This window comes from Physcomitrium patens, chromosome 22, assembly GCF_059467195.1.
Source record: "Physcomitrium patens ecotype Gransden chromosome 22, ASM5946719v1, whole genome shotgun sequence".
NCBI classification, from domain to species: domain Eukaryota; kingdom Viridiplantae; phylum Streptophyta; class Bryopsida; order Funariales; family Funariaceae; genus Physcomitrium; species Physcomitrium patens.
Genome location: NC_143431.1, coordinates 2,913,478 through 2,985,566, shown reverse-complemented (window position 1 = coordinate 2,985,566; position 72,089 = coordinate 2,913,478). Strand labels below are relative to the sequence as shown.

The following is a 72,089-nucleotide window of genomic DNA, read 5'->3' as shown; positions in this document are numbered from 1 at the left end:
GAATCTATTAGAGTTGTCAAGACTTATTGTTGCAATTTTTCTTTTATCTTCTACAGCTAGGTGTTTGATGCATTTTCAAGCCAAACACCATGTAATATGACAAGGATCTCCAATAAATACAATAAGATTTGAGTCATAAAGATAAAATTGAGTGGACTAAAAAAAGAGAGATATGATTTGAAATTTTTAAGAAAATTTTTTCGTCCACACCAATTTATATTTTATTTACTTTTTTAAAGCTTTTTTTTATTAAAAAAAAAATACCTTGGACTTTGCTTTAGGTGTTGTATTATCACAAATGAGAATAGATGACAAATTTCATTCAATAGCTTTTTATTTGACAAATATTTTAGTAGCTAAGATCAACTACAAATAACTTCTTGTAATTATGGATTTATTTCAAGAATGACATTATCATCTAAAAAATATCTTAAATTTAATCATTGTGTATATAAATAATATCAACCTCAAATATTTTATATCAACATGTCTATTAAATCATTATAAAGCTCATTATAGCATTTCTTTATTAAAATTTAAATTTAAAATCATTTATTAACTAAAAAAATAACAAGATTTGTCAAATATTCTGTGTAGATATTTTTATCTTATATGAAAAGAAAGATATGCAAATTTTGATAAAAAATAAATCATTTTTTTGAAACTAAAGCACTTTTAATTCACACAATGAAATTAACATTAATTGTTGATTCAAATTTTTTTAAGCAAGTTCAATCAAGTATGTTCTTAAATCCTCTTATTCATAATATTAAGAATAATCTATCTAAATCTTATAATACTTCTAAGTTTGAGTTCAAAAATAATCTATTCTATTTTAAAAGACATTTATATATTTTAGAAGCTGAAGTACAATTATATATTCTTTAAGCTAGTTTTAATTTTCTAATTGCAAGAAATCTTGGATATAAGAAGACTTTGGAGCTCATATTAAGGAATTTTTTGTAGCCTCATATGTAAAAGATAGTTACAAACTTTGTAAAATCATGTCATATTTGTTCAAAGTTGAAAACTCATCATCATCAATCTTATGGACTTTTTTAGTCATTATTTATATCAAAACAACCAAGGTCTTTTGTTTCTATATATTTTATCATAGATCTTTTAGTTTCAAATTTTTATAACACCATATTTGTGATAATAGATTGTTTCATCAAGATGATACATTTTATATAGTGATAATATTTATCACTATCATAGATTGTCAAAGAATATTATATTATAGAACCATTCAATTTTCATTCAAGTTTTGAAGAACCCTTTTTAAAATTTTGAAGATAAATCTAAAATTATCTTTAGCTTGTATCTTTAAATTGATAGATAAAGATAACAAGTAAATCAAATTTGAGATATATCATCAACTATCATTGAGATGAATGAACAATTCTTTTATCATTTGCAATGTTTGCTTATGATAATAAAATATATTTTTTTATTAAATAAACATATTTTTATATAAATTATAATTTGATATTTTGACTTTTCAAAATTTGATAATCCTACAATAAAAAAATTGATAAATTATTTATTAGAATTACATATAATAATGAAGAAAAAATTAAAATAAACTCAAAAATGACAAAAGAAAAATTCAAATGCCTATTGCAAGAAAAAACCTCAATTCCATGTAGGCAATAAGATATAATTACTTTTTCATAAAGTTAAGACTAATTACACTTATGACAAGTTGGATTATTGTAGATTTAAACTATTTTTATTTGTAAATAGTTCAATCTGATTGCTTATAGATTATACTTATTAGAGTCTATGAATATCCATCAAATATTCTACATATCTTTGTTTGAGCCATAAAAAAGAAAAGATATACTAGAAAGAAGACAAATGCCACCTCATTTTATTGAACTTAATAATAATCAAGAATTTGAAGTTCAAGAAGTTTTAGATTCAAGGCAACACTAAAAAAAGTTGGAATATCTTATCTATTGATGTGGATATGATATTAGTGAACACTCATGCAAGCCATTGAAGAATCTTAAAAATGCACAAAAGAAAGTTTATGCTTTTCATTAACAACATCCATCAAAAGCAAGATAAAGAGTTAAAAAAATATTATTTTAAATGAAACAAAGTTCAATGAAGCTTGTATTATATTTTATATCTTTTTTAAAATTTTTATATATTTTTAGTACTAAAGAGATAGAGAATAAAAAATACTCAAATTCAACTCAAGAATTATTATTTGTTGAATTACTAAATAATGCATTGAAATTCAATGTGGTTGGTATTACGACCTTAGAAGAAACTTTCAATATTTAGTGATATTATTAGAAGTTAAAACCACTTTTGATGGCATTTCAAATATTTTATTTGAAGAAAGTTATGAAAGCCTCAACAATGATTAAATATTAGGATAGTCTTTATCTTCTAATCTATAAAACTATTAATAATTGAAAAAACCTATCAACTACTTTCAAAAATAATAAAGATCAAAATATGTAACAAATATAATTTGTTACATCTTGAACTTTTTCAATATATGAATATCAATCTTTATAGAACTTACATTTAGAAAAGAGAGTAATATCACCAACATACATAATTACCAATATTTAAATTATTAGATAAAAGATAAATAAAGATAGATTTGAAAGTATGTTATAAAATTTGATTTGTAGTAACTTCATAGATGCAAATTAAACTTTAGATATATTTGTAGTTGATTGATAGGTTGAAAAATTGGCCAATAAGTTGAATATGTATTGCACATATTGGCAATGTGTGATATAAGTTGGCTATGTAATATACATAGAAAAAACTTATCTTTCAAGTAAGATATATATTGGAATTCCTATAAAATATCATTATGTTGTCATGTTCCATGATTTATTATCTTAGAATACATTGGTTACTTAGTTGTAGAAAATTTAATTTTAACTTATTGGATAAGTTCTAATAAATGATGTATTCTTATTATAAAGGCCAAAAAAACACATTATTATCAAAAGATATTGTATTGATAAAATCCTTTTATATATAAGAAGTTTTATACATAAGGCTTTCTAAAGTATTTAAAAATGTCCTAACATCCTTGGCTATATCAAATCATAACTAACTATTTGTAGATAAGTTTTATTTTCCATAAACTTAAAAAAAAATCCATAATCCTATTATAAATATCTATCTTTATATCATAATTTTGTCATAGCTCTATATCTCTATCTTTAATATACATATATATATATATATATATATATATATATATATATATATATATATATATATAGTCTTGGCTCTCAAAAATCCCTTTACTTTGCATAAAATATCTAAATTGTAGCAAAACTCCTTTAAAACATTTTTCTCATGTAAAAGATTTTTTCTCCCTAAACTTTAAAAATTCATTCTTCTTGATTCAACTATTTATTTTTTTTTCAAATTTTTAGATAATATAAAAATTATTATTAAGATTTATTATAAAAAAATAAACTAAAAGTCTATTACAAATCTTCTGTCATCTTAAAAATCGTAGCATATACTTTAAATCCTAATTTACAAGCACCTAAACATTATTTTCTCCATTTTTCAAAAATCCAAACTTCAAATGCCACAAAATTTGTGTATATATTTTATTAATATGATAAAATATATTTTTGGAGATTTTTAGCTAAAATCATATTAAATTCCTTAAAAAATGGCTCAAAATACAACCACTAATAAATAAGATTACTTATTGCCTTTAGATTGCAAGCATTGACTTCAACTTCCTATAACTCTTGTATCCTAGCTTAGAATTCATCAAGAAATGCATAAAAAGTATAGCCAAAAAAGTGCTCTCTTTAATTCTAGTCGCCGATCTTTCATTTCATTTTGCATGCACGTTATGTCCAAAAGAGTGACAATAGGTACAAAATCCATAGCTTAACTTTGAGTGCTTATATCTCTTTCATAAAAATTCTAAATTATACAAAAATTTTACCAAAACCATAGCCATAAACCTAAACTTTTTTGATACAAGCCTCTTCAATTTGAATGCCTTTGAAAGAGTAAACCTAATCCCTAATAAGGCCTCGGACAACCTCCTTAAAGCCTATTAGGTATGCCTTTTGGCCAATAGCAATAGAGATTTTCATCATCCAGCTTCATTCATCCATATGAATACCCTAATTATTCTTTTTGCTACAAAAACCCCTTTTCAATCTTTTTTCTTATAAGATTTATATAATATATGTTCTAAACACCAAATATAAGAAACAAAATAAGATTTCAAGAGTCACTAATGTCTAATAAAGTTGGCTCTAAATATATAAAACTATTATTAATATAAAATTAACTTCAATAATAGTCTTTTTAAATTAAGCATTTTAAAGTAGTAATCTAATCATATTTTTTTACTAATTAAGATTTAATAATGTGGCTCTTATCACATTGTATAATAAATTATACATTAAATATTTATGAGTATTATTTTCACATAGTAGCCAAATCAGAACTCAACAACTTATCTTCTAATTAGATAGTTTATATAGAAGTAAGAATAATGCCTTCTTTATTCTTGTCAACATCTTTTTTATTCTTAATCTTATTTTAAGAGACTCTATTTTATTATTTTTTAGCAATAGTTATTTTAGTTTAATATTATACCATCTTTAAGTGATTTTTTGTTTTTTTTTGAATGATACCAAAGTATATTGATTATTCAGTTCTTTAAAATTTATATCCTTGATAGATCAATGATAAAAAAACTTCTAATTGTAGATTTATTTCAAGAATGGCATCATTATCTAAAAGGTGCTTAAAATCCAATGATTGATTATACAAATTACAAGAACTTCAAGTACTTTATATCAATATGTATTTCGAATTTTTGACAAGCTCTTTAGAATATGTTCTTATCAAGATTTGTATTTAATATCATTTATTGGTCAAAAAAATTAGAAGATTTTTTAATTGGCTTCTTTAGATATTTTTATTTTATTCCAAAAGTAAAAAAATGTAGCTTTTGATAAATAAAATATTTTTTTTGAAGCTAGAAAATTTTCATCTTTGAGTAATAAAATTAATATTGATTGTTGTTTTAAGATTTTTTGATCAAGTCTAATCAAGTATACCTTTAGACCATAAATTTTTATTATATTAAAAATAATTCTTTTATATCTCATTATACTTCTAAATTTTAGTTTAAAAATAATTTATTCTATTTTGATAGATGCTTATACGTTCTAAAATATGAAGCACAATTATAAGCTCTTTAAGATTGTTAAATTTTTTCAATAATAGAATATATTGCATACAATAAGACCTTAGAGTTAATTTCAAAAGATTTTAAGTGACCTCAAATATGAGTAGTAGTTAAAGACTTTATATAATCATAAGATATTTATTTGAAATTACAAAATCTTCACTATTAATCTTACAAACTTCTCCAACCATTACCTATATCAACACAACCATGATCTTTTGTTTCTATAGAATTTATTATAAATCTTTCAATCTCAAGTTCTTGTGATTTTGTATTTGTGATAGAAAATTGTTTCACTGAAGTGATATATTTTATACCATGTATAAAAATTTAATAATATTTATTTCTATTAAAATTACTAAAATATATTATATCTAATAAAAGAACTAAATTTAAACTAATATTTTAAAAAATTATTTTTAAAATATTAAAAGTAGATATAAAATTATCTTTAGCTTTTTATCTTAAAATTGATGGATAAAAAAAACAGATGAATCAAGTTTTAAAGAAATATATCATTAACCACCATCAAGTTGATTGGGCAATTCTTTTGCTATTGGTAAAATTTTCTAGTAATAACATAATACATTCTTCTATTCAACAAACACCTTTTTATGCTAATTATCATTATTACTAATGATTTGATATTTTTGACTTTTTAAAAATTGATATATATTTTTGTATAAATCTTTGCTTAATTTAATTGATCAAAAAATCTTGAAATCAAGAATAGAAGGTATTTTTTCTTGATGGTGATCTTATTGAATCTTCAATAGTTCATACACATCTTGAGAGATTTATCTTTTTTCTTTACAAATAAGATAGGAGTTTTATTTGGAGATTTAAAATAGCATATAAAATTCTTAGTCAAATTTTCATTAATGTATTCTTTGAGTATAGCCAACTTGTTTTATGATAGGCTATAGATTGGTCCAAGTAGTAGTTGAGATCCTTAAAGATCGATGAAAAAAATTATAATGATGATAATTTAGAAGAATATATATACTTTTTTTAAAAAAAAATATCTAGATAATCCAAATATTAGCTTAGAATGCAACTTGAAATCTTTTCTCTATCAACAATAGGTATGGCATATATAATAAAAGTTGACCTTTCTTTTGCAACATGCATGAATGTTACTACACCTACTATTAATGGTTTAGATATATTAGTCTTATGGATTTCTACTTGTCTAGCAAAATCTTTGATTAAATTATGGAAAAAATCAAGATTGTAAGAAATCTAGTTTATCTAAGGATTATATCTTTTTAACCACAATAATATTAAAATAATTAGATTAAAAAGAGATCTAATCACATTAAATATTATTAAACTATTATGACCACTAATTGCTACTTCTACAAGAATAATTTTATGCATAACATCCTTAGAAGATAATGAACGACTATTTATTACTTCTATATGCACAAATTTAATTTTTTTAATTAAAAATATATATTATTTTTTAACAAAGTCTATATCTAAAAAATAGGCTAAGGCTCTTGAATCCAACAAGGCTAAGACTTTGTGATTTTTTTATTATAAACAAACTTTTATTATAAAAAAGATGAAGGATCTAAGGAGAGAATAAGACTTTTACTAGGAATTGCATAAGATTTTAGCCGCATTGTCCCTATTGTAGCTGGAGAGATTTATTTTTTGATACATTTTCCTCTTTGGCAACCATGCTTCTTATTTTGTAATTGCATTCTTTTTTGGACAATGTTGAGCAGTATGCTTGGATTCTCTATAATATAAGTACAAACCTTCTTGATAATGACAATTATTTTTTTTGCTTAATAAAAAAATTTAAAATATATTATATAAATTTACATCAATTTTAACTTTGATGAATAAATTTCTGAAAATTTAAGAGCTGCCATCATTATTTGACTTATTTCTCTCTAATAAAACCTTTATTCTAAATATTTTACTTTTGAAATTATTAATAATAAATATTTGATATAATCCTTCAACCTATATTAAAATTGATTGATAAAGGCTTTGTTATTTGAGTCTACATTACAAGTAAGGTATTGAAATTCAATAATATATATGGTAGTTGATTGTAATTCTTATTGTAAAAATATTGCTTAGTCTCCACTATTCTTTTTTGATCACTTTTTCCAAATGTGGCTATAAACACTTCTAAGAATGAATTTAAATTATAAAAGAGTCTTGAATCCTTTATCATTGAAGATACAAATCAAAAAAGTATACTTTTAGATAAAAGTGCACTTATAAACCCAACTTCAATAAATCCATCAACATATTGTAAGAAATGTAATCTTAGATAGAGTTCAACTTATTGCAAAAATCCTTGAAATTTTAATTTTATTCCATTATATTTCTTAGGCATAATAATCTTTGATCTCATTGTACTAATAGAAACAAAAATTTTGAGATTTGGTTTTGAAATCGATCTAATTGTTTTTTTTCAACTACACAACTTTTTGATGCAAAGTGTGAATTTCTTCCATAGGCATAGCATAAGTATTTCCTTGATTGGTACAAATAATGCATGAAATTTCTATTCTAAGAGTGTTAATAAGTTTGTGAAGATTTATGATAGTTACAAATCTATTCTCACTTCCATCAAGTATAGCATCCATATTTTTTTCTTTCTATTTCAAACAACTTAATAAATCCATAAGTCAAATTAGAGGAGGATAATTTGTAACTTCTAGTGCCAAATGAAAATTTCTACAAAGAAAAATAATCTGCTTTTTTTAAGAAAAAAATCAGTGTTAAAAAACTAAATAATTTTTTTGAAGGTAGATAATCCACAACCTTTAAAATACAACAATAGAAGTGAAATAATCTACTCATTTTGAAAATAAGACATGAATAATAAATTATTACTCTTGTCAAACTATCAAGGACGTGAATCTCAAAGAAAGAAAACCTCAATACATTCTTGTATCACTCAAAAAGACTAAGAAAATATTGAAAGATAGTAATATATTGCACTAGAATGGCTATTGCCAAAAACAAAATACTAAAAAGTCTTGAAATAAGTCTAAAGGCTAGAAAGGTATTGATAAGAATGAAGAAGGCTTCATTCTTGCCTCTATATATATATTCTCAACTAGGAGCTACATAGCAATGTCCTATAGGACCTCCAAAATATTTTGACTTTGCAAGTCACATATTTTAACTTGTAAGGCAAATTTTCTATATGTGTACCATATAATTAGCTTATCCTATAAGCTACAAATATATGGTTAACGTGTTGATAAAGTTTCTAACATATTAATCAACTATCAACACATTTAAAATCAAAGTAATGTCTATAAAGCTTCTAAGAAGCTTTTTTAGAAAATACTATGAAATAAATTTACTTTTATTTACTTCTTTTTAATTATTTAGATAAATATTATAATAAATATATATATATATATATATATAGTAGATTTAAGATTTAGGATTTGATTAGGATTTATCTAAGATTTAATTAGAATTTGTTTAGAATTTGTTTATGATTTGATTAAGATTTGTCTAGAATTTATTAAAGATTTGATTAGAATTTAATAAAAAATAATTTTATATTTATTTTATAATATATTAAAAAGTTCAATTGGACTTGATCAATATTTGATTATACTTATTAAGCTATAATTATAATTTATATATGATTCTATTAAAGTTGTTAGGACTTGTTGTAAATTTCTTTTAACTTTCACAATTAGGTGCCTACTACATTCTCAAGTAAAACTTCACATAATACAATAGTATAGGTTGATCAATATAGATGATACCTTGGATCACTATTTCATAGCTTTGTAGCAACTTGTTAAGCACAATATTTATAAGTATTTTGTTTGTAATGATTTTGCATAAGGCCTTCAATTGATTCTTCATATATATAATTTCTATATGATAAGTGCTTATGTTTTTTCCCTCTTTCATTGACATTTCATTTAGTTTATTTGTGAACAATATAATTTGCTATTAGTATATTGTATTAAACATATTTTTAAGCATATCCTATATATCTGCAAGATCATTGTACTATGACACTATTCTAATCAATATATATATCACTCATATAATAAGCAATAATTATACTTTTTGTTTTGCCGCTGTATCATGGATGTGTGTATATATATATATATATATATATATATATATATATATACATACATATACATATTCTAATAAATACCTATATGATTAAATAAAAGTAGATAAAAGTAAATAAAAATAGGTTAATTTCATAATATCTTTTTGAGAAGCTTCCTAGAAGCTTTATAGATATTAATTTGACTTTATATATATATTTATAGTTGATTGATAGATTAGAAACTTGGTTGACAACTTAACCATGTGTTATTAACTTGCAAAACAAGCTAATTATATGGCATACATATAGAAAAATTACTTTGTAAGTTAAGATACATGTCTTGTACAGTCAATACATTTTAGAGGCCCTATAGGATATCTTTATATTTTTGGAGTAAAAAAAAAAAAAAAAAAAAAAATACCAAGTCTTTAGAAAAAATTATCCCTATAGGAGCAAATACGTCAATACATAAGCCTTAAGTACCAAAGGTCACCAAAAATATGATGAAAATATTATAAAACCTTCCATATTATTAAGGTGAATATTTTCCAAACTTCAATAGCTCATATCTCATGTTTGAACCATCTAGACAAACCAAAACTTTATATAAAGTATTGATGTACTTTTAAAAACTACCATAATAAATTTCAACTACAAATTCATTACAAAACTTGAGATATTATCAATATTCTAATTGTAGCTTCAAATCCTTGCTTACATATATCCGTATGCAAATTTTTTTACATCTTATAAATTAAATACTCAAATACTATAAAATTTTGATATATAGCTTTTTTAACTAATAATACACACTTTTAGAAATTTTAAGCCAAAGATTCATCCAAAAACTCAAGATCTGGTTCCAACCATTACTATCAACAAAACAACTCACTTAGTACTTTTGAATTACATGTGCTATCTTCAATGCTCTATAATTTCTTCATACAAATTCTAAATACAGAAATAATATCACAAAAAATGTAGATCTTAAAATCACCCTTATGGCTACACCTCTTAATATCCAAAATCTATCATAAAACACCTTATATCTTCAAAAGCGCAAGAGTATGTCTTAAAAAGACACCTTAACTTCTAACAGCCATAACTTCATTATCCTAATTTCAAATCTTCTAAATTTTATACACAAATTATAGTCCAAATCCTAAACCTTATAATTCTTGCTTTTGATTCTTAAATGCCTCTTTTGAAGTCACCAAAGTCCTTGTTATGGCCAAAAATAACTTAGTGAATGCCTATTAGACATCGCCTTTGACCAATAGGGATGAAAATATTTACCTTTATCCTTCATCCATCCAAACTTTACTTTCATCCTTCGAAATAGGTTTCTTAAAGGTTTCAATCTTCATCTTTGAGCTCCAATATTTGTCTTAAATTTTATACTAAATATATAAATCCTATATAATTTAAACACTATAATGAATATAAGTAAATCCCAAAAACAAAATTCTTATATCAACTCTCTTTGAATTAACCTACTAATCACTTTAAAGTACATCAATATTTTTAAATATATTATATATTTTAGTTAATTTTTATATAGTATAAAAAAATATAATTCAACAACATTACTTTTAATTGAAAGTATATATAGAGGTAAGAGTGAAGCCTTCTTCACTCTTATAAATACCTTTTTAATTCTTAGTCTTATTTCAAGACTTTTTAATCTTCTTATTTTTGATAATAGCTATTTTAAATCAATAATATGTCATCTTTGAGTGACTTTTTAGTTCTTTTCAATGTCACAAGAATGTATTGAGGATTTCTTTCTTCGAGATTCATGTCCTTGACAATTTGACAAGAGTGCTAACTTATTGTTTTTTTCTTGTTTTAAAAGTGAGTGGATTATCATATTTCTAATGTTGTGTTTCAAAAGTTACAGACTATCCATCTTTGAACAAACAATCTTGTTTTCTAAGATAGATCCTTTCTTAAAAGAGAGTGAATTATCCCTCTTTGTAGAAATTTTTACTTGATATAAGAGGTTGTAGATTATCTTCTAATTTAATTTTTTGAACTTGTTTGAATTATCAATGAAAGTAAAGATTATGGATGCTACTCTCAATGGGAGTAAGAATAGATTTGCAACTATTGTAGATTTTCATGAGTTTTTTAATATTCTAAAAGTAGAAATCTCACATGTTTTCAATGTGATTCATGGAAGTACTATTCCTATGCCTATAGAATAAGTTCAAAGTCTGCATCAAGAAGTTGTGTAATTGAAAGAAGCAAGTAGATTGATCTTACAACCAAATCCAAAGAATTTTGCTTCTATAAGTATAATGGAGATAAAGATTAGTATGCTTGAGAAGTTTGATGGAACAAGATCAAAATTTCAAAGATTTTTACAACAAGTCAAGCTCTATCTTAGGTTGTATCTCTTCCAATACTCTAATGGATTTACTCAAGTCAAATTCATAGGCACATTTCTATCAAGAAGTGTTCTCTCTTAGTTTGTATCTTTAATAGGAAATGATTCACAACTCCTTTATGATTTGTATTCATTCCTAAAAGTATTTACGGCCATATTTAGAAAAAGTGATTGAAAAAAGTAGCAAAGATCAAGCTCTTATTTTTACGGCAAGTATCATGATTAGCCACCATACCTGCTATTAAATTCTAAAATCTTACTTGCAATGTAGATTGAAATGAAAAAGTCCTTATTAATCAATTTCAATATGAGTTGAAGGATAATGTCAAAGATTTATTACTGACAACATCAAAGGCAAAATCTTTGGAACAATTTATTGCTCAAGGCATTGCATGCAAGAATCAATTATTTGAAAGATGTTAAGAAAAAAGACTTGGCTGGAGAGGAACAAATCAAATAATGATGGCTATTTTCAAGTTTTTAGAAATATATTCATCAAGGCCAAAACCAATGCAAATTAATATGATATGTTTTAAATACCTCATGAAACAAGAAAAGACTTAATGATGTCAAAAACTCTTATGCTTATATTGTGGAAAAGCTAAACATACTGCTCAACATTGTCCAAAGAAACAATGCAACCACAAAATGAGAAGCATGGTTGCTAAAGAAGACAATGTGTCAGAAAATAAGTTTCTCCAACTACAATAAGGACCATGTGGCTAGAATCTTGCATAATTCCTAGTAAAAGTCCTATTCTTTCTTCAAACCTCTTACCTTGTTTTACAATAGAAGTTTATTTAGGACCAAAAAATCACAAAGTCTTACCTTTGTTAGATTCAAGAGTCTCAGCTTGTTTTATAGATGAAGATTTTGTCAAAAAACAAGAGATATTGTTAGTCAAAAAAACTAAATCTATATATATAGAAGTCATATATGATCATTTATTATCTTTTGGAAATGTTATGCATGAGATTGTTCCTTTAGATGTAGTAATTAAAGATCATAATAGCATAATAATATTTAATATGATATGATCTTTGTCCAATTTGGTTATTTTAGGATTATTTTGATTAAAAAATTATAATTCTTAGATAGATTGGATTTCTTATAACTTTAATTTTTTTGATAGTTTGATCCAAAATCTTGTTAGTCAAGTAAAAATATATAAGTCTAAAATATTCAAATCTTTACTAATAAGTGCAAGAAATTTCATGCATATCACAAAAAAAGGATTATCTTTTGTTATATATGCCATGTCTAGTTTTGATGGCAAAAAGATACCAAGTAATATTCCTAGCTAGTAACAAGATTTTTAAAACGTTTTTGAAAAAAAAAATGTAGATATTCTTTCAGAGCATCATCCTTATAATTGTTCCATTAATCTTTATGAAGGAGTTCAACTACCATTTGGACAAATCTATAGCCTATCACAAAACAAGTTGATTACACTTAAGAAATATATTAATGAAAATTTGGCTAAGAATATCATATGCCATTTTAAATCTCTAATGGAAGCTCTTATCTTATTTATGAAGAAAAAAGACAAATCTTTGTAGATGTGTGTGGATTATTAAAGATTCAACAAGATTACCATAAAAAATATGTATCCTCTATCTTTGATTTGAAGACTTCTTAATCAAATCAATCAAGCAAAGATCTATAAAAAAATAGATCTATAAGGAATACATAATCTGATACACATTAAAGAAAGAGATGAATAGAAAATTATATTTTGAACCAGATATGGATATTTTAAATATAATGTCATGCCTTTTTTACTCATAAATGTACTAGTTATTTTTCAACATCTAATGAATGATGTCTTTCATGAGTTTCTTAATGGTTTTGTTGTTTGTTATTTAGACAACATCTTAACCTATTTAAAAAATGTAAAAAAGCATGAAGTTCATATTCGTCATGTGTTACAAAAACTTAAAGATGCAAGATTATATGCAAAGTTAAAAAAGTTTGTATTCCACATTACTTAAGTTGACTTCTTTGAATACATCATTTCTATCAAAGGATTAATGATGGAATCAAAGAAGGTCAAGACTATCATAAATTAGAAGATTCTAGAAATAGTAAAAAATATATAATAATTTTTGAGCTTTGCCAATTACTATTAGATCTTCATCAAGAATATTTTTCAAGTTGTAGCTCTATTTATACATTAGACTTGTAAAGACAAACTTGAGTGGAATAAAGAAGTCAAAGATTTATTTGATGCTTTAAAAAAATAACTTATTTTTGTATCAATCTTATATTATGTTGACTTCTCCAAGGTATTTTTAATGGAAATAGATGCATCAAACTTTGCCTTAGGTGTAGTATTATTACAAATAGGAATAGTTAACAAACTCCATCTAATAGCTTTTCATTTCAAAAATATTTTAATAACTAAGATTAATTATGAGATCTATAAAAAAGAGTTCTTTGTATTCATGGATTCATTTCAAGAATAGCATCATCATTTAAAAGGCACCTCAAGTCCAGTCATGGTAAATACAAATCACAATAATCACAAGTATTTCATAGCAGCACATGTTTTGAATCAACAAAGAATGATTTTCTCAAAGCCAGAGTATTTTCACCTTTGAATAATAAAATCAATATTAACTATTGATTTAACCTTTGTCAAGTAAATTCAATCAAGTATGTCCTCTGATCTTCTTGTCCACGATATCAAGAATAATTCCTCTAAATCTCATGATACTTCCAACTTTGAGTTCAAGAACAACATATTCTATTTTGAGGAATAATTATATATTCCAAAAAATGGGACACAATTACATATTCTTCAAACTCATCATGACTTTTCAATTGCCAGATATTTTGGATACAACAAGACTTTGGAGTTAATATCAAGAGATTTTTAGTAGCCTCAAATGTGGAAGGCAATCAAAGACTTTGTACAATAATGTAATATTTGTTCAAATTCAAAACTCCTTGCCATTGATCTTATGGACTTTTTTAGCCATTACCTATTTTAAAACAATCATAGTCTTTTATTTCTATAAAATTTATTATAGATCTTGTAGTCTCAGGTTTGTATGATTTTATACTTGTGGTAGTAGATCATTTTATCAAGATGGCATATTTTGTATCATGTACAAAATCTATCACATGTAAAGAAATGGCTAAGGTTTTTTCTTAATAACATCTATTGCTATCACAGATTACTTAAAGATATTATATCAAATAGAGAGATTCAATTTATATCAAGATTTTGGAAAATACTTTTTAAGATTTTAAAGATAGATATAAAGCTTTCTTTAGCTTTTCATCTTCAAATTGATAGGCAAATAGAATGAATGAATTAAGTTTTGAAGCAGTACTTGAGGTGTACCATTATCTATCATCAAGATGATTAGAAAACTCTTTTATCATTAGGAAAGTTTGCATAAAATAATTCAATAAATTCTTTTATTTATTTATTTATTTTTTGTCAATTATGATTATCATCCACGACTTGATACTTTTACCTTTTCAAAAGTTGATAATTCTATGACAAAAGATTTGGCAAATCGTTTGTCAAAGCTACATGCAATAATGAAGGCACAGTTAAAGAGAGCTCATGAATAATCAAAGATTAATGGAGATTCTTATTGCAAGGAACAACCACAATTCAACATAAATGACAAGATATGGTTACTTTGTTGCAATATCAAGACTACTTGTTCTTATAATAAGTTGGACTATTATAGGCTTGGACCTTTTCCTATTAGTGAATAAGTCAATCATGTTGCTTATTCATTATATTTATTGGAGTCTATGAAGATCTACCTCATATTTCATATATCTCTTCTTGAGCCATATAAGATAGTGAATATCTCAAGAAGACAACAAATGCCACCTCTTTCTATAGAAGTGGATAATAATTAAGAGTTTGAAGTGGAAGAAGTCTTAGATTTAAGGTGGCACCAAAATAGATTGAAATATCTTGTTCATTGGCATAGATATGATATTACTAAACATTTATAGAAGCTAGCAAAAAATCTTGCAAATCCAACAAGGAGAGTTGAAGCTTGTCATTGACAGCATCCATCAAAATCAAGATGAAGTGTAATAAATCTTTGCTATAAAAAAGATCAAAGGAAGATAATACTCTTTGTAGCTTTTGTATATTTGTGATGCCATAGAGATGAAAAACCAACAACTAGTAAATTCAATTCAAGCGTTTTTGTATATACAATAACTAGTATCATAGACATACATTTAATATAATTATTATCTAAGTAATATGAATAGGTAGAAATAAATAAAAGTAGATTAATTTCATAATATCTTATAAAAAAGCATCTTAGAAGCTTTGTAGACATTGTTTTGATTTTATATGTATTTGTAATTGATTAGTGGATTAAAAATTTGTTCAATAAGTTAATCACATGACATGCATATTGGTAGCTTAGCGAACAAGCTAACTATGTGGAATCCATATAGAAAACTTGCCTTATAAGTTAAGATACATGTTGTACAAAGTCAACACATTTTGAAGGTCCTATAGAACATTACGACATAGCTCTTAGATAGATAGTATATATAGAGGCAAGAATAAAGCCTTCTTCATTCTTGTTAATTTTTTTCTTGTTTCTATTCTAGTTTCAAGAAATTTCTAGTGTAGTTTTAATAAGTTTCTAATCTTATTATCTTTTGACAAAAACCATTCTATTTTCTTTTTAATATATATACTTTTTATTTCTATTTTATTATATTTTTTTTGAAAAAATTTATTTTTTTATTTACTTTTATCAAGTTCTTATCTTTAACTAATTGACAAAAATACACTTATAATATTAGAAATTATTTTATTCTTAATTAAGAGTGGATTATTTTTTTTCTTGATAAGATATAAATATATTAAATGTTATAGATTACCTTTTTTTAAACTAATATTATTTTTAATCTTTTTTTTTTTTTAAGTTTTTTTTTTTTTTTTTTACTTATTTTAAGCAATATTAGACATCTCTTTTCTTCTTTATATTATTATGGTAGAACTTGTCAAATTGAAGAGTGCAATGGCATATATACAAGAATAATTTATAATATTGTATGCTTCATAATTATGCTTCATAATTATGCTTCATAATTTATAATATTCTATGCTTCATAATTTAAACAAATTGTGATTGATATCAAGTAGGATGATAGTACACTCATTAGCTAATATTTTTATAAATTATAATATGAAGTAAAGAAATTGATGATCAATTTATCTAATTCTCAAATATTGAATTGAGCAATTGATTTTGCTATAAAATATAATAATTGACTTTTTGAATTTTGATCTAAGAATTACATAAGTAAGCTTCAACATTATTATAATTCAATGGCAACACCAATATCTTTTCAATACATACCTTTGGAAGTAGAAGATATGCAAATTGATGCGATTTATTTTAAACCTCTTATTAAATAAAAAAAAACTTGTTGTCAAAAAAGATTGTATTTATATAATAGAGAATCAAAGCATATTATTCAATATTATCTAAAAAAATGATTCAATCACAAAATAAGAAATACAAGTATCAAAGAAGCTAGTATGTCAAAAAATGAATTTATCTAGCTACAATAGGAATTGTATAGCTGGAACCTTGTACAACACCTAATGAAAGTCTTATTCTTTCCTCAGAATCCTCTCATCATTTTATAGTAGATGTTAGTTTAGGACCTAAATATCACAAAGTCTCTGCCTTACTAGATTCAATAGCCTCAATTTTTTTTTCAAATGAAGAGTTTGTTAAAATACATAATATATTTTTAGTAAAGAAAACAAAATTTGTTCATGTAGAAATCATAGATGGTCATCAATTATCCTCTAGAGATGTTATTTATAAAATATTTCTTCTAGAAATAGTAACTAATGGTCATAATACCTTTGTTATATTTAATATCATTAAATTTTCTTCTAATCTAGTTATTTTAGATTTATTATGATTAAAAAAATACAATCTTTAAGTAGATTAGATTTTTCATAGTCTTAATCTTTTGAAAGCATAATTAAGAGTACAGCTAATCAAATAGAAAGCCATAAGTCTAGTATAATCAAACTTACATTTGTAGATGGAAGAGCTTTCTTATATGTTATAAAAAATAAAAAATAAAAAATAAAAAATAAACTTATGATATTTATGCCACACCTATTTCTAATGGTCAAAAGACTTTAAATGGCATTTTTGGCCAATATCAAGATTTTTAAGATATATTTGAGAAGAAGAATGTAGATACTCTTTGAAAATATTATCTCTATGATTGCTTAATTGACCTTCAAGAAAGAATTCAACAACCATTTGGACCAATTTATAGTTTATCACAAAATGAATTAGCTGAACTCAAAAAATATATTGAAGATAATCTGGCTAAGAACTTCATACATTATTCCAAATTTTCAATAGAAGCTTCAATGTTTTTTGTAAAGAAAAAAGATGGATCATTGTGGATATGTATTGATTATTAAAATATCAACAAGATCACCATAAAGAACAAGTATCCGCTATCATAATAGAAAAAAACTGCCTCAAAAAAGTATTGGATTTTTAGCTATTGCTAATTACTTAAATAAGTTGAAAGTTTTTAAAATAAAAATATTATTTATAATTTGTCTCTAAAAAGATAATTATATAAAATATACAAGTTTAAAATACATAAGAAAATTTAATGAATGCATGTGACTAGATATCCTAAAATCACTTTTATTCTTGTAGAAATCTCTTTTGTATATGTGTCATTCAATAACTTCCAATCTAACTGTCTAGTTGGGTTCAAAATTCTCTACAAGTTAACTTATATCTTTAACTACCTTCATACAAAAAATCAACTATAAATTCATTATAGGTCTTTAGATATTTTTTAATTACTAATAGATATTAAACATGTCAATTTCTAGATACATGCATATTAATTCTATTATATTTCAAAAATCCAATGTTCAAATAATCATCTATATTCTTAAAAAATTTGAACCAAAAATTTGTCCAAAAATTGAAAATATGGTCCATATCAAAACTTCTATTAAAAATAACTTACTTACAAACTCCCATTTTAAACACTCAATTCTAACTTCTCTCTTTCTTTTGTTTTAGATTGGAATATTTCTATTTTTTTATATAAAATATAGTTCTTTAAGTTAGCTTTTTAACCTCATATTTTGATTCTTGAATGCTTTTTTATAACTCTCTATATGCTTAAAAGAATAATAATAGATACCAAATTCACATTTTAACTTCTAAAAATCATATCTCCCTTATTACAATTCCAAATCGTATATTTTTTTCACTTAAATTTTAGTCCAAAATAAAAAGCTTTTCAAATTTAACCTCCAAACTTCAAATGGATTATCTTGCCTTGAATGGTTAACTAGATAATGGTTAATAATAGATATTTTAAATTACTAATAGATATTAAATATTAAAATGATTAACCTTAGCTCAAATGGATCACCTTAAAGTGGTCCCAAATTTTTATTTTCAACTAAAATCTAAACTTTTATAATATTTTATATTATTTTTACATATTATATTACTTTTTAACATGACATCTATCTCTTCTAAACTTGTACATCCTTCAATATATACCAATCTAACCATCCTTGTCTCCTTCATCATTTCCATCTCTTTATGTATCTTCAATTTGGTCTAGATATAATACTTTAAAATCTAAAAGATTAAATGGAATAAATCCTCCATCTCTTTTCTTGAATGCCTTGATTTATTTTTTAGCCATAGGTGTTTTTAACATTATACTATTCAACTCACAAAGTGAATAGGTAGTATTGTCATAAATTGCTACCACTATATGTGATCCAAATCATCTTCAAGAAAATTTTCTAAAAGTGCTATGTTGACATTCAAAACCACTATCAAATATTAACACCATATTTCCAACTTCAATTGGTTTAGATCTCAAATAATAGATTTTATCAAACCTCTTTTTTTTGCTCAACTTGGTAGCCTTTAATTTTTCTAATGCAATCTCTTGATCTTCAAGTAATCTTTCAAGCTATTGAATCTAGAGCTCCAATAATCTCTTTCTTATGATGCCATCCTATCAATTCAACATCTAACTAGGCACAAGATCCTCTACAACCATGATTGGCTTTTGGTCCAATATCAGCTCATTAAGCATAAAACTAATAATAATACTATAAGTGGTTTTATTTGCCTATAAAGAAAATGATAGAAGTCTTGGCCATTATCTTTTTTTATCTCTATAAGCCTTGATAAGAGCATTAGTGATAGGATGATGTCTTCTTTTATTCTTGTCATTAATCTCAAAGTTATAAACAATTGTCAACTTCAATTTCAGAGCATATTTTTGAAAAAAATCTCTAGCCTATGTTATATTCAATTCTCCTTGATTAGCCCTCATCTTTTCAATGTTGTAATATTTATTTAAAATAATCTTTAAGATGAATTTGCTTATTTCTTCCATGATCTTGGTCCTCAAAGCTCTGTCTTTAATATATTTTGAGAGCTCTTCTCTTGCCAAAACAAGATACTTCATGCCCCATAATTTCAATGGCATAGCCACTAAATTGATCAGCTTTTAAAAATTCACAACAAGTGCATAGATAGGATGCATCTCATCTTTGAATTTAATTTTGGACTAAAATTGGTATTCAATGTAAGAAGCTACAAATTTCTTTATATCTTTGTATAAGACCTTCTACCAATATTGCTCCTTAATCTTAAAATAGGAGGCTCAAACTCTTTTATGGTCTATCTAAAAAATATCATACAACTCCTTAAAAATTTAATTTTTGGTTTTTGCATCATCCACCACTTTCAATGATACTCCATCTTTCTTCTTTGGCCTCTTCTATAAAGAACTATCTCTTAGAATATAGTCATAAGATTGATGTTTGATGTCTTTGAAAGCCTTGTCTGACCAACCTTCTTATCTCTTTACAGTATTCAAATAGATGTCAATATTTCTTAATTTATTTTTATAAAGTTCTTCTCTAAAAGTTATATCATTATTATTTATACTTGTTCCATTAATAGCTAATATAAAATTATAATCCTTATCTTCACCGATCTCTTATCTTTCTATTTTTTCTTCACAAATATATTTGGCTTTAGATAGCATATTTAGATTCTTCTTATTAGAAATATGTACCAACATAGAATTAAATAATCTATCTCAATATGGCAATATCAAGAATATCAATATCAAGAATTTTTATAATTATAAGCTTTTAAATTTCTTTTTTTATTTATAGATATGCTCTTTGTCTATCTGTAAAAATTCTTATTCTAAACATGATAGTAAACCTCTTGCCTTCTATATCATTTTAATTAATGTGATTAGATCTCCTTCTAATCTAATTATTTTAAGATTATTGTGGTTAAAAAGATATAATCCTTAGATAAATTGGATTTCTTACAATCTTGATTTTTTCCATAGTTTAGACTAAGATTTTGCTAGACAAGTAGAAATTTATAAGACTAATATATCTAAACCATTATTAATAGATGTACGAACATTCATGCATGTTAGAAAAGAAATGTCAACTTTTATTATATATGCCATACCTATTGTTGATAGAGAAAAGATTTCAAGTTGCATTCTAAGCCAATATTAAGATTATCAAGAGTCTTTAAAAAAAAATACAGATATTCTTCTGAAGTATCATTATTATAATTGTTTCATCAATCTTCAAGGATCTCAATTATTATTTGGACCAATCTATAGCCTATTACAAAACGAGTTGGCTATACTCAAATAATACATTAATGAAAATTTGACTAAGAATTTTATGTGCTATTCTAAATCTCCAACGAAAGCTCTTATCTTATTTGTAAAGAAAAAAGATAAATCTCTAGATGTGTATGAACTTTTGAAGACTCAATAAAATCACCATCAAGAAAAGGTACCTTCTATTCTTGATTTCAAGATTTTTTGATCAACTAAATTTAACAAAGATCTATATAAAAATATATCTATAAAGAGCATACAATCTTGTATATATTAAAGAATAAGACTATTGTTCTCGTTGCATTCAAGCTTCAGTAGACCAAAGCAATTGAACTAATAGAAGTGGATTCAAACATGGAGAAAGATTGCTTATATGAATTGGGTTTGTTAGTGTCACAATTGACTATATTCTGGCTATCTCAAATCAAGTATCAAACTATAAAACATCGAGGCTTACTACTTCCATGTTAATTCAACTCATAATCTATTATCAATTCAACAATACTTCTCTCAATCATCATTCTTCATAAGCAAATAATAAAGAAAACAAAGAGGTAGTACTAAGCTTACTCCAACTTACGACTCTCAGTTTGGCTCTCGACTTACAACTCTCAACCTATTTATCCTACCAAAAAGATCATCCGTCGGCCAATGGATTCCAAAGATTATGATCCTTTGAATTTTTAATCATTTATTCTACTAACAACCTATTATTACCAACTAAACTGCCTAACCATCAGTCTAATTCTTAAGGTTGTCAATATCCAACCAGTAACTTATCACAAAGTTTATTCACCTATTCTACATAATCCCACTCCTAATTGTACAGCATCCTCGTAAACATTATTTAGCCTCAACTTATAAAAACGTAGCAAGGTTGGCTTCTTCAGTCAATGGTGTTGGCTTACCATCCTTTGAATTGGTGACCTTCTCCTCTTTACATCTTTGTCATCTGCCTGGGTGTTCGATGGTTCTCCATCCAAACGCGCCATCAGATCTTCATTCAACAAACCCAATTTCCGTACCTGAGACTCACGTTGGCCAATTTGATTGTCACGCTCCTCCAACATCTTCTGCCATTCTTCTGTTGGTTTCAAAGATATCTCCAAAGGTGTTATTGCTGAAATTGGCGTATTGGTCCGTACTAAATTATTGGCCTCCTTTGCTAATGCTGCTAATTGAGTCTACAACATCGCAACCTCTACCTACAGCCATTCTTGTCATTTCTTCCAATCGATCGTCATCTTTACTGTCTCAAATATCATGTTCACCATCTTCTCTTTAACCACAAAAGAAAATACAATGCTTGTCAAGAGTTCCCCTCCTACTTCTTACCATGGTCCAATCAATTGGATCGACTCCCCTTTTTGTAACAAAAAATCCATCCCAGATTTATGTATAGTATAGTTTAAGCCGATTACCATTGATCCATGTCGTAAATTTAGTATCCATAAAATCTTCCAATTATACTGAACCATTTGGAAATCCGTCAATAACTCGATATAGCCCATGCCATCGAACTTGAAATTTTCTTGAAAAATTTTTAAATCAACTATTGTAAAGAAGTACCAAATCATTTGGCATAAAAGTCTTTGGTCTAAGCTTACTATCATAATAAGTCTTTATTTATTTTTTGGGTAGTTTCCATTATCATTAATGCATTGGCTCTAATTTCATCCAATTTTTTCAATTCTTCTAAACGGTGCCGTAATGAATCGTGATCTCTCAATCTATTATCTATAGCAATTCATAAACTTTGGACTTCCAATTCAATAGGTAAGATTACTTCCAGGCCATAAACCAATTGGAAAGGGGTAGTATTGGTAGTAATTTTATACACAATACGATATGCCCATAAAGTTACGAACAACTTAGTATCCCAATTTGTTTCCGCTCATGAAACTGTTTTTGTTAAGATTTTATATAAAATTCCATTAGTCTTTTCTATTTGTCCATTGGTTCTAGAGTGATACGGTGTAGTCTTTTGATGTTTTATCTCATATTTAGCCATTAGTGCTTCGATTGTGTTATTCATAAAATGAATTTTCCGATCACTAATCAATTTTCAGAGACAACCAAACCGTGTAATAATATTTTCATACAAAAAAGTTGCTACTGTACTTGCACTATCGATTTTTGTAGCTACTGCTTCAGCCTATTTTGTTACGTAATTCGTTACTACCAGTATATACTGTTTTTGTCTATTTTTCGAGGCTGGTGCAATTGATCCCACAAAATCAATTCTCCATTTTTCAAAAGGTGCTTGAGCCAGAATTGGTACCAATAGCATTGCTGAAGTTCTAGTAGGTCGATCCGTTCTCTGACATGGGTCACAATAACGGACAAATTGGTTGGCATCTGCAAATATTGTTGGCCACTAATAACTAACCTGTAAAGCTTTACGAGCCGTGCTGTCCCCCATGAAATGTCCACCACAACTGTCCAAGTGGCAACCTTCCAATATAATACACACTTCAATCTGATAAATACAGCGTCGCAAAATTCCATCCTTGCTTTGTTTATATAAAGCTTCACCAATCATCATATAAGGTGCACATTTTAATATTAAGCGTCGTTTAAGCTTTTCATTGAAATTAGGTGAAAAGGTTTGAAATGTCAAGTATTGAATTATTTCACTATACTGTGGAGTAATTATATCTACCGCAAACAGTTTTGCATTGTGTAGTGCATCGTTAATGGGTTCATTACCCAATATATTGGATAATCGAGATAAATGGTTCGCATTGGAATGTGATTTTTTTGATCTTATCTGAATAGTAAAGACAAATTCCTGCAAGAGTAGAATCCATCATGTAATATAACCACTCAATTGAGGGTTATTAATCATATATTTTAAAGCATCATGGTTGACATGGGAAACAAATTTATAACCAAGAAAATAATGTCGAAACTTTTGTATGGAATAAATCATTCTCAATGCTTTTCTTTTGATTGTTGTATGATTTCTTTCAGGTACTACGAATTGATGACTTGCATAATAAATAGGATGATCAAAATCCCAGTCATCTTTTTGGCTTAGCACAGAACCAATCGCGATATTAGATGCATCCACATAAAGTTAGAATGGTTTTGTCCAACAAGGTGCTACCAATATTGGTGTTCAAATCAATTTTTGTTTCAATGTTTTGAATGCAATTGTACATTCTTTTGTCCAAAATAGACTGGTCCCATCGGTTGGTGGTTTCTTCAAGAGATTTGTCAAGGAAAGGCATATAATTACGAATAGATAGATAAATCACCGATAATAACAGACATGGCCGATAAATACTCGAATACCAGTAACAGTGTTTGATTACTTTAATTCTACTATAATCTTTATTTTATCCTGATCTGTAGCAATGCCTGCCATCGAAACTATATGACCCAACAATTTACCAGTAAGTACACCAAATTGATACTTTTCTAAATTTAAAGAAATTCCATATTTGGTACATTGATTCAAACATTGACCTAAACATTCTAAATGCCTGGCTCTCGTACTAAATGTACAAAAATCATCTAAAAATATTTCCATTGAAATTTGTGGGTAATCCTAGAACGCTTGCATCATTACCCTTTGAAATGTATCTCATGCATTACAAAGCCCAAATGACATAACCTTATAGCCAAAGGTTCCCTAATCTGTAATAAAAGTAGTTTTTAACTGGTCTTTTTTTGCAATCTTAACTTGATTATAATCAAAGAATCCATCAAGAAATGAATAACATTCATGTCCAACAACAACATCCAATATATTATCCATTAATGATAAAGGAAAATAATCCTTCTTAATAGCCACATTTAATTTTCAGAAATCTTGACAAATGCAAACTTTTCCATTCTTTTTTGGTACCATAATAATTGATGAAATCCATTCACTAAAAAGAACTGGATATATAAATCTAACCTCCAAGAGTTTATCTAGTTCTTCTTTTATCATAAGTAAGTATTTTAGATTAAGTTGATGTTGTCTTTAGCGTACTGGTGTAGCGTTTTCCTCCAATATAATTCGATACTCACAAACTTCAGCTGGAATTCCTTTCAAATCTGCATACGACCATGTAAAAATAGTTTTATGCATTAAAAAGTAATCCACCCAAATTTCTTTTTCCTTGCCTTTTATACCATCGTAAATCTAAATGATTTGGAGAGCCTCCTCTGTACCTAAATTAATTGGTTGACATTGTAGAATTTCAAGAATCCCTAGACTGATGTTTTGTTCAATTCTAGAATCTTTTATAAAATCCGACACATGAAAACTTTTTAACTCAAATTCGATAGCACTAACAAGATTAACATCTTGTCTATTCATCCAATATGCAATCATATGATCAGAATCGTCAATAACATCTGGAGGAACTAAGTATTCTCCTAATCTCCTACACTAGTAGTTCATTCTAGTATGCTCGACAACTTGCCTTGTATCAGTATAAATTGGGGCAGGTGCACCAATTTCTTCTTCTATAGACTCATCTTCACAATCCGACATGAATTTTGAATTAACCACTTGAGTTTCTCTATGATATTGGACAGGATATATTTGAAGCACAATTTTATCATTACCTTTTCCAATTATCAATGTACCACGACTCCAATCATTTCGAGCTTTAGCTTGATACAACCACAATTGCCCCAATAAAATTGGATATGACAACATAGAGCTTTGCAATCGAAAAACAATATAATCAATTTTGTAGGTAATCTCCGCAATTATTATATCAATACTTCATAAAATATCCATAAGTTTAACTTGACTAGAGTCAGCCATTCTCAAAACCATTGTAGTAGACAATAAGTGATCCAAACCTAGTTCCTCCATTGTAGCGGCATTCATAAGATTTACACTAAATACTACGTCTACTTGTACTCCCGATAATAACACTCCATCAATTGAGACATCAATCATAGATGCACCTAGATTAAGATTCAAACTTACTTCTCGGATTTCTTTATTTCAAGATCTACAACAAATTAATGAGGAATTCAAGATAATTTGGCACTCAGGTGCTACCGCCAATAGTTGCTTTATGGAGATTGTGGGCTGTATGGTGTCCAAATCTTTTAGAATATCATATGGTTCTATATTAGTGATAATTTCTAATATCTATTTCTTCTTCCCAGTCTTAGACACTGATGCAGGTAAATTCATTTTCTCTATATTAAAAATTAATAAAGCTAGTGGAACTAAATTTAATAGAGCCTGTAAAATCGGTTCTTTCAATGAATAAGATTGTTCTCCCAATTGGGCTATTATTGATTCCTTAAAATTCACGCCTTTTAGAGGATCTTTCAATAGAAAGGATATTTTTCAGAACTGTATAGAGAACGAAACAGCTCGATACAAAATCGAAGCCTCTGTAATTGGTACTTCATTGAGGTGCATAACTGATTCAGGTCTTATATTGAGTAAGAGGCCCATGTCAGGACGTGGATTGGATGTCCCCGTAATTGGATCCAATTGGCCCTTCGCTTCAGGATCACCCAAATATTGAATTGGTTCTTTCTCTTTTTGCTGACTTCTTGTAAGGACAGCTTGGACTACTTATACCCGATGAACTGGTAAATCTTAACGACCTTAATTTATCTCCTCTATTTTTCCTTGGCTTTGGATCTGCTGATCTCGATTATTAAAATTGAACGGAGCATTATACTGTTGATAAGTATGTCCTGACTACTTGTAATTCACACATATTGATGCATAATCATCACTAGCTCTAGGATTGGAACATTTATTGGCTTAATGATCAATATGTCTGCAACAAAAACAACGAAGTGGTCTTCTTGCACCCCCATCCGGCATATTGGGTGTTTCCACCGATATATATCTACTAAGCTTGTTCCATGTAGGATTAAAAAAATGATCCTGGTTGTCTCATTGGTATGGAGGGTACTTGGTTCGATGACGCTAGTGGAGCACATTGCTGATACCTCTGCTACTCCTTCCCATAGTTCTGAGGGTTTGATGCAGACCCTTGATTAAAATTAGAACTTTGAAAATTATTGAATATTTGATTTTATCGATTAGATCGATTTCCATTCCATCCATACATATTTTTTGTTTAAACTTGATTGACTTCCCACTGAGTCGATGAGATTATGGTCTGATTATTGAATTGTTGTTGCCTTTGTAAATGGCAGCAGTTTTGGGTAGGGTGCTTTCCTCTACAAAATGTACATTGAACACCCATTTGTTTGGGTGATGGATATTTCGTATTAAAATGACCTTGTCCCTTACAATTATTATATCATACATTAGATCTCGTATTAGAAGGCTTATGTCGTTTTTCCTTATCTTTAGCCAAATTCACGACCAATTCTTCCATTTTCTTTGTTAGATTTAATAATAAGGCTTCATTTAGATCTTTAACAGTCGTATTTGTGAACAACTCCGGTTGTTGATAGGTTGGCGATGTAAAATAAGGTGTCATCATTATTGGCACTATTACTTGGAGTGGTATAGCATTAATTAGTTGTTGCAACATAACATGCTTCACATTGAAGGGAGCCATTTGTGGATAATTACCCATCGATACATTTTCCGGTTGTATTTGTTGGCTTCTTGAACCTTGGAATCGTTGTGGCCCCCACTGTTAAAAATTGTTCATAATGACATTCTTCCCACATCTTTGCTCGTGCCAACGATGCCTCTATTCTAGCTGGTCGAGCCTCTTTTAAAAATATTTTCAAATCTAGTAGATGCAAACCGTTAATTAATATCGACAATATAAACGCATCTGGAATTTGATTATTTGATCATTTACAAAGTATATTTGTGATCCGGCCATAATAGGACTCTACGGATTCCTCCATAAACATCCTACTATTCATAAAATTTTCTCCAAGCCGATCTTCAAATCCAATTGGTCTAAAATAGATTGAGAAGGCATTCCTCAAGGCCTCCCAATTGAAAAATCTACCCACTCGTTGCCAAATATACCATTCAAAAGCTGTATCTTTTAAAGTTGCTGGCAACCCTTTCAACTAAATGTCTTCAGTTCTACCATTATTAATCACGCATGCTATCAAGAATTGAGATATATGGTGATCGGGATCAGAATTCGGCCAACCACTAAAAGTAGGAAATGGTGCCACACTTATAGTTTGGACTGCTATTACTTCCATTTGTATTGCAATTGGTACTTTTGACACTCCCGCGGCCATTGGTGTTATCATTGGTCTCCTTACTATTTAAATCTGAATTTTTCTTCCTTTGGTTTTTCTTGGACTTGCAATTTCTTTTTATCATTCCTATAGGCTATTTCTTATGTGTAATCACTCCTATATTTCTTTCGCTTATCGATTATATCTTTGATAATTCTCCCCCCCATAATTATCACTCATAATCTTTCATTCTTCTTTACAAAATCAATACTGCCTTGAATTATAACTCACATATTTGTAACCCTAAAACTGGTTCTTCTTACGTTCTCATTCAACATACAATTCCATCTCCTATACAATCAATTTCTAACATTTCATATTGTTATCATTTCCCCGGCAGCGGCACCAAAATGTTGTTCTCATTACATTCAAGCTTCAGTAGACCAAAGCAATTAAACTAATAGAGGTAGATTCGAATATGAAGAAAGACTGATTGTATGAATTGGGTCTGTTAGTGTCACAATTGACTGTATTCTGGCTATCTAAAATCAAGTATCAAACTACAAAACATTGAGGCTTGCTACTTCCGTCTTAATTCCATCCATAATCCATTATCAATTCAACAATACTTCTCTCAATCACCATTCTTCATAAGCAAATAATAAAGAAAACAAAGAGGTAGCACCAAGCTTACCTTGGCTTACGACTCTCAGTCTTACTTTTGGCTTACGACTCTTAGTCTGGCTCTCGGCTTATGACTCTCAACCTATTTATCCTACTAAAAAGATGATCAGTCGGCCAGCGGATTCCAGAGGTTATGATCCTTTGAATTCTTAACCATTTATTCTACTAACAACCTACTGTTACAAGCTAAATTGCTTGACCATCAGTCTAATTCTCAAGATTGTCAATAACCAACCAGTAACTTATCACAAAGCTTATTTACCTATTCTATAGAGACAAATAAAAAATTACATTTTGAACCAGATATGGACATTTTAAATATAATGTTATGTCTTTTGAACTCACAAATGTGCCAATTGCTTTTCAATATCTAATGAATGATGTCTTTTGTAAGTTTCTTGATAATTTTATTGTTTTTTATTTATACATCTTGATTTATTCTAAAAATAAAAAAGAGCATGAAATTTATATTTGTTATGTGTTACAAAAATTAAGTAATGCAGGACTATATATCAAGATGGAAAAGTGTATATTTCACGCTGCTCTAGTTGACTTCCTATAATACATCATTTCAAATGATGGTCTTATAATAGATCCTAAGAAGGTCAAAACTATCATAGATTAGAAGATCCCAAAAATAATCAAAGATATGCAATATTTATTAGAATTTGCCAATTATTATGGGATCTTCATCAAGAACTTTTTTCAAGTTGCAACTCTTCTTATATCCTTAATATGTAAAGATAAACTTAAATAGAGCAAAGAAGCTAAAGCATCTTTTGAAGTCTTAAAAATAACATTTATTTTTGTACCAATGTTGTATTACATTGACTTTTCAAAAGTTTTCTTTATAGAAATACATGCATGTGATTTTGCTATGGATACTGTTTTGTCACAAATAGATGTAAATGATAAGCTCCATCTGATAGCTTTTTATTCTAAAAATTTTTTAAAAGCCGAGATTAACTATGAAATCTATGACAAAGAGCTTCTTGTAATTATGGATTCATTTAAAGAATGGAGTCATTATCTACAAGGCGCTTCTAGTCTAACCATTATATATGTGAATCACAAGAACCTCAAGTATTTCATATTAATAAGTGTTTTGAATTGTTGTCAAGCCTATTAAAACATATCTTTATCAAGATTTGATTTCTACATTATTTATTGATCCAAAAAATAACAAGGTTTATTAAATGTCTTTTTTAGATATTTTTGTCTTATACCAAAAAAAAAAAAAAAAAAAAAAAAAATAGTTTTTTATCAATAAAGAATAATTTTTTTGAAGCTAGAGCATTTTCATCTTTGAGCAATGAAATCAATATTAACTATTAATTCAACCTTTGTTAAGCAAATTCAATCAAGTATATCCTTTGATATTTTTATTTATAATATCAAAAATAATTCTTCTAGGTCTCATAATACTTCAAAGTTTAAGTTCAAGATTAATCTTATTTTATTTTAAAAAACAATTATATTTATATTCAAAAAAGCAAAGCATAATTATTTATTCTTTAAGCTTGTCATGACTTTTTAGTAGCCGAACATTTTGGATACAATAAGATTTTGGAGCTAATATCAAGAGATTTTTGATAATCAAATATGTGGAAGGTAATTAAAGACTTTTTACAATAATGTGATGTTTGTTCAAAATCAAAACTCTTTGTCATTGACCTTATGGACTTCTCTACCATCACCTATTTTGGAACAACCATGGTCTTCTATTTCTATGGATATTATTACAAATCTTTCAAACTTAGATTTATATGATTTTATATTTGTCATAATAGATCGTTTTATCAAGATGGCACATTTTGTACCATATACACAATGTATCATAAGAGAAGAAATGGTTAAGCTTTTTTTTGACAACATCTATCACAATCATGGATTATCTAAAGATATTATTATAGATAGTTGGACTCAATTTGTATCAAGATTTTTTAAAATTCTTTTTAAGATTCTAAAAGTAAATATAAAGCTCTCTTTGATTTTTCATCTTCAAATTGATAGATAAATGGAATGGGTGAATCAAGTTTTGGAGTAATATTTGAAGTGTACCATCAAATATTATTAAGATGATTGCACAATTCTTTTGCCATTGGTAGAGTTTGCATACAATAATTTGGTACATTCTTCTCTTCAACAAACACCTTTCTTTACTAATTATAATTATCATCTACAACTTAATATTTTTGACTTTTTAAAAGTTAATAATCTTACAATAGAATACTTAATAAATTATTTATTAGAGCTATATGTAATAATAAAGGTATAATAAAAAATAAAATAATAAAATAAAAATTAAAAATAACAAAAGATCAATGAAAATACCTATTATAAGAAACAATCTCAATTCATTGTAGATAATAAGGTATGGCTACTTTGTTGCAATATTAAGACTATTCATCCTTATAACAAGTTGGACTATTATAAGCTTAGACCTTTTTTTATTTGTAAATAAGTCAATCTTATTTCTTATTGATTATATCTACTGGAGTCTATGAACATCTATCTTGTATTCCACATGTCTTTTTTTAAGCCATATAAGACAATGAATATCTCGAGAAGAAAACAAATGCCACTTCTTTCTATAAAAATGGATAATAATTAAGAATTTAAAGTAGAAGAAGTCTTAGATTTAAGGTGGCATTAAAATAGATTAGAATATCTTAATCATTGGCACATATATGATATTAATGAATATATATAAGAATCAACAAAGAATCCTACAAATGCAGTAAAGAAAGTTGAGGCTTTTCATTGATGACATCTATCAAAACTAAGATAAAAAATAATAGTAAATTATTACTATAAAAGAAACAAAATCTAGAGAAGATAACATTCTATTTTTTATTCTTGTTTGTAACTTTTATATATTTGTGTTCATAAGGAGATGGAAAATCAACAACTAATAAATTCAACTCAGGAGCTATTACTTGCTGATTTATTGGACGAGATATTATAATTGTTATAACCTTTAAGACAACATAATCAAGATAAAGATCCTCAAGAATAACATGTCCTTCCTTACATAGATGTTAAGTTACAATGTATTTAATATCATGACTTTAGAAGAGACTCCCAATATTTGGTGATTTTATTAGAGGTAGGAATGACTTCTGGCGATGTCTCAAATGTTTTATTTGAAAGAAGTTATAAAAGCCTCAACAACAATCAAATAATGGGGTGGTCTTTTTGCCTTGATATCGAACATTATTAATGGCTGAGAGGACCTATCAACCATCTTCAAAGAAAACAAAGATTAGAATATGTAGCAAACACAATTTTGTGCATCTTAGATTTCTTCAACATATGATGATTGCTCTTTGTGGAACTTATTCTTAGAAATGATATTAATATCACAAATACATATATTTACTCTAATATTTATCTATATGATTAAGTAGAAATAAATAAAAGATTTATTTCATAGTATTTTCTAAAAAAGCTTTCTAGAAGCTTCATAGATGCCACTTTGATTTTATATGTATTTGTAGTTGATTGGCAGGTTAAAAATTTGATCAACAAGTTAACCACATGTTGGTAGTTTGAGGGATAAACTAATTATATGGCACACATATAGAAAACTTGCCTTACAAATTAAGATACATGTCTTACAAAGTCAACATATTTTGGAGGTCTTATAGGACATTGAAATATAGCTCTTAGTTAAGAATATATATGGAGGCAAGAGTAAAGCCTTTTTCACTCTTATCAATGTCTTTTTAGTCTTTAGTCTTATTTCAAGACTTTCTAGTCTTCTTATTTTTGGCAATAGCCATTTTAATTTAATATATTACTATCTTTAAGTTATTTTTTAGTATTTTTAAGTGACTTAAGAATATATCAAGGTTTTCTTCTTTGAAGATTCATGTTCTTGACAAAACAAATATTAAATCTTAAACAAATTCTTAACAAATGCTATGGTAGATTGAAACTTCTATAAGTAATAATTGAACCATTTATTTCAACTCAAATTTTATATACCTCTCAATAACTTATCTAGCAACGAGCATAAAGATTTTTAAGAAGATCAAACTTATCAAATAGAAGATAAATCTTAAAATATGTTGAGATGTTGGTTGGCCTCCTTTTCTAAGCCAAAATTACTTAATTTTTTCATTAAATATGTTTCAAAATTTATACATATATTGAAAATCAAGTCTACTATTAATATATATAAATTTTACTTCAATCCAATTAGAAAATTGCTAAAAATTTTAGAAATCCTCACTAACTTTCAAAATCCCATTTTTGAGACTTCAACCTACTTGAACTTCAATAACTTTTATTCTAATTGTTTGATCATGCTCAAATTTATAGCATGCAATAAAAAAAAACTACAAATACAAACCCACAAATTTTACCTATAGATCTACTACCAAACTTACAAAATTCTTTCAAATGTAAATCTTTTTTTTTATTTCACAAAATCAGATTTACCAAAACAACCTTGTCTTTACAAAGCTCTTACAAAGTCATTACAAACTCAAATTGTCTAAAACTAATGCTCAAATAAATCCTATAAAGTCTTCTCTCAAATTCTATTCTTTGATTTGCAAAAGAATCCCGAAGTTGCTGTAGGTGCATAGTTTTGTGCCTTGAAGTCTTATTTTAATCCTAGTTAGCAACTAATTCTTTTCATATATCAATTCTTATTTTCTTGAGGTAACTTTTGCTAAAATCAACTTTTAACTTCTTTGTACATATGTCTATATTATTTTATTTTTTTCATCTATCTTATTTTTCTTTATTTATGGTCCTACAAAATAAATGAAAGTCCACTTTGTAAAAAGGAAACATTTATACTTTTAGTTTTACTATCTTTTGACTATAATCTATATTTTTAAGATAATTTTTTATAATATTTTGAAATAAGATCTTCTATAATAAAATATTTTCTTCACTCTTTCATCTATTAGCTTTGTTATATCCCAACAACATCTTTTATATTCTTAGTATTATTTCAAGAAATTCTAATTCTTTTTTCTTTGGCAATAGCTATTCTAATTTAATATTATACCATCTTTGAGTGATTATCTAGCCTTTTTGAGTGATGCAAGACTGTATTGATATTTTGGTTCTTTGAAATTCATATCTTTGACAGCAACGAATAATGACTTTCAAAAATTTGTATTTGTGATTCTCTACAAACTAGAATCAATACCGTTTATTTGGTCAAGTAAACTTTAATAAACTATTTCTCTTTCTTCTATAGAAGTAAAGTAGTGTATCTTCTTTAAAGCCTCTAGCAACACCACCTACTTTTAAAGACTATTCAAATGAATTGCAATTGAATATTGAAGGTCCTATACCATTGTTGTGCAATAACATGAGCAATATTAGATTAGTTCAGAATCATGTCAAGCACCAAAAAATAAAACATTTTGAATTAGATTATTATTACATCAAAGACATAGATCAAGACAAAAAAAATTGAAATAAATTACACACTAACATATTCACAATAGATTGATGTATTTACAAAGGTCTTAGGATCTATGAATTTTATTGAAAACAAAGAATCAAGTAGACTAAAAAAAATACCAATATAAAAAATAAAAAAAATAAAAAAATAAAAAAATTGATCCTAAAAAGGCTTAAATACTAATTTGACTTAGCTTTTTTGACATAGAAATTCCTTTGGTCTTTTTTGTACTCTAAAACTCTTATACTTTGTAACCATGTAATCTTAAACCTTTGGCCACTTTGGCCACAAGGTAAATGATCCCGTTTTGTATCCGCAACAAACGGCATAAAACTTGAGTAGACAAGTTTTTGAAGAACACTTCGACTCCAAAGATCTTTCTAATTGAACCACAAAAGATGAAGTCAGCTCACCTAAAGCACTCTTACTTCTAACCTCACAACCTCCCTGCTACAAAAACAACATCAACCTTGAAAATATCAAATAAATAACTTTTCTACACACGCATCTAAGGAGGACCATAACCAGCCACACCACAAGAAGAACCTGAACCTGAATCGTCGGTTTGTGCTGGCGGGCGGGGAGCAGTTGGTAATTGAATTGTCCAAATCGAATGGTAGCTGAGCGGCTACTTCACACTAACTTCAACGAATGAAGCGTGGTGTTGCAGAAGCATTTAAATGATTCCGACAGATATTTGAAGAAATAAATTTCCATTGCATAGTTTTGAACCCCTATTTAAGCGATAAATAAGAAAATCCTCCAGTTGTGTTCCCGATATCATAGCAACCGTGTCCGAATCTATACCTATCCACCTTCACACAACAGTTGGGTTGTGTTCTTAGACCGCTTAATACTTGTACCTCATGTTCTTGACAGTTCCTCAAATTCTGCTGCATCTGTGAAACAATTCGACTAAACTGTTGTTTGATATTCTCTATGGTGGAACATAAAGGTGCTGGCATGGGTTACCCGTGGGCACTTCACGAATACATTTCAAATAGTAACATACAGTAAACTGAGGCAAAAAAATTGCAGTAACTCGCCGACTACAAAAAACAAAAACAAAAACAAAAAAAAAAAAAAAAAATGTGATTATCTGTAGCATGTTTGCATGATAATCTTGCACCCCTGGATCTTGTAATGAGATGATGCATTTAATCGATAGGATCCTATGCTTCTCAATTGTAAAGCTTATCTTGAGACCAGCTGCTATTGTGCAACTTAGCTGTGTGTTTGTGGATTCCGTATCACGTATTCTTTGTCATCAAAAATCAAACCTCATGTCCGTGATTATTTTGCTGTTTCTCATAGGTTTAGTTGTTAAGGAATCTCGTTGTTTTAATCGATTCTGCGAATATGAAAAGAGGAAGAGGTTTAACGTTATGTTCACAAGCATTGGGAGGGAAACGAAGCAAGGGAAATGTTATGTCCTGAAATTTTCTCTGTTCTCGGGGGATGGTGGCTTTCAATCCGAGGACCTTCTCCTTCACGTTTTTCCAGATTAAGCTCACAGCCCCATCTTCGACAGCACTTCCTCGACCTCCAGGGGACCAATTCTCGTACTTAAAATGGTGCTGCACTTCCTCGAGCCTCTTTCGCATGGCATCCCACGTTTCTTTCATGTTTCTCAAATGCTGCAGAAGTGTAACCTGACTAGTGGCGTCGTTGACTGAAACGAATACTGCAAATGTGGAGTAGTCAGAAATGCCTTCAATTGGCAACTAAACCGCGTTGCTCACAATTACAGGGATGTAAGGTTGGCGATGGAGTCGAACAGTTGGTTTGACGTCGGTGTGTCACCCGCAGGGTTCAGACAGAATTGTGACCTGTCATCTAGGGCTTTGAGTGTCAAAGCTTACTTTGTCAAGAGGGTTAGAAAGCTGCATCAGGGCTTCTGGTGCTGTAATTAGTATTGAGATCAAAAGCAAAGAGCTTGAGCATTTATGCCTGCGCATGCCTCTAAGAGCATCCCCACACCCAGTACTGTTCGGACAGCCTTGCTCCAGAATCACCCCGGGCTCGCCACTGAGAATGGTCCACAGCCTCTCTCTCTCTCTCACCAACCCTGTCTGACAATCTATGCAGTTGATGGGAGCAGGATGTGCCTGATATTCAAGAGAAACTGTCGCTTTTCTTGTGGCTGCAGGAAGAAGAATGGAGACTTAAGAAGACGACATGAAGGAACAGGCATAAGTGAAGGAGCTCACCCTATCCCGGTGTCTTGTACCTCTGAAGTAGAGAAGAACGTCGCGAGAAGTACAAACTAATCCGTGGCAAAACAAAACAGAACTGCACTAACACAGACATAGATCGATCACTCTTGATGGAATGCCAATAGAGCAACTCATTGTGTAAGGAAATTTCTGAAGCATGGAGTCTGTCGGAGAGCGAATATTGGCTTATGATTCGATTCTGCAAACCCGTGAGCATGAAAACATGGTCTCGACCACCAGAGCGGCGCCACTTCCTTGGTCTGCGTAACAAGTTTCATGTCCTCACGCTGCTGAGTGTAGTCACGGTTTCCATCCATCTTTCTGAACCTTGCATGGTCCTCTCCAAGCTGTATCTCAGCGCTGAGTGCACATAAGAAAGGCCCCAGGAACACCTCCGCTGTTTCTGGCTCCTGAACTCTGACAGCCGTCGAATGGGAGTTCCTGAGGCTCCCCATTGGCAGATCTGCTAGCAGCCCATACTCGGCGCTGTATTGGTGCCAGTTGGGGTTCTTTGGGTAAGGAAGAAGGTTGTCTGGCACCGAGTCATCCCCCAGCTCCTCCCTTAATTCATCACCATGCCAAAGATTATGGCTGCCTCCCGCTCTTCTGCCCTTGTAATAATCCTCCACAAGACCACAGTTGAATTCGTGTGCCAGGTCCACAATGTACACCTTCAACGGATCCAAACAAGCCGCACCGTCGACAGGTTTCCTAACTGACTGTCGTGGTGGGGTTGAGTCAGAAGGCACCAGAAGGTCAATTGGACTCGGAAAGAGAAGGGCGCTGAAGAGAAGAAAGGCTAGGAAGAAAAGTAACATGGTTCGCGGGACTATGAGCTCCATGGCCTGGTAATCACCATAACCCAGTTCTACTCGAATCGGCTTCTCCACACAATAAAAAGCTGTAAAACTCAATTGTAATCTGGCTTACAAGCCCCCTTGTCCTACTTTTCGAAGACCTTCTGGCAACAATTAAGGGAAACAAGCTCCCCACTACCGGAAGTTGAGTTTTTGTGGTTTCTTCAATTCGTTTTCTTAAGATTTGAGCAGCTGGTCACTGCAAACGAGTAGACTTGCGTTCTAGTACTTGAGGTGGCGGAGCACAGCCCGATTATCACTAAAAACTAGGGAGCGGATATTTTGGAACCCGTATTGAGACCCGGCCCACGTGAACCCCGGCTGCTTCTTCCCGACTCTCCGGGGGTTTGGTTTCGTTGGGATTCCTCGTCACACTTCTGTTTTGCGAGAAATTGCGGCCTGGAGTAGCCATGACGATGACAGAGGTGTGAAGACATGGAATAGGATCTGTTGCCCCTAGACTTGTGACCATCCCTCGTTTCACACACATTACTGGGCAGGACAGCTCTTGCTGCAGACCTGCTCGAGAGGTTTTTTGTAATTCTTGAAGGCGTCGTAATTCGGAGGGCTTTTCTGTGCAGATTGTGAGGTTTCCGCGTGGTATGTCACGTGGGTTACTTCGTTATCTGAGAGCTGGCACTTAGAGCTCGTTTGTATTTTTGAGCATGATGAGCTCCATGGTGAGGTTTAGCTCGAGCCCGTGCTCTTTCACCGGGTCGTTGTGCTCAACATCGCCGCAGTCGATGCACCCCATGAGCTCTGTCGCGGCAAAGGTGACGAGGCAATGTGGGTGCTTGAGAGCGGGGAATAAGCTGGATAAGGACCAATTTGTGGGTGATGGGAAACCACTTATGCATCAACAGACGCGGGGATGGAGTCAGGGGCGGGAGAGGTGTCACGCAGGGAGGTCTGTGGTGATGGCCAGTATGAGTGGCGCCAAGATCAAGGTCATTGGTGTAGGCGGCGGGGGCAACAATGCTGTGAACCGCATGATTGGGAGCGGCATTCAGGTTTGTTGATATTGTAGGAATCCCCTTTCATCCTTCCATGCTTCGGCATTCTTGGCATTCTTGCAATATTTTGCAGTTTCCAGACATCCCATTGTTGAAGTTTAGGTTACTGTATCAGTGAAACCCATCAAGAAACAGAGTTCAAGATTGTGGGTTCTAGAGTGGAATCTAGCAATGATGACTCCCAAAACAAGAAGGTATGGCGGTCCTGGAACATCGTACTAGCTACCTCAAGGCTTGAATAGGAGGGGCCAATTTCGGATTAAATAAGGTTGTAATGGTTAGAAACCTTCAGTGAACGTCCGGTGCTACCTTCACATTAGCGTTGTTTTTCGTATAAATTTGGAAGATTGATAGGGAATGTCAAGACGGTTTGTAGATGGCGCTATTAAAGAGGATGATATTTGTCTACGTGCATAAGCAGTTATTACAAAAATATCTTCACTGATATTTGCCCCTGCAGAAGTGGCGTGTTGAAGAGTCGGTTAGACAAACGTAAACAGCCAGAAAAAAAGAAAAAAAAAAAAAAAAAAAAAAAAAAATCTGGCATGAAACTGAAAATCTTAAGCCATTGAAAATCAAGCTATGTCCTATAGTATGTGAACCGTTCTCTGGTTTTCTCCAGCCGTGTCGATAATTCTCATCGTAACACACAGTTTCTCAGAGTGATGGAACTTAATCTTCATTTACCGACGTCATTATGTTTCTTTTCAGTTTATTGACCAGTATAATATGCTCTATCATGTATGTTTAAGGCAGCAGGGACAAAGTCAGCAATTGGATGCTACCAATTTCCGGAATGGATGGGTAGAACACTTGGTTTATGTTTATAATGCCTGCTTGTTGAATGATATTGGTTGACTTAAACGTAAACTTAGGAAACGATTTCTCTGTTCTGCAGGGTGTTGATTTTTGGGCCATCAACACAGATGTTCAAGCTTTGCAGAAATCACAAGCCGAACATCGCGTTCAAATCGGCGAAGCTTTGACCCGAGGACTTGGTAAGTTTAGTGCTAACCCCTCCAAACTCTTTAATTTTTCATACATGTAAACGAATTTGAAGCCTGTTTTTTTTAACAATTATGTTATTTTCTACATCCTTGTTCGACAGGGTTCATGGTTTGACTTTCAGCCGTTTTATTGTAACAATCTCTATTTAAATGTAACCTTGGCCTTTGGAAGTCGTGTTCCATTTCTGCAGGTACTGGTGGAAAGCCATTCCTTGGAGAACAAGCAGCAGAGGAATCGATAGAAATCATTGCACAGGCAGTGGTAGATGCTGATCTTGTCTTCATTACTGCGGGCATGGGTGGTGGAACGGGGTCTGGGGCTGCCCCGGTCGTTGCCCGTGTGGCCAAAGAGGCAGGGCAACTCACTGTTGGTGTTGTCACTTATCCGTTTACGTTTGAGGGCCGTCGGAGAAGCCAGCAGGTACTGTTTAGCAAGATGTTGAAGCGCCCATATTTGACCAACTTTCTATCATTACACGGTGAGAAGTAAACAGGGTAAAAACTGAGCTGTTGGTAGTTATGCAGGCAGTGGAGGCAATAGAGAATCTGCGGAAGTCTGTCGACAGTCTTATTGTCATTCCTAATGACCGTCTACTCGATGTCTCCGGAGATAAAACTCCTCTTCAGGAAGCATTTTCTCTAGCCGACGATGTTCTTAGGCAGGGAGTTCAAGGCATTTCAGACATCATCACAGTAAGTGTCCCGATCGGTAGTCGTCTCAAAGAGATTGCAATCCACTGTTTTTGCTAACTGGTTAAGCCCAGGCTTGAAAGCAATTGCATACTGAATGCATTAGATTCAGAAGTGTTTGTAGGTCACTGGTAAATTAGTGAAATAAGACTACATCTTTCTCTTCACACATGATTGTATGTACAGGTAATTTCTTCATTTAACCTTAACGATACAAACTTGCCTATGGCGGATGCAGACGCCAGGTCTTGTGAATGTTGATTTTGCAGATGTTAGAGCTGTAATGAGTAACTCAGGTACAGCCATGCTTGGCGTTGGCTCCTCTAGTGGCAAGAATCGTGCTGAGGAGGCCGCTGTTCAAGCTGCTTCAGCCCCTCTTATTGAACGCTCTATTGAACAAGCAACTGGCATTGTATACAACATCACTGGTGGACCGGACCTCACATTGCAGGAAGTCAACACCGTGTCTGAGGTTTGCGCTCGATTCTTCACTTGTAGTGCTCAAAACAATAGAAGTTAACATGTTTTCGTGATTCTTTAAGTGGAATTTTAAATGTGTTTAATGTGAGTAAGGTGGCATTTGAAAAACAATTGATAACATCATCATGACGGTACTGATCAATCAGTTTTGTAATCAGTATTTTCTTTATTTAATCCTCTGGAATTCTGGGATGACGGATGCCTTGACATAGTTAGATGTTGATGCAGATTGTAACAGGTTTAGCTGACCCCTCAGCTAATATCATTTTTGGAGCGGTAGTGGATGACAAATATACAGGTGAAATCCATGTAACGATTATTGCCACGGGGTTCTCTCACAGTTTTCAGAAATCACTAGTGGACCCAAACGTTTCTAGGTCGGAGAGGCAGGACGCCCCGAGTAATGCACTCGAGAAACCTTGGAAGCAACCAACTCCCACCTCATCAAGATTTCGTCAAGGCCTTAATAGCAAGGGGTTTTTGTAGTCTCTAGACTAAATATTGATGGTTTTTAGCATTTAATATACGACCATTCGGGGTTTAAGATTTTCCCGCTATTACTTCCTCTCGTATACGAGTTTCTGATTTGACCTCAGGGATACGAATCTCATATCCCATTCTCTCTTCACACATCAGACGCTGGCTTTTTCATAAGTTAGCTGATTCTCTTCAACTACATCGATTCTTTCACTGAGAAGGCATTGAGGCTGTCAGAAGTGAAGAGTAAAACACTGCAGAAATGTTTTTTTCAGAGTACCTACACTGAACACGTGTCGGAGGTGGTCTTTCTCTCAGCCGTCTAGTTGTAGAATCTAGTTTTCTTGGATGCTACAGTTCAGTTTTGAACTTCCTGGGTGTGTTGAGAGATGAACTACTTTCAGTGACCTACTCGAGGCTTACTTGACCCAATGTTGACCTCAAAGATTGCTCGTGTGCTGTTTTCAACCTTCCTTTCAAGCCGATGTTGTGAGCTTTACTACCATAATCAACAATGTGTGATAAGGAGAGAGGAGAACGGGTAAAGAGACAGCCTAGAAGTTCTTCACAGATCTGCTGCATTTTCTTTGTGGGTGGTTGCTCTAGTCCTTCTCTCCTTTAGGAACTCTTGGCAGAGACGACGTCGCACTAAATAGTGCGAGATTTAAGATTTTCCCGCTTGAATGTTTTATATGATATTAAGCTATATAATTAGTTCATGACATTTGGTGTTTATTCAGCATTTTTAAAGTCAAGCAATTTGTAACTTCGCTACTGGTATTGATAATTGGAAGTAATCGCATTCTGTTGATTCAATACAGTAGTTAATTAAATTTGTTATAAGTACACACGTTGGGCTATGGTTATTGTTAACCCTACTGGTATCGTTGAAAATTGGACTTAGATGTAGTATGAAATTTTAGAGCTGACGTAAAAATTGTCCATTACACCTAACATCGAACCTGAAATGCACACATTGAAATTATTATTTGCTTCAAATGTATATTCCAGAATTCTTCATAAACAATGGTAACTTTTTTCTGTAGGCAAACCTTCGACTTTTTCAATAACTCTTATTTAAGTTGTTCAAAACATTTGTTTTCAATTATTAAGAATGTAAAGTTTAAAAGTTCTGTTTAAGTAAACATGAAAAGATAAATGTAGTAGGATAATAAACTAGTGCTACAAAACACAAATGAACTTACCTTTGATTATCACAGAGTCATCAAGACTAAAATCTTGAAATGAATCCACGCATAGCCTAAAGTTGCTTTTTAACGCAACCGTAAGGATGACTTGCTTAGTCAACACATTAACATGCTCAGCTACTACAATTATGGGTTGACTGCTGACCACCACAGTCAAGCAGTAACTGTAGTATAACAAAACAATATCAACCACCAACGGAAATTGTCACACACAGCTCAATAAAAACCATGGTACTCACCTAATTGCAAATTATCCATAAATTACTTGATCCCTTCCATTCTTAAGCCTCACTAACAGTAAAAATGATGTGGTCGCATTTTGTACTTCGCATAAGCCCAAAAAAGTACTGTGATGAATGCACCAAATGAATAACAAAGACATGTAGGTGTCTAGAAAGAATTTTTATAGCTTAGCACAATTTGTAATGGAACAAAGCCTAAATAAACGGTTACTTACAGAGGCACATACAAAAGATCCACTTACAGTTAAGTTAATTAACTCTGAGTGGATTCCAACGAATCACTTCAGTGACCTATTGTGTAGAAGCACCCACAAGAGTATTCTCGCTGACTGCACATTTGCAGCAAGACACAATAGGTCACTTAAAGTTCCTAATGAATAAGCGATGATAACCTGCAAGACACAGGAAGGACGCAGAACCACAGGCGTGGCCGCGTTCTCATCCATATTCAAGTAGACTGTATAGATGGCATATTCTGTAATTATACTATTGCTTCATTTATATTTCTAGGAATCTAATCCTTTCAAAATCTATACCGAATTAAAAAAAAAAAAATGGGCTTCAATTAACAGAAACAAATTAGGGATAAACAGACGCAAGTCTGGTTCAGTAAGAATTGCATTAGTACGTTACCAGGAAGAGAGCCGTCGGCAGTCATGATCAGTCGAATTCTAAATTGGCTGGACATTGAAGTTGCATGGTGTAGACAGCTTTGTTGCGAGAACAAACTATGCTGACAGCTTTGAAAGCTATAGCCACATCAGTTTAAATTCCTACAAACTGAACATTTATGCAGCAATCGATTCAAAGCACCAATATCCCAACAAACTAGATTCAAAAGATGATCCCATGTATGACTGAAGAGGTTTAACTTGGATGATTTGATAAAATGATACATATAGTACATGCATAGTGCCCACAACTTCAAGGACTATGCGTAAACTGGATGCCACTTGTTGGTTCCACATCATTGTAGGAATCATATAATTGTGATTCCAGTTAGAAGTCGAGATGCTAACTCTGTCGACCCTGGGGAGAAGTTACATCTTTGACGGCAGTTTGCAGCAGATCGTAGTTGATAGATGCTAATTGCGATAGATTCTGTAACATGAACATAGAACAGATTATTCAAAAGAAGCCCATATAGCACATTGCTTGCAGGATTAGAAATACGAGAAATCCGCAAGTTTGGAAGGTCAAACTAGTGCAAACCTTAAACGAGAAGTTGCTGAAGGAAAATCTCGATGAAGGCGTAACTTCAGACAAGTCACGACCCTCTTTTCGTCTCAGGGGACATGCAACATCAATGACTTCCTGAAATTCATATCGAAGAAAGAGCACAGTTTTAGAAATTATTTCGCTCATGTTCAAGGGTCTGTAACTGTGCCAAAAATATAAATATTGACGAAGCCAATTGTATTCACCATAATCTAGACGCCCAGATAATAATTCAAAACATACTATATGCGAAGACCTGAAAAGTTCGTAGAGGAGTGAACTTCTCATTCGTTGCTTACCGAGTCTTCCGGCCTCATTTCTGAGGAACTCGTACTCCCTCCGCTATCACTAGTTTCGCAGTTACTACTTTCATAGTTATGGTCAGCAAATAAGCGTGTTTCATCTGAATTCCAACACTGACGGGATGTGAAGTAACTCGTGTCATGAATATTGTCCACGCTTGGGACGAAGGCAGCCTGTCACAGGGAACAGAAGAGGTTAAAATGATCGAAACATTGCAACGTTACCACAAGGTCGATAATAAAGTGCGAATTTTTAGCAGAGGCGATGCTGAAATAGAGCCTGTTTACCTTTTGCATTGCCAAAGTATCCCAATTTATATCTTTAAAGAAAGGGTGGGCTTTAACCTGCATTTTTAATAAAGGATTAGAACTCATCCCCTTATTACAGCGTCTCACATTTTAAAAAATACAAATTACCGAGATGATAAACAGATAACTGAACGCAATAATAGAAGCTCAAGTTCCTTTAATGAAGACAGCAGTTTAATATCTTTCAGTGTAAAAAAGCCCAAGTAAACAAAAAAAGCAGCAACAACAATGGCTCACCTCGGCAGCACCCTTAGCTCCAAGCCGATAGTCAGGATCCTCTGTCAACAGCCTAAATCACAAATAATGTCCACCAGCACCAGACAATAACTGAGATGCTAGAAATTGACTTCTTATCCCAAAAAGGTCTTAAGCGATAGCATCATAAGTAGAAATGTATAACTGCTGAAGAACATTCATGAATTTCCGTGTAGTTACACGAAACAGAAAAATAATGCTGAAAAGGTCTAAACAGAAAACCTCTATCTCACGTTGTGAACTTCTTGGTATGCTAAAACTTTTGCAGTACTGCATCTAAGAACTTTACATCGTGGTCTTTCTGTAGATTTAAAATTGAATGCCACCAAAAAAAGCATCAAGGCAATAAATATATAAATAAATACCTATCAATCAAATCCTGAGCCTCGTAAGACATTTCTTCAGGAACATAAGGCCATGGTATGTTGCGATTCAATATGTTGTCAAAAATAATCTGAACAATATGAATAAAAACTAGTCAGCGCATTACTAAAATTTAAAGGTTTGATATCGACAAAGAATCTGGGTAATGTATCTAGACTACGAATTTGTTTGGATTCAATTACAAAGCCAACCCAAGTGATATTAGCAATTCCGTAACTCCAACACAACATTTGATAAACAGACAGTATAAAAACTTGCGACATAAGGAATAAGAGGAATATAAATAAGTAGATGCAGAATATTCAAGTAGACACATTTTAAAGAGAAAATACCTACAAAAATATAAAACTGATGCTGATGAATACTAATCCAACAACTTGCATGCCATTAGAAACGATGAGAAACGTCAGTAAATACGGAATACTACCTGAGGATGCTCCGCATTAAAAGGCGGCACTCCAGTGAGCATTTCAAACAAAATAACGCCAGTGGACCACCAATCAGCAGCAGGTCCTGCATATAAAATCACGCATGGATATATCAAACTATTTATAGTACCAATGCCCAAATAAATTAAATTTTCCAGAAATTATGACAAACCAATTAATTGTGATACGATTAGGATGTAAAAGGTGACAAGGCGGACCTTATGCAAGTGGATGCGAGTAGGAACAACCTCAACTCACAATACCCTCATCGCTACCAATTTCGATCTTTGATTCTAAAATCTACTCGAAAATTACCATGAGAGTTTCCAAGAAGAATCTCTGGGGCTAAATAGTCAGGTGTGCCAACTGCAGAACGTTGTTGACGCCTCTCCCTTTGCTGCGGCAACTCTCCACTTGGTACTTTATGATGCTTGGTTATTTCTTCCATTAACGTGGCTCCACCTACTGCAGGACCTGAGAGGTCATCGGTACTGTTGATAAGACCGACTTTTGATAAACCAAAATCTGTAAGCTGTCATACAGAACCCCATCCGTCAATAATCCCTCCTACTCCTTGTTTAATGAGACGATAATGAAGGAAATAAATACTAGCAGTCACAAGAAGAACACTAAATATATGCAAAACATATTTACACAAAGAGGAATACAACAGAACATTTTCTACACTAAAAGTACCTTAATATGCCCATCATGTGCGATGAGAAGATTGTCAGGTTTTAAATCACGATGCACTATACCCGAGCCGTGAAGATACTCCAGCGCCAGCACCTGTACGTATTCGAACTTGTTTATACTGGTAGCTTGTGGCTTCCCACAGATTATTAGCAACAACGTTTCTTATTACCCAAAGGATAACTTGTGAAAACAACTTGGTCATCATTAGCGGATTAGTTGTTATCGGTCAGATAAAGCCAGCTGCTGACTATATCCGCCTCAAATATAAATTTAAAAAGTTGAGTATCAACTTACGATTTCTGCAATATAAACACGGGCCATTTCTTCTTCTAGACAGCCCAGATTCCTCAGCAAAGAGAACAGATCCCCCCCGTTCAGGTACTCCATGACTAGATACAGGTTTACAGAGCAAGTGAACGAGTAAAAGAATCGCACCTGTAAAACAGCGGATATTGTTTAAGAGAAAAATTGTTTAAAGATGCCCATATGATGAAAGCGTAGCATTTCAAGCGCAGAGAACAGAAAAATGATCATTATCATCAAATTCACAAGAGAAAATAAAATGTTCGCTATACCACAAAAGGGTTTCGGACAGAAATCAGAATATTCCGTTCTGCCTTAACGCTCTCCACTGCGTTCTTTCGAATCATATCTGCTTTTCGAAGGACCTGATAAGCAAGGAAAACCAGTTAATGATGCCAAAGTCAACAGATTAGGCATTAGTCGATCATACTAAATGGGCATATGAAACAGAGGGGAAAGACTGCTGAACAAACACACTGGTTCCAAAAGATATGCAACACTGCGAGAAGTACAATCACAGCCACGATCTGGAGACCTTCAAAAGAAAGCAATGTACCAGCTTCAAATCTGACTACAGAGCAATCTCTCCTTGAATTAAAAAAATTAAATTAAAATTTTAAAATTAAAATTAAAAAGCAAACTAAAAAGAAAGGACACCATTCAGAAATGAAATGAAAAGAAATCACCTTGATCGCGAAAAGATCACCCGTGATCCGTTTCCTGGCCAGAAATACCCGCCCAAATGCGCCTCTACTGATAGGCTTGATAATCTCAAAATCATCTATAGTTGTTCGATCCTTGTGGGTTGGGTGGACGGGCGTACACTTCGAACTGTGCGAACCCTCTTCATCTAGTGAAAGACTACCTTCTGCTGAATGCACTAAATTCTCAGAAACGTATAACCCAGAAGCCTCTAGAATTTGCTGATACTTTTCTCTGCAACAAAAACAGACAGTGATAATTGGAATCTTTTGCCTCTAGTTTATAACAGCAGAAACTTCAAAGTTTGAAAGATTTGCTCAGTTTCACAAGCCGAAACTAGTTTTCCTCTTGTTTTCATTCACGATCTTAACGTCTAAATCCACCATGATTCATTATTACTAATGGTAATAATGTAATATCAAGCCTCTCATGTTAAAATTCAAGTAGATAGGACAAACCTGCAAAGCTTGTCAATCCGTCTACCAAATGTGTCAACAGTAAGAGCATCAACCGTATTCTGCTCCAATACGTCATTCAAATCCTCCATACATGAGATAATGAACTCTGCAGCCTTGGGGTGATTTTGGTTGGTGTCGGCAATGCATAGAGCAATATCAACCAACTCATTGATCTGCAACCCACAGCAAGTCTATAAACAGTTGTCTCCATGCATGTTGTAGCCGAATTGAGCAGTTCTTAGAGCAAGACCTTTTTCATACGACCAATATTACTACCATCACAAAATCCATCTGTAGTTAAACATTCAAAGAATGTCCATGAAGCAACTTGAAACATATAACAAAATAAACGAAATAGCAAGCTCCAGTAAACACGGCAAAGAAGACAATAACCTGTTGGAGGTCTTCTGATTCAGCAAAATAATTTTTATCAGCCAACAGGAGATCAATATGGTTGTTCTTGGGCGTGGTGAGAGGAGATCGCGGTGTTAAGCTACCCACTGATGATGAAGGGGCAAGCAAGCTGCCCACCGAAGAAGGAACAGCTCCAATTGTATCATTCTTGGGCCCAAACCGAGACTTACAGGCTATCGTATTAAAAACTCTGGGCTCATCCAAAATACTCGCAGTATCGATTTCATGTAGGTCCTCAAGCATGTCCTCAGATCCCCTGCGGAGCAAGTCACCACCTCCACGTTCATATTGTCCAAATTTTTCTGCAGCAGTCCCAAGTTTATCCGCCAAGGAATTCTCTGCGGAAATACCAGAACAACCAGTGAGTAAGAGGCCGTTAGCAAGCACAGGATGCATTTCGTACAGAAAATTACATCCATTCTGCAGCATTGAGAATTTCAATCAGGGCTTTGAGCAACTCACTAAATGCAAACGATGCTGATGAAGAAACCCGACAAGCCTCTAAAATTTGACGATCACAGCATTTACATAACACGATATAGATGACGTGTCAATCATAAGAGCACTAGCTTGAACCAAAGCACAAATGGACGAGCCGTTACTTTAGTTTAAAGATAAGCAAACAAGCACAAGAAAAAGGTGGATCATACCGCTATCACCACAATTTGGTAATGTTTTGCCCGTATCTGGACTAGCACTGGCAGCCACAGCAGAGCTCTTTGGAGTATATGATTCCACAATGCGTTCAAGAGTTGCAGCTAATCTTCGCAACCGCTCATCGACACCCATCCCTTTCTGATCGCACCTATCAGCAAAAGCACACACTCGAGAGTGTTCTTCCAAATGAACCGTCGGAACCTCTTCCTCACATATTCTACATATTACCATTGGTGTATCATCCCCCGAGTGGCACTTCACTGGCGTCGACTGTGTTCTTCGTTTTGTTGTCGGAGCAACTTGAAGAGTACTTTTCTCGGGACTTGATTGATTATCTGATCCAATCTTATCCTTCTCAAATTTCTTCCAAGACGTAGGCCTTTCAATAACAATCGCATCCTGTTGATCCGCGGTTTCATCCTTGAAATCCGAGGAATTCAGACTTAGCGAGTCAATCTTCGACTCTGCTTCCTTGATTGATTCAAGGGTCAGTTTACTGATGTTTTCGTCTTTGGTCCACCTACCAGTGGATACATCATTGCGTCGGTATAGTTCTTGTGAACAAGCTTTCCTTTTCACAGGTTCACTTGCAGGTACTTTCTGATTGTCAACTGGGTGCCAAAACTTCTCAACCTTCTGTATTCTAAGTGGATCCGATTCTAGAAAATTACGTTTTTGGTATTGCAATAAACGCGTGCAGCGAGTGAGAATGAAAAGCATTCGAGTATGTAGCTGCTTAAGAGCTCCCATAGGGAGCTCTTGCCTCTTTTCATCTAAATCATGTACAATTGCCTCGCAGTTCTTTCGAAATTCCTGGGAATCCATCGTCGCACATTGTTTTGCTAAAATCAAAAGATCCTCTGCCCTTACTCGCCAATCTGGAGCAGCATCAGCATTCTTCTCGAGGAACTCAATAAGGTCACCAGCAAAGACCGCAAGCTCAGCATTAACCTCTTCCTTTGCCGTATTAAACCTTGCTTTCAAAGTTCGCACAAACTCCTGTAAACAAGGCTGATTAATAAGGAAGAAGATTCATGCATTTGTTGCTTCTTAAATAACAATGATTCATATATCATCTATTAGAATATCAAAACAAACTCAGACTACTTAAGAATTCAGATGAGCATTTTCATAAACTCTGTTTTCTTAATTTAATGAAAACAACAATTATAACAAACACAGATATGTAAGGAGGAAAGAAGGAAGAGGGGGATCCCGCTGTGACACATGAGTGCAGAATAGAGAATACCTCTAAACCATTGAACCCGCCAAAATTGTGAGGCCGTAAAAATTCATGCGAACGTAGTCCACGTGGGTCCAACTCATGAGAGAAGCTTTTGATATCAGTATGTCGCTTGCCATTAGTTTTGGTCATCCTCAGAAGTGCCTTAAATCGAGGCGACTCAGTTGGGCTCTGCAGATTATAGACACCATAGACCTTGCAGTAAGTAATACATAATTTCATCACTAGGAACAATATCTAAAAGAATTCAAACATCAAAATCATTTGCAATTCTGTAGTATGTTTTCTAATAAAGCTCCTCACAGGCAAAATTCAAATCTTCGGCTGCAAAATCCACAACCAAAAATAATCCAGGCGTAAAGTTGATGCTAATCAAAAAGCAATGAAAATCGACTATACCTCAGCTTCAGCATCATTCTCTGCAGATTGGTCTGAGATACTCTTGCTATCTGCGAAAATCCCAGAACACTAGGTGAACAACTACAAATTCAAGTTATACTCAAATCATTTAGGTACTAAATTTTAGAACAGCGTCGTATTCGTAAAGAAACATGATGTTTACTTCAGAGTAACGCACATGCTGAACTGATGGTATGGCCTCATACAAACGTATGAACACACTGAAAGATGATAAAAATAAATCATCCACAACAAAGATAAAGTGCTGAAGGCCTCAATGCCGTTCTCTATCAAACATTACTTTCTAAAGCAACAGTTGAGTGGATTAAGATGACAATGCTACCTATACCTCTAATTCTTCTTCCACGTTATAGCTCCTCTTCACTCCCTCCTAAGTTAATTTCGTACTTCCTGGAGGTGAATTTCTTACCTCGAAAACATGCAATTACGTAACATACTAAAAGGTTGTGATCTTTTCTCCAACATTCATCTTCAACAAGAAAACGCCCACAACCTTACCTCGTAAAAACGAATGCGATTCGTATAAACAACCCGAGGTTCCTCCTTCACGGGAAGATAGCCCTGCTGAGGAGTTCGAGTGACCATCAGCCCAATTGCTCTCAAACGGGTTTACTCTCTGCGGAACATTACTATCATCGTGACCTTCAAACCTAAGACTCGACCCATTTATACGCCCGCCAGCATCGCCGATTCTCAAACTCCGATGTAATTTCTTCACGTTCGAAGACCCGGGACTACCATCTGATTGAGGACTTGCTCCCATCTCTGAAATATCAGTATACATCAACATTCTTCCTCTATTGCTCTTACTGCCATCATCGGCAGTAGTGAAGTCTTCGGGAGAGACTGAATCGCGTGCATGCACCTTGGAGGCTTTGCCCACTCCAGCCAGCAGTCTGCTTGATGACTCTCCTTTGGACCAACTGTTCACAGCTTTCTCCTGATCCTGTCGACCCTCATTGCCCGTATCAAATCGACTTTGAAAAGTTCCTGCATACACGGGACCAGAGCGGGTGCTAGGGGGAAAAAGAAGAGGGCCCGAGCGCGTCTTAATGCGGTGGAGGCCCAGAAGAGATGTCGCAAGACGGAAATCCTCGTCTAGAATGGGAGCAGAAATTGTCATTTCCACATCTTCATCAATCTTACCCTTCCCAGAGGTTGAACCTTTCTTGCTTTTCTCCTTGCTTTCTTTAATCCTTTCTTTCCATTTATCTTTCTCCTTCCCTTCTTTGCTAGACTTTTCCTTTCCTTCCTTCCCAGATTTTTCTTTTCCTTCGTTAACCGGTGTCTCTTCGATAGCACCATCCGTAACCCAGCTAGGCAAGCTGCCAGCTGTCCGTCTTCCACCCTTGATACTACCCCCCGCATCATCCGCAGTCTGCTTCTTCTTCTTCTTATTTGCTGAATCCTTACTTGCAATGAGCCCGACAGTTGCTCTGCTAAATGGTCCCATAAGGCCAGACTGATAACCTCCTGATTGTCAACTCAATCAATGTCTTTCAAACCTTAGGGTTGATTTTTATCAAAGAGCTCACAACTTCAGGTCCCATTGCGCGTGTAAGTAATCGACGTGTGCCTCCCCAATTTTCTGCGACGGTGTCGATTCAGGGCTCGCAGTTCCCATTTCTTACTTCCCACTTAGTGCATCCCAAGTTTGAGTCGTCCTTCGCTGTTATGATCCTTCTTGGAGCAATTTAAAGAAAAACTCTCGTAAACATCAATGCCAAGTAAGATGACGTATCCTTATTCGCAATTTCCCACCAACGTAGCGGTTTAGCAGAAAAGTTATAATTCGAGAGGCTCAGACCTCGCGTCAATAGCTCTAAACTCGGCGATTCAGACCACAACTATCCCCTTCACTCGCCTCCTCACTCCACTTGTTGACTATTTATCCCTCTGCCAACATTGGCTATCAATCGACTTCACATGTGCTGATGGAAAAGCTTCTGAAATCCAAAATTGAGGGCTTCATGTTGCACCATGTGGCTCGGAATAGGTCATGTCTGACACTGCTTCTCAGATGAGGCACACAGTGAATCAAGCTGTTACAGTATCCAGTTGACAATGCTAAGTGTAAGATTATTATCCAACCGAAGCAGTAAGCCAAACATAATGTCCCTCAGGAAAAACCGAAAGATTCGATAAACTTCATGTTATGCTAAGATGTTCTTCCGGACTATGAATCCAGATCTCAGAAGGGTGTAAGAGAAATACTCAGTTGCCGACATTAACGTTCTCTTGGGGAAAGTATTTCCCAATGCAAACATCTCTCCACACACTCTCTCCAAGTTCCAGAACTCGCTTATTCTCAACAAACAGCAGCCGAATTGAGAAACATTATTCCCAATCATCTGCTTCACTAATCCCAGCACTTCAATCAAAAGAGTACATCAGAGGAACCATCTCAGTACCTCCGAGAAAAATACTAACCGCTTCACAGACTCCCTCCCCACTCCACACCACTGCATTGTAGCCTCATGCTAAGACTCTCGCCGCTGCCACCGCACATACACACCACCGTGTCACTGCATTCACGTCGCATTGATCCTGCTTCTTTTCTCATCACAGCTACCCTCTCAGACCCCCGCCGAACAGAATCTCTAGAACAGCTTTCTCATCCACAGCACCAAATTCAAGCACTGACACAGAAACAACGCAACACTAGAAGAAAACCCTAGCCCCTCGTCACCACCGAAACCTTCCCTCTCGAGGAATGCCACACTCCACACTCCTCCCAACCCAGACTGAAAAAAGCCGAAACCGCTAGCGAGACTCCATTCGCGGGGACTACGCCTAGCTCCGCCGCGTATTCGCGCCCGCTTCCATGCTACTGCTAAAGCCCACAGAAGATCTCGACTGGAGCTACGAGCATGCTCATACAGAAAAGAAAAAAAGAAAAAAATAAGCAAGGCACGCACAAGCCAGGAACGAGCAGATTATTGTCTCGTGACGAGGCAATTGCACCGAAAGGAAGGAGCCTCGTGAGCAACGCAATATTTTGGTTCCCGTACTCCCGCTTTCATGCTTCCCTGCTCTCGGTAAGTCGTCTGTTCGCATTCGTCATCGCCAAATGAGGTGCAGCAAATTACGCTGCCGCCATGGCGTCGTGGACTGATCTCCGAGGTCGCCACTCGGGACACTGTCCGCAGGAGGGTGGATGAACACAGTGTCATCCAAGTAGATAGAGTCATCCATCTAGGGGAGGGGGAGAACGAGAAAAGATTTGATACTGTTGGATCTGTTGTTGTGAAGGAAGTGGATGTCTGTCTCCGTAGATGACTTTCATCCACCTGATGTTGACAGCCGCCTCCTGTTCTAGCTCTCAGTTTTGAGGCCCCTTTTCAAAGATTGCGGTGAGGCTTGATTCATTCTCATGGATCCCTTTTGCCCTTTTAATCCTTTCTGTCCCCTTTTGTTCCATCCTACTGAACCCCGAATGGCCTTAGCGTGGTGCGCTAGGTGATCAGATCGCACTGCTGAAACAGCAACCTCTCCAACCAACTTAGGGTTTGCTTCTGCAACACCTGCTACTTGGTTTCCATGGAATTATTTATTAGGATTACAAATGTGATTTGCACCTGGGTGCAAGTTGGTTTTGGGCGAACCAAATTGAAGAGTTGACCAGCCTTTGACCAATGAGACTGACAATGGAAGCAACGGATCATGGGAACCAACTTCTCCGGGGTTTGAATGATATACCAAACACATGTTATAGGGAAGGGTGTTTTATAGATTCCTCACAGAAATAGCGGTGCGAGTGCTGTCGCGATGTCTCCCACGAGCGCGTTGTCGCCGAGCTCGTGGTCTCGGTAGTGCGCGATGGTTTAAGAATGAAACAAGCCAGTTGCAATGGCCCCACAAAACTCGATCTCGATTGAAGGTTTGTGGCCGGAAGATTCTGTGATACGTTGCGCGATACCTTTTTCGCCTGAAAGTGCGGATGCACCAACACTACAAAACATGATCTGATCGAATCAATTCCTGGCACAAACGCGGAGGGCACATCCGCCGGCTCATCGAGAGCTGGAATCCGTTTGGAAAGGGGGGGTGAGGTGGGCAATGCCAGGGGATAGCGGTGCCCTCAGATGCAGTTGGGGGAAGCCACTCGATTCCTGGTGGATGCTCGCACCATCCTCTCCTCACACATCGGATGCTCCAAAATGCATTGCAACTGTGTGTGCAGGCAGCAAAAACAACAACAACGACGTCCTTGCCCCTACAAAGATATCACGTTGAGGGCCGTGTTTGTAGCTTTTGCGAGGGCACATCACCGCCTGTCTCACCGAGTGTCTCATTCTAGCCTTCTAGTGCTAATTTGGAGACTACTGATTTGATTTGGAACATGAATTTTGTTGTTGGTGGTCTCCAAGTTTTTTTTTGTATCTTCCAATCTCTCTTAATTGAATATTCTTGATAGCAATAACAATTTACCACAAAGAACCAACCATCACATGGTGCATCATTGCATTGCGTCTTTAGTGTGTCTATTTTGAAATGGGTGGGTGAAATTTTATAGTGATGCTCAAAACATACAGTATCTTGGTAAAGTTTAAGGTTAAAAAAAAAAAAAAAAAAAAAAAAAGTATAATTTATGTCACTTTGAGCTTAGATTTCCAACGAATACTTTGTATAAAAAATTTCACAAAAAATTACATATCAACAATAGATTTGACATAGTAAGTAATAAAGACTCTTTGAGTTATACAAAATTATGATGTATTTTTATTTTATATTTTGTATGAGCATGTCAGAAAAATGTTGATTTTTTTATATATTGTTACATAATTTGTTCCTATCTCTTGTAAAATTTAAGAACCACAAATTAAATATAAAAAACACATATCTATAGGAATTAAATATTTATATCTTGTATTTATCAAAATTTAAGAAGAATATTATATATTTTGTTTACCTTGCATTTTATTTTATTAGTGGATATTTTATAATTTTACTTCTTAAATTAGCATTGTTTATTATTAAAATCTTCACCTATCTCATTTCTTAGTAATCAGTTAATAATATCCAGAGGTAATAAAACAAAAATATAAATATAAACAAACTTCAAATAGAAAGTTATTTTAAATTGAAACAAAATGAAGAAACACATGTATATGTAATTATAGCAACAACAAAAACTCAATACTTAGTCATGATTTTATTGCTTATTATTTTAATTATTTTTCTATATATATATCAATCATCTACTATTACTTGATAAAAAATAAAGACAATCAAGATAAAAACTTTGCATATATGTTAATTGCAACTTATGAGTATTTATATATTTGTATGAAAGATTTGGACATAGTTAAGGAGAGTGATGTAAATGATTTATGGTAATATGATTTATTGGTTTCTTATTTTCAAACAACAAAGAAGATTTAAGAATAATTTATTTAATTAATGTATTTTTTTTAAACACTTTTCAAAGAAAATTTTAAATGATATCATATTAAAGGAATTTTGATATTATTACAAAGTTTTTGAAATGATGAATAAATGAGATTCCAGAACCAAATAAAATGGTTTAATAATATCAATCTTATTTCATGAACATCATTTGTGATAATATGTTAAAAAATTATAGTATGTATTTTGACTTGCAGAGTATTTCAACTCATTAACCATAATTTATGACAAGTCATTTGGATACATAAATAGTACATTATGTAAGTATAAAATAAAAGAGATTAACGAGTGATTCTTTTTTACTCTCAAGCATGGTTTGAATAACATTTAATTTTTAATTGTGTTGTTTTTTTATTTTATTTTAAAAAGGATCGATTCTAAAAATAGAATGATAAAAACTCCTCCAGAAAATTCAATAGAATGTTAATAAAAATTACTAGAGGAGTTTTTTTATATTTCATATTTTTATTTTACCTTTTACTTTACCTTTTTCGGTGCACAACTCACTTAGTGCAGTTTCAATGAAAGCACATTAAAAAATAATAAATAAATAAATCCAGGCGATAATTAGGGCTTCCATGGGGTCCTAAGAGTGCTTCTCAAACTCACACAGATGTATGAATGGTTGTGTTGCAAAGCCAATTTGTGACCTGCAGCTGCAACCGCGATTGAGAGAGCGTCGATGCGAACCCATCGGAGGCTCTAGGGAACTATCTTATAAGTTAGGGTTTCTGAAATTACTCTTGCTGCTTGCCACTTTTGTTTTTTTGTGGTGGCCCATGCCGAGAATGTAACGAACGATCCAGGGATGCCTTTCGAGAGCACAATGTATCTCGATCGAGAATGAAAGCATGTGGTCAACAAGGGCCCGCTCGACCTCCACCTTATCTTTTGCCACATTCGTCTGAGAATGTGGTTGGTTGGAATTCGGGGATTTTCCTTTTAGGGCTTTTACGGTGAAGCCACTGGGACAGGACAAGGAAATTGTGAAGCTAATGACGAGACACAATCAGTGCCGGATGTTACATGGGGTCTGTTAGGGCTGATGATTCCGGCTCCGTCATGATGCGAGAAAAATCATGAGTCAACTGGCGTGGGTTATCCACTTTCGCAACGGCTTTCCAGGTGACTGGCGAGATTCTAGTTGAGGTCATTATGGCAGGATGAATCCTTCCGAGGCTTTGCACAATACTCAGTTGATGCACTGTGCGACAATTCGGGCGTGCATTGAATTCTTCGTGTTTTTACTGACTTCCGATGATTACAATTGTGCACGACTAGCTGTCGGACTAAGTTCAATGAATTGTGCGTCGTGAGAAGACCTTGTTGATAACTGTGTGGAATCAAGACCCCGCTACTTCTCGCTGCTGGAAGAGTTGGCTAATATAGTTCTGGTCGATTATATACTCAATTCGTGTAATTATATTCACAATCTACATATTCGGAATCTGGAAGACGTTGTTTAACTGGAACTTGCTTGGTCCTCTGTCAGTGTCGTTCTGTTTTATTCTGTTTCTCGGTCCCTTCCGACCTGTTTGTGTTTCTCAGACGCAACTTGACTGACCCACTCTTCCTCGATCGGAGTCCACTTCAGTTCCTCGGTGCTAATCCCCTCAAGAATGTCAGCCAGTCAGTATTGGATGCAACCGGTCGAGTGAGACACATTTCTCATGCCAAAATACCTCTGTTGCAGGTGCTACCGCAATGTATTGTTGGAGCTTCCCAGAGCTGATTTCTGAAGCTGCTACAAGTCTGAGTCACTGATTCGAGGGCTTTCATTGCCAGAGATTGGGGCTGCACATGGATTCCACACACCCGTTATTCGTCAAAATGGCTGGATGACTGTGCGGTCACTAGCTAAATCCGAATGTTATCGAGATATCTTCGAGGACTTGATGCTGAACATGGGGGAAGTGATACCCCAAGGGATCGAACAATAGCTCCTCCTCCTCAGCAAATACCTTCCCACATCGTTATCAGTTGACGAAGTCTTCATAGAAAGCCAGATTTGTCTTATGTTAATGGGCTTACCAACGTCTCACGTAGTTACTAATTTGTGCTCTTCAGGAAGTTTAGCGAGATACGATTGAAAGAATTAGGATTCTCAACCTGGGGGAAGTGACCACACTTTTCCAACACCACTAGGTCTGTTGAACTGCCCAAGTGCCTGTTCACATTCAACAGCGATCGACATCATTATCCCAGATAGTCTAAAGCTGTCACCTGTACTTTTGGACTCAACCAAACCAAGCAAAATACGTATCATTCGAATCCGCACTGTTGATGAACCCACGCTAAAAGGATTTCTAGGTGCAGTTCAACATCATGTCCAAGAATAGTAGATTCGTTTTATGGCTTAAGATGGTATTGTAAATATCTATGGAAACATGTTACACAATCCATCAATCCACTGCAATGAAAGGTCGCTTACAGTTTCAGTTTGAAGGCCAACTCTACGCTCGTAACTAGGTCGTTCTCGCCCCAGATTATCAAACACTTCTCCTGAAGATGCAACAAACTGATGTTAATTGAAACATCTCGACAGCGACAAGAAAAAGGTGATTAGCACTATGCAATTTCTAATTCATCACTTGTTTAGAAGAATAGGGAGAAGTATGCAATACCTGCGGCAAGTGTGGAAGAGGAGGTCCTCCTCGTACACCACAGTCCATTTTGTTAAGCAATTCAACCTTTTCGTGACGATGTTTGTCGATGAAAACCTGTGAATCAATACACGTCACCATCACTAACCTGCTCAAACTCTTCCTACTCCTTAAAATGACGAAACTTTATAAAAATCTAAGCATTATCATAAAAACAAAAGGTCTAAATCGCTTGTGATTTGGAGAGATGATTGATTACATGTAATATGCCCTTGCAGACGCACGTCGGAAGCCTATAGACTGGCTTGGTGGTAGCTACGGATGCCAAGTTCTTCAACCCCGTTGCTGTCGTAGGCAGCAGCAGCTCAGAAATATGGTCGTAATCAAACTTTGCGAGTAACATTTTCTGGGAAGTTGGCGTCATGTGGATCCCCGAAGCAACGAAGACAACTTTCGTTACAAACTTTGGATATAGATGAGCCATCCAGAACGCAACCAGGCCGCCATATCCAGCGCCCACCACCATGACCTGTAATAAATAGTCATTGATGTAAATAACAAAGCTAGAGCGAGTCCTTCACTCGCATGAACTCCAAACTTATCTTCTAATACTTCAGGGTGCTCATAAATGTGCATCAACCCGACCCCATGGCTTTGAAGAATTTCTTGCCTCAATTTTTTTCGTCCTCATCCCATATCCACGGCTAAACTTCCATGAACAGCTCGTTATACTCATTATAAATTGACAATAAAGATACTGTATCACAGGCCTAGTGCTCAAAATGATTCATTGTTGTGTGCCTAGTGCTTGAATGGCTATCTCACAACTACATATAATCACATAACTGAAATCCTATCTCTCGTGCGACATAAATTATGTATCTCTAATTCTTAGGGGAAAAACACGAAATAGACGGCCTTCCAGATAAGAAACACTGGAAGAATTGGGCAGCCTCTCTAGCTGTAAACATCTCATGGACACTCACTCACCTCATTGTAAACCTCCAGAGCGTGGAGCATCTTGACCATGCAATCCGCTTGAAATGCCTCCGTCTTCTCCGTCGAAGTCGACGACGAGCCACCGAAGAACACCAAATTGGGAACATAAACATTGAACTCCTTCGTAAACATTTCGATCTGCTTCTCCCAGCCAAAAGTCCCATCCATCAAAAAGTCATGAAGAAACAACACCGCGGGCTTCTCTGAGGCGCCCGCGGACCACAACCCACTCTCGGGCTGCTCCCACGGCACCCAGCAGCGAATCAAGGTGGTGCCAGTGTCTACTTCCACGACCTGGGACTTCAGTCCGCAAGCCTCATACCGGTGCTCCAATTGGCTCGTCTTCATGCCTACGATCCACGAACCGAAGCCAGATTCCCTTCCCATCTCAAAAAACCCCCGTCCACGTTTCACCGCCTAATACCCTACTCCAAAATCATCCTCACGTCAGATTCCAAATCAAGAACGCAAGTTTCAGATTCAAAACTTTCACCTAGAGTCTTCTCGTCCAATCTCAATCACGCCTCTGGGATCCGAATTTGCAAAACATCCTGATCTCAGCATCGTTTCTGGTGGTGTAAATTCATGGTGAGACTTCAAGCAAAGTAATGTAAGCCTTTCCGAGAGGCTCCCGATACACGATTGCGCAATGGTGGAGCCAACGAAGAACACGGCGCTCAGTTGACGAAAGCCGAGATTGACAAAAAAAAGAAGTGCGGCGGGGTCGGTGAAGAAGGAGGTCAGCGCGATGGTGTTCGGACTCGGTAATAGGTGCGTCGCCACGCTGGACTCGTCGATGACGGGGCACTGGACCCCGTGATGACTAGGATAGCTGACTAGGAAAGTGATTTCATCATCACAGTGATGGTGATGCGGATGAATGATAACGGGAAATTCGGCTTCATCTACACGCGATTTGAAGCTCAATTATTATTCCATCAACAATTATTCATTTCTTGTCAAAGGGTATCTATAGAAATTGGTAGCTGTAGAAACCATGATTGGTTTTGTACTCATGGGAGTCTTAAAAATTGACAAGGTCAACATTTTTCATGTGTAGCATTTATATGATTTTAGAATGGGTGTTTTAACATTTGGAAAAAAGTAATTCTTTGCATGCAAAAATTATTTGTGTTACCCAAAAAACATGATGCATGGTTTGTTGATTCATTGATTTTCTTCTTTAATTATATTTTACAAGAAAAAACAAATAAATGTGTATATATAGATATAAAATTGTAAAAAAATGATTTAAAAGCACTAATAGGTAATTATATTGTACATTTTAAAATAAAAGGAGTTTATATGAATATAGCAAATTTTTCACCAAAAAAAAAAAAAAACAAAACTAAAAAAAACTAAAACTAAAACTAAAATCAATTTTACATTAAATCAAACAAACCATTTTAAAGATTATAATGTAATAAATATGTAATTTAAATTTATTTCATATTGAAAATCTGGTAAAAAAATTAATTAGTTAGCTGAATCTTTTAGATTCTTGCTCAAAGAAATAATATATAAAAAACAATTGGTTCTTTTAAATTCATTCAAAAATGTAATATTTTGAAACCGTTCTTTACAATTTTATACAATTTTTACAATTTTTGAACATTTCAACAATTTTTTAAAATACTTATATCATAGAAGCTTAGATGTCAAAGATAAAATTGTGTAAATGTTCAAATGTTTACAATAAACATTTACACAATTTTTTAGAATATTTATATCATTGAAGCTTTGATTTGATATAAGTATTCTTACATATCAAATAAAGATAACATTTTTATGAAGTCATAAAACTTATTATGCTTGATATATATAACCCTTACAAAAGTTTGCCAATCTAATGTTAAAAATCCAAAAACTCTTGCATACTTTGATACTTTTGAAAAATTCCAAATACTAAATTTTCATCCAAAATTTGAAGCCAAGTGACTATACTTTATGAAACATGCCAAATTTCTTTTGAAAATATATTGTTTAAAATTTAGAATTAAATATATATCTAATTTTTTTGACATCTTTATTGATTTATTATTTTTTTAATCAAGCAAGCAAATCCTTAATCCATTTTTTAATTTTTTTTTTTTTTTTTTTTTTTTTTTTTTTTTTTGTTCTTATATATGATATATTTTTTAAAAGTTTTGATTTGATTATTCATTTAATTTAGAAGTCGTTTATTCCATATATATATATATATATATATATATATATATAATTCTAAACAAATTTAGCTTAGAAGTTGTTATGAATTCAATTATTCAGATTTTTGAATTGATATTGCAAATTAATAAGTTTAAGATTTTAGATTAAAAAATTTAATTTTAAAATTTAGAAACTATAGAATTAGTTTTTAAAATTTATGATGTAGGATTTTAGTATGTAAGACTGTCCAACCAATACTTTATTTGTGAAGGATAGAGAGTTTAGCTTTAGATTCAACATTAGCTCTATAATTGACTTATAGCTTGATAAAATTTTGGAATTTAGATTAAGGATTTAAAATTAGGGGTTAGAATTGAGGATTTGATTAAAAATTCTAGATTTAAGATTAAGAATTTAGAACATTAAAATAGATTATTTTAGACGAATATTTTAGAACAATAAGACTAGATTTTTGCTTTTTGATGTTTTTAATTTTTTAAAAATAAATTACACATTTTATTTAAGAACCGTTTCAGGATTTAGGATTTATTTTTAGAAATAAAAAAATCCTAAAACATGTTTTTTTGAGGTTTTAAATTAATCAACCTTCACAATTTTGATATTTTCATCTTTAATGAGTATATAAAGTTAATAAATATATTTAAACTTCATAAACCTCTTATATATGGTTAGAATATATGAGGTTTTAAAATAATAATTTAACCCTATTTATATCACTGTTTTAAAAATAAAAATAAATTTAAACTTATTCACATTATAAATAATAATTAAATAATTTTAAATAGTTTCTTATACATTAGATTTAGAAAATTTAACTTATATATATATTTTTAGAATTTATAGTTTAAGATTATAAGGATTTGCCAAAATATTTTGATTTGTTCTTCTCCTTATTTTGCATTAATATTCCTTCATATTCTTCTAGAATCACACAAGAAATAGGATCATCTTAATTTATTTATACATATATAAATAAATAAATAATTTTAAATATATATATATATACACACATTTGTATATAGCAACCATATTTACTCATAATTACCATTTTTATGATAAAAGGTAGTTTTAAAAGATTAAAAAGTATTAACTTTATGGCAATATAAAATAAAATACAGTAAATGAATCTAAAACCACATAATTTTGATACAAATAGAAATTTGATTTGGATTATTTGAAACAATAAAAAAAAAAAAATACAATAGAGAAGATTGGATCTAAAAATTTAGGAATGGATAAACTAAATGAAAGAAGAGAAAAAGAATAAATATGCAAACTAATAAGAATAGAGTTTGGCAAAGGTCTTAAAGACAAGTTAAAAGCAATAAAAGAATTTAACATGACAGCAGTAAGCTTTGTTGACAAAGAACAATAAATGTGCAACAAAAAGGAAATTTTGGTGAATTATACCTCAATATGCATTAATATCAAACTTTGTCTATGTAAGATGTCTCTAAAATAAATAAAAATAATAATCAGAGTTTATTTATTAACAATTTAAATTAATATGTTGAATAAAAAATACAATATTATTTTAAAACTCAAAGAATCTACTAATAATTAATTAGAAAAAAAATAACAGACATCATATTAAAAAATAATAATGAATATATAAGATAAAAGCTTAAATGAAAATTTAGTTATTTAAGCAAGATTATGCTTAAATTGTATTTAAATTTATATATCAAATTTGCACCACAGATGGTTTTAAGTGTTTGCCATTATTTGTAACTCATCTTTGTAATTTTGAAACCTCTTAGTTTGTGAATTGCTTGCAATTGTAGTTGAAATTGATTTGTCAATTAAACTATCAACTAGCCAATTGATCTGTCAACTCAATTGAATTATGCAAAAGATGAAAATGTATAGAAGAGATACAAAATATATATACATTAGTAAGGTCAATGCAATATGGCTATAGCAAAAGTTATAGATTTGTAATGTATTTGTATAAGTTATTTCAATGTATTAAAAGCTAATAATAGAAAGATATAGGTTTCATATTTAAATAACAAGCTCTTAATCTTAGGCTTAAAAACTTGATGTATTTGTCATTGCTTCAATGACATAGTACTCTTAAAATACCACATAGACATGGGACAATCCATCTTTGGTATTAGAACATCCAGAACCAAGTCCAAGTTTAAGGTTATGATGTCAAAGATAAAATTAGTATTAATTTATCTATAAATAAGATCTAGTTTTGCTCTATGACATGATCATCTTATTCAAATGAGATTTTGAGGCTGTTTAGAATGTGGTGCACACAGCTTCTTCTACATCCAACATTATGCAATGATTTTGCAAATGCAACAAACATTAAATTTACTGCTTCAATTGCATCATAGTGAGCTCATATATTTGAAAATAGCATCCTTAAGGCATAATTGAGATGGTGGTTGAAATAATAATGAGCTTTTATGAACAATTTGGATCAGCTGTAGCTTGGATCATGTGCATTTTTTAGTAAGGATTTGTACCCTGGTTTCAATTGCAGAGTCATATCCTTGTTGAATTGTAAAACAAATGTTGAATTAAATCATGTATTTTATTGTTGTTGATACAAGTAGTGGCATTGTGGGAGTAATAGATGAAGATTGATGTGTCTTGCCTTTTATATCCAGAACATAGGCAACTAAGTAAATTAAGTGGATTAGATGGATTAAAATGTGAGTGCAAGTAGATGAAAATAGTTTTCTTATTGCTACATGACTATTTTTTGAAGTGTTCTTTGCTGTACAATTTTGCTCATTACTAGAAAAAATAAATAAATTAGCATGTTGTATTGATTAAAATTTTAAAGTATGTTGTATTGAAAAAAATAATTTTTTTATAAACAGAAGTTAAATGAAAATAAGATAAAACTTTTTTTTTAATATATTATGGATATTTTATAGTATTATAAATTTTTTTATTTAAAAATAATAATTTCTGTCTCATAAACAACTATAAATCATATTTATTTATTTATTTTTATTTAATTAAATTTATAAATTTACATATTAATAAAATAATAAGAAATGAAATAAATTATATTAATTTTATAATTAAAGTGAAGGATTTTATTAATTTTTTAAAAATATATATAAACATAGATAAAATAATTATGTATAAGATATATATTAATGCTTTTGAAATAATTAGTTGGTTGCGGATGCAATTTTTTGATATAGAAGCATTTATATTTTTTAATGGAAGAATGTATTTGTCCTTGATAGTTGAACTATATAAAGAAATGAATATAGTTATAATTGTAGAAAATATTTTAAACTTGTATAGAAAGTGATAAATTTATTATCTTTATTTTTAAAATTTTATTATATTTTTTTATTAAATTATAAATTAAAAGAGTGTGGTGATAAGTCAATGTGGAAAGTACTAATAGATGTAGCAAATGGAGATATCTTTTTTTTTAATTAGTAAATATAATACATGAAATTTAAAGTTTAAATTTGAGATAAAAGAGATATGTAAGAATGTAAGTGAAATTGAGTAAAATAGAAAAATAAATCTCATTTATTATATTTTTGGTAGAATATTATAATTAAAAATAAAATAAGGTGGTTAAAAGTTTTTTTTATTAGTATTTACAATAATTGTTTTTATTATAGTTGGTTAGTTATTCAAAAGATATAGTTTGGTTGGATGTTTTTGGAGCTTAAGTTAAACTTTTTTATTCAATCAAAAAAACGTTGGGTGCATTTAAAGAACTTCACATTCTAATTTAATATTATTATTTAATTCTTTTGAAGCATGCTTGCATTTTGTTGATAGATTATTTTAGTTATGCACTAAAGTTTTTAAGATAGATTTTTTCATATAAAATTCATTTAAAATTTAGAATTATGATTTAAAATTAATCAATATTAGAACATAGTTGTAAGTTAAAATGAAGCCATAAAAACATATAAAGAAATTTAATAATAGTATTGAAATTATTTTAGATTGATAGTGTAGTTTTAGAATTATATATTTAGTTTGTAGGAAAAAAAATTGTATGCTTTTGGAACAATGTGGATAAAAAAGTGTTTAATAAATATTCTTGAAACAACAAAAAAATAATATATAATTATCCTTATGTGGTAAGAAGGTGAAATTATAATATATCTATAGTATTTTATTAAATAATCATGTAAAAAATATACAATCATGGTTTGAAACTATTTCCATAATTGTGTTATATCAAAAATTTTAAGTACGATAGAAAAATATGAAAAATATCAAATATACAAGTTACTTGTCGAAATACTTGGAAAAGATTTAAAGTCTATATTAGAGCATTTAAGTTTTTATTAAAGATAAATAAATAGATGAATAGAAATTAATGTGTTAATTTATGTAGGAAAATTGAACATATTACAAAGGTTTTTGACCTCTAACAACTTGCACCAATAGTAGATTGGAGTTTGAATTTTTATTGAGTGAGTTATTTTTTATATTAAATGAATCTTATTTTTAAATAAATAAGTATGAAAAACCAAAGTAGTATGAAGAAGTTACCTTCTAATTGAATAACAAATAGACTTTTAAAATATTATTTTTGAATTAAAAATATTATTGTGATATATCAAATAATATTCTTTTAAAGTATTATTCCAAAAAATCAAAGCCAACTCTTTTAATACTTTTAATATTACAACATATTATGAAGTAAAAGAAGATACTAAATTTCTATAAGAAAATTTGATTCATTGTGAGGCCAAATTTCACCACTGAATGAAACCTATGCCACACAACAAGTCCAAGAGGTGGAATTGGAGAGCTCCAATTGTGTAATTGTTAGATTAATTAAATCTTTATATTAAAAATTTAATTAGTTTTAGGCCTTCCAAGCAATGGTTACCAACATTAAATTAACATGTTAAATGAATTTTACTATGCAAACATAGTAAAAATAATTAACTAAGTTATTACTATTAATTGACCATAAGAATAAAAACTTAAGTTTGAATTAAAAACTAAGTTAAAAGTGAAGTTAAAAAAATTTAAAGTTAAAAATTAAGATTAAAAGTTTAAATTAAAAGTTAAAATTAAAAGGTTAAGTAAAAAAAAAATTAAGTTAAAAGTTAAGATTAAAGGTTGAGTGACAAGTTAAAATTAAAAGTTCAGTTTAAAAGTTAAACTTAAAATTTATTAGCCAAAAAGTGAAATGTAGAGCTTACAAGTCACTGTGAAGATGATAGTAAAAATAAGTGAGAGAGGTGAAAGCGAAGGTACTTTGACAACACGTAAGGATTGAAGGTAGAAACCCCCTTCTACTTCAAAATTTGCCAAAATTTGTAATCGACTTCAATTTGAATGATTCTTAGCTTATTGCAAGGCTGACTTGAAGGCGCTTTTGATTCATTAATCTTTATTGCAATCTAATGCTCCAATCGTGAGAATTCCTCCTTTGAAGTTGAGTGATCCAAACTACTGCAGTGACCAACCCTCTTCACTTAGAAATTCACTAAAAATTCAGATTGTCTTCAAATTCAATAAAACTTGCGCTTTTCAGAGCTTAGCTTATAAAGCTTGATGCTCCCAAAATTTCAAATAAAGCCAATCATCAGGCACCGAGAAATGCTTTTCCAAACTTGATTGATTCAAACTGCAAAGGCAGTCGACTCCCTCAAACTCAAAAATTCACCAAAAATTCCTTCTTACTCCAAATCAAGCGAATCTTATCTTGTCAGAAAGCTAACAACAAAAACTACAACTACTCAGAATCTCACATTGAAACAACAGAAATTGAGTGACTGATTGAAGAAAATCCGAGGCCCTTGAAACCCATCCGAGGGGTATTTGAAAGGCCGAGGAGATATCTACCTCAATGAAACATATTTTAAAACTTAATGACCATCGTTCACAATGCAAAATCCATACATACACAATCACAAGGTTCACAATGAGAATTAAAATCTAAATAAAATTAAGATTAGGATTTCGGCCAAATTTTGGCATGGCTCCTCCCTTCACCCAAAAGAGCAGAGAGAGAGGGCTTAGAAAACCTCTCTGAAGTTGTTTATTATTCATACTTTTAGGCAAGAAAATTTGTCTAATAAAATTTTTAAACTAAATAAATAGATTGTAAGAACTTGCAATAGCCTATCATTGAGTTGAAAAGTTATGAAATCATTTTTAAGAGAGAACAAAAGATTAAGATGTTGGGAGTAAGTTTTACAAAAGTTGAAAGAAAAAGAAAGTTAGGTAGAGACAAAAAAAATAGTAATTGTAAGATTTGAAAGATATTAAGAGTAAGCTTTAACAATTTAAAAGTTAAAAAAAAGATATGCTTTTAAACACATATATATATATATATATATATATATATATTTTGTAATGATATGTATCCATTAATTTATTATTTATTAATAAAAATAGAAAAAATTAGAATTATAAGAGTACATAATCAATTATAAGACATTTTTAAAAATATTATCACAAAATAAATAAAATATAAATACACACAAATGCAAAACTTAAATGTAAAGCCATTTTATGGCTTATAAAATAAGATAATTTTATTTATTTTTTATTAAAATGATATATATATATATATATATATAGATAAAACTAATAATAATATAAAAGAATCAAATTTTAAGAATTTAAATTATTTATTTTTATATTATTTAATTTAATTTTTTTTGTAGATGTATGTATTGATATAAAGTTATTAATTAACTTACTATTATAACTAAATTTATATGTATACTAAGTGCACAATTAATATAGAAATTTTAATATTTTTATAAATTTAATTTTTTGATTTATAATTGAAAGAAATATTTCATAAAAATCTAAACAACAATAACATATATAAGGTCTTTTGAGACTTTTAAGTATATAAGATCATCTTTAAATTTTGAATTTTGAGAATTTAAGAATTTATATTTTAAAAATTCTTAAAATTCTTAAAATTCTTAAAATTTTAGTATACAAGGTCTTTTAAGAATTTTTGAAAAAAATAAGATATATATTTTAGGATTTTTAATTTCAATTTTAATATATATCTTATTTTAATATTGGATGTGGGAGCAAGTACTACTACAAGAGTAGTAGTAAAGACATACTTGATATTATATCATTTATTTTAAAGGATTGTACAACAACTACAACAATAATCATATGATCATCAAGGATTGTACTTTCTTTCTATTTTTACCAACTAGTCATATTACTACATGACATTGCTTCACAATTTGAAACTATAGGAGTAACAACAAGAAGATGTTTTTGCAAAAACTGCAAATGTGCTAGACATAATATCTACACATGTCTTACAAAAATGACTTTTTTTTCACAATTATTGATAAATGATTCACAAATAGAGTTTAATATATAGCTATATTCTACCAAAGTTGAATTGTATAAAACTAAAAATAAATATATTATTTAAATAATTTTTATTGATTATTATTCAACTTATATAATTAATTAGTAAAGTATATATTAAAAAAGTACGTATAATGCATATTTATGTATAAATTGCTTTGCAAAAAAATTGAATTACATATTATCTTTCTATTTCATGTAATTCAAAATATGTTTCATAATATGCTAGTTGAATAAAATAAGCTACAATTAAAATATATTTAGTATACTCAAAGGTTGACCTTATTAAGTGTTAGTATTGAAAACAAGATTTAATTTAACATGATATCAAAAAAATATTCAACTCAAAGTTGTAAGCATTAGCATACAACATCTCAAAATTAAATTAATTTTATGAGTTTTATTTGTTAAAATCACATAAAAATATAAACAATGATAAATTTAACAAATAAAATAAATTATGTTGTTACAAATACATGTTTATTGTAATTATTACCTAAATAATATGAATAGGTAGTAGTAGATAAAAATGAATTAATTTCATTATATCTTCTAGGAGAGCTTTCTGAAAGCTTTATAGATGTTGCTTTGACTTTACATGTGTTTGTAGTTGATTAATAGGTTAGAAACTTGGTAAACAAGTTAATCACATACGATATATGTTAGTAGCTTATAGAACAAACTAATTAAATGGTATTTATATAGAAAACTTACGTTATAAGTTAAGATACATATTTTGTAAATTCAATATGTTTTGGAGGTCCTATAGAATGTTGCCACGTAGATCCCAGGTTGATAGTATATATAGAAGTTAGAATGAAGCCTTCTTTATTCTTATTAATTCTTTTCTTGTTCTAGTCTAGTTTCAAGAAGTCTCTAGTTTTCTTATCTTTTGGCAATAGCTATTCCAGAGAAGTTATTGGTCATAGATATAGGAATAGATCTAGATCAGTAGAGAAGGTTGTCAATTAGAAAAAGAAGAGAGTACCAATTTTAGAAGAGCTCAAGTTGACTATAAGAGAAGCAATTGTGATATTGCACTAGGTTGGTGTTGATGGATCTAAGATGCTTGGCTATTTCAAAGGAAGCGGTGAGGTGAAGGCCTTCTTATTGAAAGAAATTAAAGTGGTGGTGTTGCAAGGACATAGAAATGATTTAATAGCAACAAGGGCAAAAGATGGCTTAGGAGTTGATAACTATGGTAGATCGGTTGTGATTTGCAATGTTGTTGCAAGGTGACAATTGATTTCTAGTAGTGGTTAGATAACAAGTTTAGAAGGATTCTTGTACATATTTTTGATCTAATAATAAGCAACAGTGGTGTTGTGATTAATATTTTAGTATGGTCATTTCTTTGTTGAAAAAAGTGATGCATGTAAAAACTCTCATGAGCTAATTGGTGAGCAGATTAAATAAATAAATAAATAATTAAAATAATATATATAAAATAATAACAACAAATAAATAATTAAAAACTAAAATAATAATAAAATAATAAAATAAAAAAAATAAGAAATAAGAAATAAGAAATTTAAGAAATTTAAGAATTAAAAATTAAATAAATAATTAAATAAAATAAATATAAAATTATATAAATATTTAATAAAATAAAATCATAGATAAATAATGGTTAAGAAATAGAAGACAACTAATCTTATGTAAGTAAAGTTATTCCACCAAACTACCAAATGCAATTAAGATGGATTGATTTTATTCACAAGCATTAATGTTATTATAATTTAATGGCAACACAAATATCTTTTTAATACATACCTTCAGAAGTAGAGGATATGCAAATTGATATGGTACATTTCAAACATCTTATTGAACAAGAAAAGACCAGTTGTTATCAAGAAAGATTGTGTTTATATTGTAAAAAATCAAAGTACATTGCTCAACATTGTCCAAAAAAACAACACAATCAAAAAACAAGAAGTATGACTATCAAAAAAGATAATATGTTAAAAATAAGTTTGTCCAGCTATAATAGGAACTATACTGCTAGAACCTTGTACAATACTTAATGAAGGTCTTATTCTTTCCTCTAAATTCTCTTGTTGTTTTACAACAGATACTAATTTAGGACCTAAACATCATAAGATCTATGCCTTACTAAATTCAAAAGTCTTAGCTTATTTTTAAATGAAGAGTTTCTTAAAAGACATATCATATATTTAATAAAGAAAACAAAATTTGTTCATGTAGAAATTATAGATGATCGTTCATTATCCTCGAGAGACATTATTTATAAAATATTTCTTTTAGAAGTAATAATTAATGGTTATAATAGCTTTGTGGTATTTAATATCATTAGATCTTTTTTAATCTAGTCATTTAAGGTTTATTATAGTTAAAAAATGGAATCCTTGAATAAATTAGATTTTTTATAGTCTTAATTTTTTTGAAATTATAATTAGGAGTATAATTAATCAAATAAAATGTCATAAGTTTAATATAGTGAAATTTATATTTATAGCTATAAGAACTTTCTTATATGCTACAAAAAAATAATTACCTTGTGTCATTTATGCCATACTTATTTCTAATGGTAAAAAACCTTTAAATGGCATTTTTAGCTAATATTAAGATTTTAAAGATATATTTGAAAAAAAAAATAGAAATAATCTTCCAAAACATCATTCTTATAACTACTTAATTGACCTTCAAGAAATAGCTCAATTAACATTTGGATCAATCTATAGTTTATCACAAAATAAACTAAGATCTATATAAAATAGATCTATAAGAGGCATACAATCTGGTATGTATTAAAAAGAGAGATAAATGGAAGATTGTATTTCAAATTAGGTACGAATATTTTGAATGTAATGTCATAACTTCTTTACTTATAAATATACCAACAAATTTTCAACATTTAATGAATGATATGTTTTAAGAATTTTAGATGATTTTATTGTTTGTATCTAGATAACATTTTAATCTATTATAAATATATAGATGGACATGAACTTCATGTTTTTCATGTGTTACAATTATTAAGAGATGCAAGATTTTATACCAAGATAGAAAAGTT

At 31.4% G+C, this 72,089-nt stretch overlaps 4 protein-coding genes and 2 long non-coding RNA genes across 7 annotated transcripts; 2 read left to right on the top strand and 4 right to left on the bottom strand.

Moving 5' to 3' along the window:
• Positions 1 to 35,895: 35,895 nt before the first annotated feature.
• Positions 35,896 to 38,064, bottom strand: LOC112275369 (putative arabinosyltransferase ARAD1). The gene is made up of 5 exons (XM_090245990.1): positions 37,963 to 38,064; positions 37,003 to 37,676; positions 36,790 to 36,871; positions 36,442 to 36,687; positions 35,896 to 36,303 (listed from the first exon to the last, which is right to left on the bottom strand). Exons 1-5 carry the CDS (start codon positions 38,062 to 38,064, stop codon positions 35,896 to 35,898), a joined length of 1,512 nt encoding a protein of 503 aa, XP_090102116.1.
• A 132-nt stretch (positions 38,065 to 38,196) lies between these two features.
• Positions 38,197 to 41,787, top strand: LOC112275262 (cell division protein FtsZ homolog 1, chloroplastic). Its single transcript, XM_024505494.3, has 6 exons — positions 38,197 to 38,662; positions 39,564 to 39,663; positions 39,864 to 40,093; positions 40,198 to 40,365; positions 40,601 to 40,834; positions 41,071 to 41,787. The coding sequence occupies exons 1-6, from the start codon at positions 38,318 to 38,320 to the stop codon at positions 41,326 to 41,328; spliced, it is 1,335 nt and encodes a 444-aa protein (XP_024361262.1). The 5' UTR covers positions 38,197 to 38,317; the 3' UTR covers positions 41,329 to 41,787.
• A 772-nt stretch (positions 41,788 to 42,559) lies between these two features.
• LOC141044730 (uncharacterized) lies at positions 42,560 to 43,546 on the bottom strand. The gene is made up of 3 exons (XR_012216395.2): positions 43,403 to 43,546; positions 43,012 to 43,098; positions 42,560 to 42,691 (listed from the first exon to the last, which is right to left on the bottom strand). It is a non-coding gene; the product is annotated as an uncharacterized LOC141044730 (long non-coding RNA).
• Positions 43,547 to 43,623: 77 nt separating this feature from the next.
• LOC112275261 (putative serine/threonine protein kinase IRE3) lies at positions 43,624 to 53,635 on the bottom strand. Of its 2 annotated transcripts, none has more exons than XM_090246311.1 (19): positions 53,477 to 53,635; positions 51,057 to 52,600; positions 50,538 to 50,587; positions 50,145 to 50,309; positions 48,889 to 49,894; positions 48,218 to 48,576; positions 47,825 to 47,997; positions 47,351 to 47,600; positions 46,937 to 47,029; positions 46,656 to 46,796; positions 46,362 to 46,454; positions 45,981 to 46,197; positions 45,665 to 45,750; positions 45,219 to 45,307; positions 44,836 to 44,887; positions 44,578 to 44,634; positions 44,287 to 44,463; positions 43,982 to 44,083; positions 43,624 to 43,870 (listed from the first exon to the last, which is right to left on the bottom strand). In XM_090246311.1, the coding sequence occupies exons 2-19, from the start codon at positions 52,009 to 52,011 to the stop codon at positions 43,784 to 43,786; spliced, it is 4,152 nt and encodes a 1,383-aa protein (XP_090102437.1). In that variant the 5' UTR covers positions 52,012 to 52,600; positions 53,477 to 53,635; the 3' UTR covers positions 43,624 to 43,783. The 2 variants fall into 2 exon arrangements, with proteins under 2 accessions (XP_090102437.1, XP_024361260.1); XM_024505492.3 differs by having other exon boundaries at positions 52,970 to 53,618.
• A 3,322-nt stretch (positions 53,636 to 56,957) lies between these two features.
• Positions 56,958 to 58,240, top strand: LOC149986601 (uncharacterized). The gene is made up of 2 exons (XR_016500075.1): positions 56,958 to 57,092; positions 57,661 to 58,240. It is a non-coding gene; the product is annotated as an uncharacterized LOC149986601 (long non-coding RNA).
• On the bottom strand, positions 57,191 to 60,268 carry LOC112274780 (uncharacterized). Its single transcript, XM_024504540.3, has 5 exons — positions 59,561 to 60,268; positions 58,830 to 59,099; positions 58,592 to 58,687; positions 58,399 to 58,469; positions 57,191 to 58,134 (listed from the first exon to the last, which is right to left on the bottom strand). The coding sequence occupies exons 1-5, from the start codon at positions 59,954 to 59,956 to the stop codon at positions 58,017 to 58,019; spliced, it is 951 nt and encodes a 316-aa protein (XP_024360308.1). The 5' UTR covers positions 59,957 to 60,268; the 3' UTR covers positions 57,191 to 58,016.
• Between the last annotated feature and the right edge of the window lie 11,821 nt (positions 60,269 to 72,089).

Bases quoted from the DNA above. Each gene is read 5' to 3' on its own strand.
- LOC112275369 (XM_090245990.1), bottom strand. From the start codon at position 38,064: ATGGCTACTCCAGGCCGCAATTTCTCGCAAAACAGAAGTGTGACGAGG. The intron at 36,872-37,002 runs GTTTGCAGAATC...GTGTTAGTGCAG, and splicing joins CCATGTTTTCATGCTCACGG to TTCTGTTTTGTTTTGCCACG. The intron at 36,304-36,441 runs GTAAGCTTTGAC...AACGCGGTTTAG, and splicing joins TTTCTAACCCTCTTGACAAA to TTGCCAATTGAAGGCATTTC.
- LOC112275262 (XM_024505494.3), top strand. From the start codon at position 38,318: ATGATGAGCTCCATGGTGAGGTTTAGCTCGAGCCCGTGCTCTTTCACC. The intron at 39,664-39,863 runs GTAAGTTTAGTG...CCATTTCTGCAG, and splicing joins AGCTTTGACCCGAGGACTTG to GTACTGGTGGAAAGCCATTC. The intron at 40,094-40,197 runs GTACTGTTTAGC...GTAGTTATGCAG, and splicing joins GCCGTCGGAGAAGCCAGCAG to GCAGTGGAGGCAATAGAGAA.
- LOC112275261 (XM_090246311.1), bottom strand. From the start codon at position 52,011: ATGGGACCATTTAGCAGAGCAACTGTCGGGCTCATTGCAAGTAAGGAT. The intron at 49,895-50,144 runs GTATTCTCTATT...CCTTGTTTACAG, and splicing joins GCGGGTTCAATGGTTTAGAG to GAGTTTGTGCGAACTTTGAA. The intron at 44,635-44,835 runs GTGAGCCATTGT...TTAAAAATGCAG, and splicing joins GAGCTAAGGGTGCTGCCGAG to GTTAAAGCCCACCCTTTCTT.
- LOC112274780 (XM_024504540.3), bottom strand. From the start codon at position 59,956: ATGGGAAGGGAATCTGGCTTCGGTTCGTGGATCGTAGGCATGAAGACG. The intron at 58,470-58,591 runs GTATTGCATACT...TTGCATCTTCAG, and splicing joins CTCTTCCACACTTGCCGCAG to GAGAAGTGTTTGATAATCTG. The intron at 58,135-58,398 runs GTAAGCGACCTT...GAATGTGAACAG, and splicing joins TTGGCCTTCAAACTGAAACT to GCACTTGGGCAGTTCAACAG.